This window comes from Rhinopithecus roxellana, chromosome 20, assembly GCF_007565055.1.
Source record: "Rhinopithecus roxellana isolate Shanxi Qingling chromosome 20, ASM756505v1, whole genome shotgun sequence".
NCBI lineage: Eukaryota > Metazoa > Chordata > Mammalia > Primates > Cercopithecidae > Rhinopithecus > Rhinopithecus roxellana.
In genome coordinates, this window is record NC_044568.1 from 67,083,713 (window position 1) to 67,155,801 (window position 72,089).

The 72,089-nt window shown below is 43.6% G+C and overlaps 1 long non-coding RNA gene across 1 annotated transcript; it reads left to right on the forward strand.

The window, feature by feature from the left end:
* Nucleotides 1–10,480: 10,480 nt before the first annotated feature.
* Nucleotides 10,481–44,394, forward strand: LOC104655884. Its single transcript, XR_747038.1, has 3 exons — nucleotides 10,481–10,929; nucleotides 43,073–43,210; nucleotides 43,650–44,394. It is a non-coding gene; the product is annotated as an uncharacterized LOC104655884 (long non-coding RNA).
* Nucleotides 44,395–72,089: the final 27,695 nt, after the last annotated feature.

The following is a 72,089-nucleotide window of genomic DNA, read 5'->3' on the forward strand; positions in this document are numbered from 1 at the left end:
TATACCTCTGTAAATATCTACATATGTCTGAAGTCAAATGTACAAAACAAGGTATATTCAGAGAAGTCTATCTCCTTGCCATCATGGCTATCCTATTCCTCCTCCTTCCCACTACAGGTAACTTTGAGATAAGTTATGGCTTATTCTTCAATTGGTTTCTTTTAAACAATATAGACAGCTGCCTTTTTATGTTAGATTTTATATATGTTTTTGTTATAGAATCAACAGTTTTATATCTTATAGAATTACGTTTTCTAAACTGTTGCTGGATCATAATTGCTGAAGTACAGTTTTAAATCCTAGAACAGTTAAAATTTCAGAAGGTCATTACTGACTTGTTACAATTCTTTAACATTATAGAAAATGCTTGAAAAATTTTTTTAGGTTCTGGACCATTTTCACTCTCTGACCTTTACTCAGCTTGTTCATAGAATTTTTCAGCCACGTCAGCAAGGCTTCTACCAACTACTTGCTGAACTTTAATTCATTTCATTTTCATGAAAGGAAGGAAATCCCTTGAAATCACTTATTAGTTCTTCTAAAAAGGCACAGCCATCTGGGACTCTTTCATGTTTGTTGTGTGAGCAGCCATGTCGTGCTTTTTACATCATTGGCTGGAGTCAATGTTGAAATCTTAATTCATGGTGTTTACAAGGGCAACAACTGTAGGAGAAGATTTATGCTTTCCAGGAGGTATGGTTGAGAGGCGGATGGAATGTGGCAGTCGTGAGGAGGAAGATGTGCATACTTGGTGTCAATGGACGACACAGAAGACCCACCTTACATTCGATGTCCTGCTGAGCAACTGACTTCTCTGTCTTGACAATTATAAAACTGGTTGGAGAGTTGCTCCATGATCTAAGACATTTTACTAAGCTGCCAATATATTGGGATAAGACCTTCTAATTATTGCCCTTTAATATTCTGGGCTTTGCAAAACAGTAACTCCAATTTTTCCAATTTTTTCAGAAACATTTTCACTACCATGACTACTTTTTTTCTTTTTTCTTTTGAGAGAGAGAGAGAGTCACTCTGTTGCCCAGTCTGGAGTGCAATGGCACCATCTTGGCTCACTGGAACCTCCATCCCTCACATTCAAGTGATTCTCCTGCCTCAGCCTCCTGAGTAGCTGGGATTACAGGTGCATATCACCATGCCTGGCTAATTTTTGTATTTTTAGTAGAGATGGGGTTTTGCCATGTTGGCCAGGCTGGTCTCGAACTCCTAATCTCAAATGATCCACCCATCTTGGCCTTCCAAAGTGCTGGGATTATAGGCATGAGCCACCATGCTCGACCCATGGCTACTTTTGATTGCTACAACAGTGCCCCCAGTGGTCTCCCTGCTTTCACTCTGTCCCCTTCACCCAAATCTGTCCTGCACATAGTGACCATCAAGGAGGACTCAGATCTACCAGGTATTAAGACTTACCATAAAGTCAGTGATGAAGACAGTATCAGCACAGAGACGGACAACTAGATCAATGGAACAGAACTGAGAGCACAGAAACAGACCCTTGCACATTTAGATGCCTGCTTCACGACAGAGGTGGTATTGGAAATCAATGTGTAAAGATGAGCACACTGTCTCATGCACATCTTTCCATCTCAGCTGCCATTCACAGACATCACTTTTAGTAGCTACATGGTACTCAGCCATATGAACATACCATCATGGCACCACCATTCATTTCACCAATCCCTATCCCTTAACATTTAAGTGACTCCGGTTTTGGTTTTTTTTTTTTTTTTTTTTTTTTTTTTTTTTTCCTATTACAAATAATGCTGCAATGGAGATTTTTGTATTTAAAAATGTTATATACATTCTTATGTCCTTGGTTAGAATTAATTCATCAGATGGAGCTAATAGGTCAAAGGGCTCAGATATTTTGGGAAAGCATGGTCCACATTTCTTTCCTGAAAGGTCTGCTACTCCCACTAACAGCCTATGAAAGAGTCAACGTGCTTCCTCTGACAACATGGAATATCGTTACTTTAAAATCTTTTTGCATTTCGGGAGTAAGGAAGGGTATCTCATAGTTGTTTTAATTTGCATTTACTTGATAACACATAAAGCTAATCATTCCTCCCCCGCAAATGATTGACCCTTTAAGGTTTTTCTTTTGTAAAATAATTTGTTTTTGTTTCTACGTGGTTACTAAACTGCTATTTCTGACACCACTCCAATCCACCAGGTATGCCACTGTGAAATTACTATCTCTAAGCAACTCTTGAGTACCTGGTTTCACTGTTCTAAGAAATTCTAAAGGTTAAATGCTAAAGGTTAAAAAAAAAAAAAATACGTACAGATAAATTTAAGATAAAAGACATGCTTCTTGCTTCCTGCAAGATAAGGGCCAAAGTCTTTCACCAGAGGTTGATCTGCACCAAACTAACCTCGGTATTCTCTTCCACCATAACCCTCGTCCTTGACCAACTTGGTCTGCTCTCTGTTCCTTCTCCATGTGACATATTCCTCCCCCCATGCTTTGGCTCTCATTGCTCTCATCTCAGAATTTTCCTTTCACTTGCTCAGTTTCTTATCTCCCTTTATGCCAAGCTCAAGTGCGTTATCCCCTTAAATCTTTCCCTGGGAGAGTATCACCTCTGACCTTCCGAGATACTTACTGTAGTACCTTCCCATGCTTCATGCCATCTACCTTTTTAAGATTGTTCTTTTGGGGGCACATGTTCTAACTGAAGTGTAAAACTCTCAAGGAAGAAGACAGTACATCTTGAGGTTCTTTTATGCTAGTGTTTCGTACAGTCCCAAGAACTCAGTGTGTGGATGATTCTGATGATCCCACGAAGGAGGATCTGTCAATGGCATGTTGGGGAGGGGGAGATGAGATTCCTATACCCTTGTATCTGCATAATCCCAAATATTTTTATGATGTTTTTACTGAATTTTCAGATGTTTAATGATAATACAGTCACGAAGGAGTGAAGGTGTTAAGGGCAAGTACAGGTTATAGTGAAGTCTGCTGAAGTTGGTAAGTAGCCATTATTGGGTCATTCTGGAATGCCATGGCTTTCTGCTTCTGTTGACCCACAAGCCCCAATCTCAGCACAGGCTCCAGTCTATCACCCCACAAGCCCCAATCTCAGCACTGTATTGTGAGCTGGCAGACTCTGGAAAATGGAAAAGCAGCATACAAGATAAAATGGAATAAAAGCCAAGTTCCACCTCTGCTACTTACAGGTTATGTCTCCATAGGCAGGCTACCTAACTCTCTTCACCCACATAGCAGAGACAGTAATATATTCCCCAGGATTCTTGTGAGAATGAAGTAAGACAATGTGTATAGAGTAGGCAAAGTTATCTCCACAGAGCCAGAACTCAATGCATGGAAGATATTAACGTAAGCAGAAAGGAAGGGGACCCTGCTGGTCATTTCTGTCTTGGCATGAAGCAAGAGGTTGGGTCAATATGAGCAAAAATAAAGTCAGGCATGTCCAAGGTAATAAGGGACAAAGAGTGGAGTGTTATTTGGGGTCCACTGCTAAAGCATTTATCCTACTCTGTAGGGCACTAATTCCTGTTCCAATTCAGGGGGTAAATTAGGATGGAAATTGCAGAGTGTATGTGCAATGCTTACTTCTGACCGAAGGGAGCCTCCAGGGCTACTGAGAGTCACTGGAAACAACAACCAGAAATTTTGGAGACTAAAAACACAGTAACTGTGAAGTTCCTGGAGGAACTCTAGAGTTCTTCATTAATTGATTCTGCAATGAAAACTGGCAAAGGAGGGTGAAAACGCAAAGTATAGATGAAGCATAACCAAGCAAAAGAGAAAGCAAAAGTAGCAATGTGGACATCAGAATGAAATTTAAGGTTGAAGGTATACAACAGAATGGAGAATGACATTATATAATGTTAAAAAGCACAGATGATAAAGGAGATATAATATCCATAAACCTGTATGCACCACAGAACATGACAGTTAAACATATAAGGGAAAAAAGAGCTTAAAATACAAGATTTTAATGAAAGTAAGAGTTGGAGTATCCATACACATCTCTCAGAATTAGACATATTTATAAGACAAAAATAAGAACAGAGGGAATTCAATATTTTTTAAAGAACTTGGTAGAATAGATAACTTGCTAGTTACATTATCTGAGAAACTAGTGAAATGCACTGACATAACAAAATAAAATCACCGGCATCAATATTGAGAAAAGTAGATAAAATTCTCACTTTTGTGTTGATATATCTGAATACCTAGAAAGCCCAAGAGACTCTAATGAAACACTAGCCAAATAAATTAGACAACTCAGTAACGATAGTAAAGATAAATACACAAAAATCAATTGCTTCACTCTCCACTAGCGTTAAGCACCCAGAAATGAGAATGGGAAAAAATGACAAGAGATGAAGAGGCTTAAAAAACTTTAAAAATACTTAGAAATTTAACATAAGAGGAACTTGGGTGGTCAGGCACAGGGGCTCACACCTGTAATCCCCAACTGTTTGGGAGGCCGAGGTGGGAGGATGACTTGAGCCCAGGAGTTTGAGACCAGCCTGGGAAACCTGAGACCCCATCTCTACAAAAGGAACTTGGACCCAGAGTTATATATTCCTGGGGTCACTATATCCTCACCAGTGAGGTCTAAATTTCAACCCTGGGTTCTCTGTTCTATCTTTGCTTGCTCTCTTTCAGTCCTAGATATAGTAGCTGCTTCTTGCATTTACTATTCCTATCTTCCTTAGAGTCTTCTTTTTAACTCTTTTAGTAGTTAACCACTATTTTACTAGTTAAAATCTTACATAAATTTTCCCTGTTTAAATTACTGGTGTGGTTTCTCTCTCCAGACCCTGACTGAAGCAGACCTATATGAATAAACTATAAAATCTTACTGAGAGATGCCCAAACAAGAACTAAACCAATAGATATTTTCTCAGATAGAAAGACTTACTACTGTAAGATACCTTTTCTTCCCAGAAAACACATATAAACTTAATGATATTCTAATTAGAATTCCAGTAAGATTTTCATTATTTTTGGAAATGGATAAAAATATCTTAGATTCTCATGGTAGGGTAATTTCATGAACAGCTACAAAAAGCATGAAAAATAAAAATTGTGATGAGGGATATGACTAGCTGTATATAAAGCCATAGTAATCAAATCTAAGTGGTTTGGGCAGAGAGAGAGAGACAAAGAGATGAGTGGAAAATAATGGAAAAATCCTGGGAAAGATCTTAGGATACATTCAAATTTCATCTATTACAAAGACAGAATTTCATTTCAGAGGGCAGAAAGTGGTATATTTAAAAAAAAATGGGCTGGCACCAACGACTAGTCATCTAGAGTAGAGGTTGGCAAGTTTTTTCTATAAGGAGCCAGATAGTAAATATTTTAGACCAGGGATATCCAATCTTTTGGTTTCCCTGGGCCATATTGGAAGAAGAATTGTCTTGGGACACACATAACATACACTAACAATAACAATAGCTGATGAGCTAAAAATAAAAAATGAAAGTCCATGCATAAATCTCATGTTTAAAGAAAGTCTACCAATCTGTGATAGGCCACATTCAAAGCCATCCCTGGCTGCATGCAGCCATGGGCTGCGGGTTGGGCAAGCTTGGTGAGACTTTGGTCTAAAACATTACAGTCTCTGCTGCTACTACACAACTCTGCCATTATGGTGTGAGAGCAGAGCTAGACAATACATAAATGAATGGGCATGGCTGTGTTCCAATAAAACTTTATTTACAAACACAGGCAGCTGGCCTGTGGGCCATAGTGTGTCAACCTCTGGTTCAGAGGGAAATAAAGTAGTCCCCCATTTCTGACCAAATACAGAAATAAATTCCTGATGGAAGAAGAACTTAAATGTAAAATAGAAACCTCTTAGAAGAAAAATCCAGATGTGATAAGGTGTGATCGTATTACGAAGGGTATCCATCTTATGTCAGAAAATTCAGAGGCCATAAAGGAAAAGCTGGACCTATTCGAATTTACAAAAACGTAAAACTTTTATACGACAAAGATGTTATATACAAAGTCTGAAGATAACAGATTTGAGAAGAATGTTTGCAGTACGGATGACTGATATCTCTAATCTACAAAAGGCTCTTACCGATTGGCAAGAAAAAGACAAACAACCCAACCGAAAAATGAACAAAGGGTATGGATTTTAGTTTAAGTGCAATTGGAGCCCTTGGAGGTTTCCAGCAAGAGAATAATATGATTTATGTTTTAAAAAGCCCACTCAGGCTTCTGTGTGGGGAACGGATTGTTGGGGGCAGGAGGCAATGAGGAAACCAGGGAGGCTGGCTGGAATGTTTTTGCAGACTACCCCACTTCCCCCTAGAGAAGGCTTAATAGATGTTCAATAAATATAGGCTGATTTTTGATGAAAACATCTATGCCGTGCCCCGCTATGGCATCTAGGCCAGGGGTCCTTGAGCTGACTTCTTGACCTTCCCTTGAGGGTGTGTGAGGTTCAGAATGTGGTAGGACTCTTTTCAACTTTCAATAGAAACAAATGTGTGTCTCTGGTTGATGAAACCCGGGAGCCTGGATGAGGGCTACGCCTGAGAAATCCTGCCATTCTCGTCCACGGCTCAGTGCGGTTGCCCCTCCTGACTCTGGTTATGGAAAGGGGAGGCAAGAAGACCTGTTGCAGTCTGAAGGAACCGGTGAATTCTTAGTCTAATGAGGCAGGACACAGGAGGAAGGGGATGAAACTGACAAGGAAGTGGGACCCTAAACTAACACAGGAGATGACAGAGCACATGCCTGGACACTTGCCACATTCCTACATGAGGAGGAGGGGGTTGTACTGAATAATCTCTTCTCTTCTTATAAGGCTTGGGGACCCAATGACTTAACTGCAAGTCATTGGTCCGCACGTGCAGCCAACAGTTTTCAAGTGATAAATGGTCAAAACGAAGTAACGACTTGCTTCACCTCAGCTAGGAAGTGGGTTTGGAAACTCCGGCCACCCCCCCAGGGCCACCCACCCAGCAACTGGAACAGCAGCTGGAGTGACAGGCAGCACAAAGAAACATCCCTCCCTCCCTCTGCAAGGTTTAGGAAGCCCGAGGCAAAAAGCTGAGGCTGTAGAGCAGCACTGGGCCTGGAGCTGGTAACTCAGGCTCGGTGGCTCCGTGCAGAGCCTCCGCTTTTTCAAATGTAAAATAAAAACCATCCTGGACAGGAAGGATCTCTGGAGAAAAATGAAAGAACGCACACAGACGACAGCTGCCGGGGAGAGGCAGCGGAGCTGACATTTTCTGCAAAGGGAAGAGAATAGCATCGCCGCAGAGGGACCCTGAATCCAGCAACAGAGCTCTTGCGGCTTATCTTTGTGGAGTCCTCTCTGTTGCCCGAAATCCCTTGTGGAGCAAGCACAAGAAAGTGGATCGGAAGGAACTGCGGGGGTGAGGGGTGGGCAGTGTTAGCTCCCCTCCAACTCTGCACCTCACAGCTGCATCTGGGCAAATTGAGGATGCTCTGTTCTCCATGACCAAGCCTGTGTCTGGTTTCCCAGGGAGATGGGCACAATGGACCCTGCTTGCCAATGATGCTGGTCTTTAACAAAACAGCAGCACCTCGTGCTCTGCACAAACACACATTTCTGCACATCCAGAAGAACGCATGCCTTCCGAAGAGCATCTGCCATGTGGTAGACACTCAGGAAATTCAGGATCCTGCAATCATTTTAAAGGCCTCCCAAACAGCGGGTGCTCCATAAACACACTTTGAAGAAATAAATGAATGAATGAGCAGATTATTTTGGAATCATGTTCTAATAATCCATCTGGGTATGTAGACCCCCAAACAGAGGCAACAACCATGTTAATTCGATTCCTGCCATGATGTCAGATGCTCTTGGCCAGGAATTGGCAAATTGCAGCCCAAGGACCAAATCTGGCCTGCACCCTGTTTTTATAAATAAAGATTTACTGGAACACTGCCACACCCCTGTGTTTACATATAGTCTATGGGCTGTTTTTGAGCTGTTAATAGTAGGCCGACTTGAGTAGTTACAACAGAGATCATATGGGCTGCAAAGTCTGAAATATTTATTGTTTGGCTCTTCACAGAAAAATTTGCAGACTCTTGCTCTAGGCAACTTCCTGGATATAGAAGGTCTGAGGTGAGGTCAAGGATTTCATGTTTCTAAGCAGCTTTCACTTGAAGTTGATGCAGTTAGTCTTGGAGCCACCCTTTGCAAAGCAAGGTTTTAGGCACTCTTTTTTTCCAAAACAAACAAAAGTATGATGAACCATTATACATTAAGTACCAATACTGTACATGGCATGAATTCGGCCCTGCAGTATCACATCACTTGAGTCAGCTGCAATCAAAGAAAGTCTTGGATATCCCTGTTTCTCACCTCATTGGCCTCACTTACTGATACGAGCCTAGCAGCATACACCAAGGAAGAGACTGGAACATTCCTGTTTAGTTCATCGATAGCCACAAATCTAGACAGACAGCTCAGTGGACATTCATTGCCTTTTGACTTCCAGCATCCATTCATCCCTCTCCCAATGGCAGCAATTTTGATATATTTCTCTCTTCCCATTTCCCTTCTTGTGCTTTGGGCAGGGCTGACTCCAGCCTCAGCCCAAGTCAGCATCTTGCATCCCTCCTAAGTTACCCTGCTTGTTTCAGGGGTGAGCATGTGTCCCAGTGTGTTCCTATGGGACCTTTGCAGAGACTTCTGTGAAAACAATGTTCTCTCTTTCCTAGAGCATCTGTAGTGAGACAACATAGAATCTGAGCTGCTGTAGGTATCTCATGACCCTAAGAAGGGACTCTAAGAAGGAAAGGAACAAGTATGGAGGGGACAGTTCCAAGCAACACGGGGAGAAGAAACTTGCTGATTTTGTTTAGGCTCCTAATCCAATGATACCCCTAGCCACAGGATGTTCCCATGGGTTTTTCAGTTATATGAGCCCATACATCCCTTTTTGCTTCTGTCATTTGGAGTTGCAATTTCTGTGCTTTGCAATTGAAAAAAAAATTCAGATAGGAAAGGTTACCAAAACTTTCCATCTGACTGTGGCTGAGCAGTTAGGGCCATGAACACTCCTGCATGAGAATCCTGCATGTTTGGACACATTTTGGCACATCTGCAGGAGGAGCATGAGTAAATGGCTGCCTGTCTTAGAGCTGAGGCACTTGCTGCCTTGACCATCACCAAGGCTGCTATTGCTTATAGACCCTGGCAGCTCCAATCTCTCCAACTGTAACTAGCTCAAGTCAAAACAAGAGAAAGGATCCTGGGAAAGGGTTCAGGAATCCTGCTGCAAGTCAACTGCTAGGTTTTGAAGGGAAGGTGAGGGTTAAAGACAGAGAGAGAGAGAGAGTGGCAGCTCTACAGCAAATGCAGGCTTTATGTCCAACATAAGACCTCTAGAGGTGGAGGACCAGCCTAATGCCAGTGCCCACCACTGCTTACAGGCTGGGGTACTTATAGGTATGGGCAGGAGGGGCCTGGGCAGTATGGCTTGCTGCCCAGGATGATATTGCTAAGACATGCCCATGATGAGGCAGTTTGGCCTTTGTTCCCACGGAATGTGATGTTCCTTGCACTTTCTCCCAGCAGGGTGTGATAAGGATGTTCCTGTGCCTTGTGGTCAAGTGGTTGGCCAGGATGTCTCACGCCCCAAACCCCCGTGGAATGTTTCACTTGACCAAGTTCTGTGAAATGGCAGGGGGTGGGGGTGGGGTTACAAAATGATGCAGTTTGGTCTAACACAAAGAACCACTAAAGAAACTACCAAAGGGTAGGTCATCTCAGGCGAAACTATACCAGGTAATGTTTTCTTTAGCACCATTCCATGTTCTGTTAGCATCTTCTTGACCCTAAAGTAACCAATGCTCACTCTCGCTTGCTTTCTCCCTCTGTTTCTCTCCCTCTGTCTCTCTCTCTGTTTAACTCTCTTACCAAAACAACTTTCAACTAGTAAACAGATAGGAAAGCATTTTACTAACCCACAGGAGTCAGGTTCACCAGTTTTTTCACCAGATAGATCTGGATTTGAATTCCAGGCTCACCCCTCCCTAGATGTGCATGTATAAATAAGCAACTTAAATGCTCTGAAGCTCACTTTGCTTATTTTTAAAATACATGCTTTGCTGAGTTATCATAGGGAGATGAGATAAGGCATATAGTGGTTAGGTGTAAGACTATCATCAAACCATAAAAATAATATGACGGACATAACATTAATATTGTTTTAGCCTCCTGGGGGTGTTTGCATTTTCATAACGAGCAATTCCTTTCTTAACCCAGCATTAGGAACTGTAATGTCAGAATTTCAGCCTTGGTGACAGACCTGTTGCAGGTTTATATCTGAAGATGGCTACTTAAAGAAGGTGTTCAAGAGCCCTACACAGTCCTTAGACAATGACCCTGAGAATCAGAAACTCAGGCCATATATGTGGAAGCAAAAAAAAAAAAAAAAAAAAGATCCTAGAGATTGGAGGGGTCACTGAGCAATAATCAGGCTATAATCACTGAATTCTGATGGGCTACCTGGAAATGGCTTAGGGTGGGATTACATATACCTCCTGCCACATCAGATTTCCTTCTATTTGGTCAGGGGTAGCATCATCCAATGAATAAATCTGTTAGTGATCTCCCTCACATAACCTAGGAATTCTCTCAGGATCCATTTCTCCAGTAGTTTTCAGAAAGGAATCAACGACAGCAAAGAGAGAAGTTCTTCCATTCCAAGAGCAGCCATCTTGCTTAACTGACAAACTAGAGAGAGCTGCAAGGAGTCAGTACATCCCTGGCACAATCCACTCCCTCTCATGACATATTATATGAGGCTGTGTGAGCCCCGCTTCCACAGTACACTAAAAACCCACGGTTCCTGCATTATTTGGGCAACTGACAAGCTTCTGAAGTTAAGATTCATGAACGCTGAGAGTGGTACCCAGTGGATTTGTGCCAGGTGAGCAGATCCTTCTCATTTCTCATTTTGGAAATTTCACATTTCATTCTGCTTTGTGAATCCCAAAACTTCATGATAATATAGATTAACATTTTACAAAAATATAACAAATATTGTTCTGCTTGAGGGAAAATCAGACATTAGCTTCTTATAAGAAACAAGGGGTCATGTTGAAGACTTCAGGATAACATATCTTGGAGAAGAAAAAGCCACTCAGTGGTTCACTCCCCAAGTCTGTGGGAGGGTTTTTTTTTTTTTTTTTTTTTTTAAAGAAAAGGTTATTTTCATAACTTTGAGACTACAATTAATTTCTGCAAAACTCATGGAAAAATTGTCTCTTTTCAATAATTTTTCCCCCATCTTTTTCCCCAAGAGTCTTTAAATTTGACAAAATTTTTCTTTTCAATTAAAATAAAAAAATTGAACAGATGTGCCTCAAGAGGGCTGGTGGCACTTTTAAGAACTGGTAATAATTTATTTAGAACCATGTATGGTAATATATCTTTACACACAAGTTGCACAGAAACACCCACTGCTTTTGGTGTGGTACTTACTGTTCCTTGTTGGAACACCCAGGAAACTTCCCTATGTCAGAGATCATGTATGACAGTCCTATCTTCTGTGCAAAAGGTCATCTCCCAGCAGAAGAATAGCTCGCCTAGTTAAAGGGATTACCAATTTTTAAACGCTCTGCCAAGCTGAAGACGGAGTGAATGAGTGAGAGAGGGAGATGTCAGATTTCAAATGCAGGGCACGCTCATTGTGCCCTCGGATGCTGAGCTGGGAGGAGGGGGAGAGAAACCTCTATTTAGAGATGATTGGAAAAAATCAGTGCTACACAGTGCACTTGAGAAGCAATGCAGGAGGCTGTTCTTGCCCTCTCCTAGGATATGACAAAATGGCCACCATGGAAACAGGAAGCAGCAGCAAATGGCTGCCACAGGTCTTCTTAGATGCTTGAGGAAGTGTCTACGTGTGTCCAGGCCTGTGTGGGGTATTCCTAGGGTAGCAGGCTTTTAAAGTCAGGGTGAAGAAAAGGGAGGCATTTAGAAGGAATGGACAATTGACAAGGAAAGTGGTCAGACAGCACCAAAGGGTAACGATCTGGGAAAACCCAAGGCTCCAAGAAAGTACGTTGACCCCAAGAAACAGAATTTACAGTATTTTAGCCACCCTGAAACTATATAACCATGCCAGCTCAAGTAATCAAAAATATCCTAGTCCCTGCAAACGCTCACTAGCCACTTTTTAAATATCCCGTTTAAAATGACCCCTTCACTACCCCGGGTAAGTTGGCAGGGGATTGGAGGCTCCATGGAGGGCTATCCCTAAGCCAACCTGCCAGGCAGGCAGGCAGGCAGGCAAGTTTCTGCCCTTCCCAACCTCCCGCTGCTAGCTCCCTTCCTCCTGAGAGTTGAAGACTTCCTAATGTTCCTGGTTGCATCAGACACCAATCTGGCCCAGCTTCCCTATTGGAAGGCCTCTGTGACAACCAGCCAATCTGATGCACCCATCTGAGTAACTATGTTTTCCCTCCTTCAGGACATGGTTACATTTAGTTCAGTTTTTTCCTTCCCAAGGCAGATGCCCAAAGCAAAGAGAGTGAAGCAGTCAGAATTTCAGACACTGTGAACAACTCCCCTTGGGGTACCTCTGGGGCTGGCGTCTTTACATCACAATGACAGAGAACTGGCCCTCACAGACTACGGCCACTGGGTCTTAGAGGTTTTGTTTCTCTGTGGGCGTCCATGTGCTCTGTTTCTTTCTCTCCTCACCACTCTCCAAACCACACTCACACAAATATACATCCCCATATGCAAAGATGCACATATGTATATTGTACATCAGTGTGACACTCACACGCACGTGGGGTATTAGCATAGCCGTTCCCCCCTCCCCCCTGAGTCCCTCTTGTGTTTCCCAGCACCCAGCATCCTCCAAAGCGGGCAGTGGCACACTACGGCTCATAAGCTAAATCCAGTCACTGCCTGCTCTGTAAATAAAGTTTTGCTGGAACACACGCCTGCTGATTCGTTTGTGTATCATCTGGCTGCTTTTGCACTAGAACAGGGTTGAGTAGTCACAAAAAAAGACCACGTGGTCTGAAATATTTGCTCACTGGCTCATTTAGAAAAAGTTTGCTGCCCCCCCCCAGTCTAAAGCAGCATCTTATATCTAGAAAATCTATTTCTTAAAAATTGTCAAAAGGTCTTTCTCTTATCTTAAAAGTGATTCATAAACCTGTACCTCTTAGAGTCATGAAGCCTTGTAATCAGAAGGTGTATTTTAGATTATTAGTCCTACTTATGGCCTAGTGCCTGATTCTCTGATAGGATACCTGTGGATGTCTCTTTTCTCTTGATGGTTCCAATAAAAGGCAGCACACAGCTGTTCACAGGGAAGCTGTGACGTTTCCCAAGAGCTCTGTTGGAAACCTCTTTTTTATCTGCAGTGAAAATCTGATTTCCTATCATTTCCACCCACTGGTTCCCATTCTACCCTTTGGGGCCAGTCAGGAAAAGGAGGACAATCCTCTTTGAAAAATCGGCCAGGCATGGTGGCTCGCGCCTGTAATCCCAACACTTTGGGAGGCAGAGGCAGGCGGATCACCTGAGGTCAGGAGTTCGAGACCAGCCTGTCCAACATGGTGAAACCCCGTCTCTACTGAAAATACAAAAATTAGCCTGGCATGGTGGTGCACGCCTGTAGTCCCAGCTACTCAGGAGGCTAAGGCAGGAGAATCACTTGAACTTGGGAGGTGAAGGTTGCAGTAAGCCGTGACTGCACCACTGCACTCCAGCCTGGGTGACAGAGCGAGACTACATCCCAAATAAATAAATAAATAAATAAATAATAAAAAAATAAAGCAGCAAGTATCTGGAGGTAACTGACATGCCTCACTTTTATGTTTTGCTTCTCCAGGTTAAAAAATAACCCCGGTCCCTTGACCTGTTCCTGGGGTGGTATGGTCTCAAGGCCCCACCACCTCTGTAGTTTCTCTTGGTGGCCAATATCCCTCTTAAACTTAGAAAGCCATGAGTACCGTGAAGACATCACATGCTTTCTCAAGATGAGCATTCATTCCTGGTCACCATGGTGCTGAGAGTTCACCAAGGAAGTGTGAGAAGCCTCTGGAGGGCAGGAACAGAGGCTTGCTGTTCTCTTTCTGAAGCAGCGGCACAGGGTAGCACCATCATCTAATCGGGTCCTAAGAGACCCTCTGAAGCTGGATATGCCAAGCCTTTGCATCGGTGGCTGGAGGCCTAGCGGGGATTCCACTGGAAAGCTGGCTCTAGAGAATGGTATATTTTGAATTAACCACTCAACAAATCATAAAGCAGGATTGTCAGACTCATTATGGGAAAAGCTGCCCTGAAAATAATGCCTTAAGGACGTGTTGTTGCTGCTGAGGATACAACTGGTATTAGTGGCTTAAGGGGCTCAGGAAATTTCCATGAGACCGTAACAAAGGAACAGCCAGCATTTGGTGGGAACAATGGAGGATGGACCCTTTTTTTTTCATCGATGAAAGGAGATCTTTCTTATTATTTGAAAATTTGCTACTCCAAACACCCACTTCTCCCCCTGGTGTACCATGTCAGAGTTACTAAGGAGGAGGTTTAAAAAAATAAAATCATTAAACAACCCCTCCCCACCGCAAAAGATGGCTCAATGAGGTCTCATTCCGTGGTAATGAGCTCCAATTTAACGCCATCATTATTTCTGACATTAAAGGCCTGAGAATAGTGTCACATGCCCAGAAGCTATTTTTTTCTTTTTAAAACCAGCTAATCCCAGAAATAAGAAACTGCCATGAGGGACAGTGAGTCAGGGCCTGTAAAAGTGCTTTAGGAGAGGACTGTGGCAACAGACTGACCTGAACGTGGGAGGCACAGCCTGCACAAGGCCCTTAGTCACCTGGGGCGGACAGGGCCCAGCTTGTGCACTGACTGCCCAGTGAGTAATTAAGAGCCTAGGTTTTGGCAGGATGCAGCAGCTCATGCCTGTAATTCCAGCACTTTGGGAGGCCAAGGCATGCAGATGAATTTGAGACTAGCCTGGCCAACATGGTGAAACCCTGTGTCTACTAAAAATTAGCCAGCCATGGTGACAGGCACCTGTAATCTCAGCTACTCAGGAGGCTCAGGCAGGAGAATTGCTTGAACCCAGGAGGCAGAGGTTGCAGTGAGTCAAGATCACACTACTGCACTCCAGGCTGGGTGACAAAGTAAAACTCTGTCTCAAAAACAAAAATGTCTAGGTTTGGTGTTGGATTCTAAGTTTGAGGCTTAGCTGCACTGCTTGTGCCAAAACCTTACGACTTTAGGGAATTTTACTTAAGTTCCTCATGCCTTGGTTTGGCTCATCTGTGAAATGGATCCCATAATAGTACCTACTACCAGGTGGAGACAAAATGAAATAGGAAGCAGGAAACAGACTCTAACATATCAAAGAGAGGAAAGGAATCTACAGGATGATGGACAGGGAGGGACATCTGGAAGCAACAGCTGGGCTCTGGGCTTAGAAATCAACCAGTGCCAAGGGGGGCAGATCAGAAGGCTCTAGAAGAACTTTTATAAGATGAAATTGGTAGGATACCCAATATATTTGGATACCCTGAGAGACAATGCACACAACTGGGGGAGACTTCAGGTATATGTCAATGACAGAAGACTAAGAAAAGCAAAAACAGAACCACTGAAAACAGAGTTCTTCAGGAAAGGAGAGTAAATGGAATACACTACATGGCTCAGGTAGGCTAAATATTGATCTGATAAAAATGACCATACCACGATATTGGCAAGATGGGAATTTTGAGGCCAGGAGTTCGACACCAGCCTGGTCAACATGGTAAAACCCCATCTCTACTCAAAAACACACAAAAAATGAACTGGGTGTGGTGGCATGTGCCTACAGTCCCAGCTACTCAGGCGGCTGAGGCACAGGACCCTTGAACCCTGGAGGTGGAGGTTGCAGTAAGTCGAGATCACACCACTGTACTCCAGCCTGGGTGACAGAATGAGACTCTGTCTCAAAAAAAAAAAAACAACAACAACAAAAAACCATTTTATTGAGCGATATGGCGGTAAAGTTCTAAGGAATCAGTTTAAAGCATTAAAAGAGTTTATCCATAAGGGAGTAGGAGCTAGATGGGGGATTTTGGTGTATTTCTGCAACAACGCTGGAAGGACTGTATCAATCTACAAACTGTATATATAAGTAACTTCGATAAAAGTAAAACTAAATAAAATTCCTATTGAAATAGGTCCCATCAATTGATTTCACCACCAGTTCCTCTGGATTTATCAGGATTAAGACCAGATTTAGCAGTTTCTCTGCTGGCTCTCTCAACCTTCTAACAGATGAAACGTTGAATAAGGCAGGTCAAGAGTGTTTCCAGAAGTGTATCTTTTTTTTTTTTTTTTTTTTTTTTTTTTTTTTTTGAGACAGAGTCTCACTCTGTTGCCTAGGCTGGAGTGTAGTGGCATGATCTCAGCTCAATGCAACCTCCACTTCCTAGGTTCAAGAGATTCTCCTGCCTCAGCCTCCTGAGTAGCTGGGGCTATAGGCACCTGCCATGACCCCCAGCTAATTTTTGTATTTTTAGTAGAGAGGGGGTTTCACTACATTGGCTAGGCTGGTCTTGAACTCCTGACCTCAGGTGATCTGCTCGCCTCAGCCTCCCAAAGTGCTGGAGTTACAGGTGTGAGCCACCATGCCTGACCAGGAAAGAAGTTTCATTGGCTCACAGGTCAGCATGACTGGCTGGGCTCAAGCAATCCTTCCACCTCAGCCTCCCCAAATGTTGGGATTACAGATGGCAGCCATTGTACCTGGTCTTTCCCTCCAATTTAAGCTGAACATTTCTTTGATCAAGTCAGTATGTTGCTTGTCAGTACGTTCTTGTCAGTCTCAGTGGGCTGACGATTGGGCCCATGACATCCCCCGTGATCATTGACAGTATTTTACCATTCCTGAAACTGCAGTTCCTGGTCCTCCCCCTTCCTCCATACAAACGTCACATTTAGTACTCTCAATCTAGACAGCTGTTCATATGCTAGTTCCTTTGAGATCAAAATTATGAACTCAAATTTGAAGCAGAGATGAGCACATACCAAAGATATTTGGTGTTGTTCACGACTTTAAAGTCGCTGGCGAGAAAATTGAGTTGCTACTGGTCATATGCATTCCTTCTCACATGAATCTTCCTTCTGATACTGTGTGCTGTTTCCCAGCTCTGATCACATTGAATAAACTATGAAAGTTGGGACCTAATCTCCAAAACGAAAGGACGATGATTCTTGCAGGAAAACACATTCTCTTGAGAGTCACCATAGCATCCAGTGGGTGAAAACACTGTTTCAAAAGGAAAAGTGCCAGAAAATACTGAATTGTTCAATTAAGAACATTGATTCTTTAGTGGTTTTCTACCTGTATGCCAACACTACAGATATCCTATTATGATATATATATGATACACACACACACACACACACACACACACATATATACACACACATATTTTTCTTTTTGAGACAGAGTCTTGCTGTGTTGTCCAGGCTGGAGTGCAGTGGTGCGATCTTGACTCACTGCAACTTCCATATCCTGGGTTCAACTGATTTTCATGCCTCAACCTCCCAAGTAGCTAAGATTACAGGCACCCCCCACCACATCCAGCTAATTTTTTGTATTTTCAGTAGAGATGGGGTTTCACCATGTTGGCCAGGCTGCACTTGAACTCCTGGCCACAAGTGATCCACCCACCTCGACCTCCCAAATTGCTGAGATTATGGGTGTGAGCAACTGCACCCAGCCCTATTTAATATTTTAAAATAATACTTTACATGAACAGAGACGAAAGGACCCAGATATACTTGTAATGGTACAGAAAACCCTGTTGAAATCATAAAAACTGGTATGGTAAATAACTTTCTAGATTTTATATTAATTGAGGCTTTGACATGGTCCCAAAGTAAATTGAACTCTGTACCCTTTAGATAACATTTTCAGTGTACTGTGTGCCAGACACTGACCTAAGCATCTTATATTCATCGTATTTTTTTTTTTTTTTTTTTTTTTTTTTTTGAGACGGAGTCTTGCTCTGTCGCCCAGGCTGGAGTGCAGTGGCCGGATCTCAGCTCACTGCAAGCTCCGCCTCCCGGGTTCACGCCATTCTCCTGTCTCAGCCTCCCGAGTTGCTGGGACTACAGGCGTCCGCCTCGTCGCCTGGCTAGTTTTTTTGTATTTTTTAGTAGAGACGGGGTTTCACCGTATTAGCCAGGATGGTCTCCATCTCCTGACCTCGTGATCCGCCCGTCTCGGCCTCCCAGAGTGCTGGGATTACAGGCTTGAGCCACCGCGCCCGGCCCTATGTCACATTCTTATTAACCCATTTGATAGATAAGGAAACCAAGCCCCAGAAGGGTAAAGACATTTGCCTTGGGATTGAAAGTTCATGTTAGTAAAGCCAGGACTACAAAGTGCCTATAATCCCAGCACTTTGGGAGCCCGAGGCAGGTGGATCACCACTGTCAGGAGTTTGAGACCAGCCTGGCCAACACGGTGAAACCCTTTCTCTACTAAAAATATAAAAATTAGCCATGTGTGGAGACACTTGCTTGTAGTCCCAGCTACTCAGAAAGCTGAGGTAGGAGAATCGCTTGAACCTGGGAGGCGGAGGTTTCAGTGAGCCAAGATCACACCACTGCACTCTAGCCTGGGTAACAAAGCGAGGGTCCATCTCCAAAAACCCCCCAAAAAACCAGCCATCTGGCCCCCATGCCCACAGGGTCACCCTGCACTGTGCTCTGCTTGTTTTTTCTTTAAGAAATTCTGAACTAATTGCCCATCATCCTACCCACAGCATCTAGACTTGTGGCTGGCACATAGTAGGCTGTTGTCTCCTCACTATTAGCAAATGGTTTTTCTGAAATTATTAGGACCCTATATGGCTACATAAAAAGACACCAATTGTTTTTCTTTCATAAGTGATTATGTGCCTAATACTTTAGAAAGGCCTATAGACTTGAACCTTACCACAGGTGCTTGGAACAGGGGCCCTGATATGTAAAACTCCCCAGGGATGCTATAGAAGTCCCAGGAATAGACCCTAATTACTTACCTTAAGTGCAGATATATAAGACATCTACCAATTTGTTTCACTACACACCAGTTGTCCCACAGGACTTTGTTAAGTATGCTTATATGTACATCTTAGAGTTACACTTTTAACAAGGTTTAGAAGAAAACAATGCTTACTATACACTTCTTGGGTTTTCTTTTCCCTTTGTTATTTCATAATCATCACCCTACCTGGAATAAATAGGCCAGGGCCTTAGAGGAATGTAGCAATTCTGTTGAAGTTATGGGAAAGTGGCCGAAGGGCCTAAATGGAAGACGGGGAGTTAGAAAATGGAAAGACACAATATTCCCTGTTAGCCTCCCAGCGGGCATCTTTCTCCACGCCTTTCTAGTTTGTATGATGGGAAGAAGCTTATGCGGAGGAGGGGATGGAGAATTAGGTCACACCCATGATAACTGAAGATTGGCTTATTTATGAATGTCTTGCACAGTGCAAGTGTACCATGTAGGCTCAAACTGGAGAAGGCTGTATTTTACCTTCCTAACCTCCTTTTGCAGCTTTAATGAAAGTTTTCAAAGGGGAATTGACATGTTTAATCGTTAACTAGAAGACTCATTTATTTATTTTTTTTCATTCATTCATTCAACACATACTAAGTGTATTAATCTGTTTCCATGCTGGTATGAAGAACTGCCTGAGACTGGGTAATTATAAAGGAAAGAGATTTAACTGACTCACAGTTCTACATGGCTGGAAAGGAAACTTACAATCATGGCAGACAGCAAAGGGGACGCAAGTACGTCTTACACGGCAGCAGGAGAGAGAGAGAGAAAGAAGGGGGCAGTGTGCCAGACTTATCAAACCACCAGATCTCGTGAGAACTCCCTCACTATCACGAGAACAGCATGGGGAAACCACCGCCATGATCCAATCACCTCCCACCATGTCCCTCCCTCGACCCATAGGGATTACAATTAAAGATGAGAGTTGGGTGGGGACACAGGGCCAAACCATATCACTAAGCACCAGGGTATCCTCCTGAGTACACAGATGGCCTACATTTCCCAACCTCCTTTGTGGTGAGGTGTGGCCATGTGGATGAGTTCTTACCAGTGCAGATGAGCCTAAGCGATGCCAGCTACTTCTCTGCCCAGACCTTAACACTGATCCTGTAGGTGGTGGCAATGCCCCCTGCAGTGTGGAAGCAGCATAAGAAAATGAACCTAAGTGGCTCTCTTGTGAGCAAGAAATTCACTTCTTTGCTCATCCAGCTGCTCTATTTGGGGGCATCTTTGTCAGCAGCCTTTGTACTTACATGGATGTCTAATAGCAGTCTATGCACTCATGGACTTCATAATCTAGACAGACAGTAAATACCAAAGATAATCAGGGAGGCCTCTCTGAGGAGGTGACATTTATGATGAGACCTGAACAGTAAGGATTATCAGTCATGCAAAGATCTGGGCACTCAGGCAGACAGAAAATCACATGCAAAGGCAGAAATTAACTTCTGTCTGAGGAATAGAAGAGTGATGTGGCTGCAATGCAGTGATGGGGTCAGAGCGACACTGGGTGAGGTTGAGAGGAGGCAGACGAAGAGTAAGTGGAAGCAGTTCTAAGTGTGACGTGAAGCCACTAGAGTGTCTTGAAGTAGGTATAGGCATGTGTATGGAGAGAGAGAGGGAGAGAAGGAAAGAGATAGCATTTGATTTGCATGTTGAAGATCAACTTTGGCGATGGCATAGAAAACAGATTGCAAGGATCAAGAATAGAAATGAGAAAAGCGAAGACAGAATTGCAGTGGTTCAGTGAGCAACGACGGTGGCTTGGACCAGGCTATTAGTAATGGGGATGTGGGAAAAGGCTGGATTCAGGGATGTGTTTGAAGAGAAAGTCAATGGGTCTGGCTGACAGATTGGAAGTGGAGGGTGAAAAACAGTTCTTATCTTGAGCATGTGGGTAGTGGTGGTATTTATTAAGCTGGGCAAGACTTTGGGAGGTCTTGGAAATGGGGGGACATCAAGAGACCTGTTTTGTGTGTGTGTTTTTTTTGTTTTTTGTTTTTGGAGACGAGTCTCCCTCTGCCACCCAGGCTGGAGTGCAATGGCGCAATCTTGGCTCATCGCAACCTCTGCCTCCCAGTTCAAGTGATGCTCCTGCCTCAGCCTCCTGAGTAGCTGGGATTATAGGTGTCGGCCACCATGCCTGGCTAATTTTTATATGTTTAATCAAGACAGATTTCACCATGTTGGCCAGGCTGGTCTCAAACTCCTGACCTCAGGTGATCCAACCGCCTTGGCCTCCCATAGTGCTGGGATTACAGGTGTGAGCCACTGCACCTGGCCAGGAGGCCTGTTTTAAAAGCGCTAAGCTTAAGATGCTTGTTAGAGGTTGACATGGAGAGTCTGGAGTTCAGGAGAGATTATTGAGGAGTCTTGGGCAAATCGATAGAATTTAAAGCCATAGACCTAGATGTGTGCTCTTAGGGAAAGGGAAATGGGAGAAAAAGAGGAGAAGACCCGGTAAAAAGTGTCTATCAGACATTTAGGCATCTTCTCACCAGTGTCTAGGATAAACAACACATCAGCATTTCTAGGGAAGTAGGGAAGAGCCTGCACTGTTGGTAATCGCAATTGGTACCATGAGAATTTCTTTCTGTGAGTGCTGGTGTTGGCCTGCATTGGCTCATGAGAGCTGTTTGTTAAATTTTCAGGAGTCGTGTGAGCCATTTATTAAATACAGCTATTATTGTGGAAGTCAGGTGGAGCATTTATAACACAGAAATCAGCAAATTATCCATAGGACGATCTTTAAAAATTTTTGAGAGCCTATTTATTAGCATACCACTGGTGTCCCCCATACTTTGTGTCCAGACTTATCAGAGAAATGGCATGGGATGCCCAGATGCCATCTGACTCACTTCTTACATAAGCTGACCCGTAAGCACACCATTTGTAGTACATGATGGCACGATCCCATTGGCTGGGAACTCCTATAACACTGAGACCACCATCCAGCATTGCTCTCTTGCCAGCACAAGTATACGGTAAGTAGCAGTGGGGTTTTTTTTTTTTTTTTTTTTTGAGATAGAGTCTCACTCTGTTGCCCAGGCTGGAATGCAGTGGCACAATCTTAGCTCACTGCAACCTCTGCCTCCTGGGTTCAAGCAATTTTCCTGCCTAAGCCTCCCAAGTAGCTGGAATTACAGGCCTGCACCACCATGCCCCGCTAATTTTTTTTTTTTTTTTCATTTTTAGTAGAATCGAGGTTTCACCACGTTGGCAAGGCCAGTCTTAAACTCCTGACCTCAGGTGACCCACTCATCTTGGCCTCCCAAAGTGCTAGGATTACAGGTGTGAGCCACTGTGCCGGGCTGGCAGTGGATCTTAAGCAGCCCTAGAAAAATGTTAAAGGGAAGGGTGGGGAACCTGAGCATCTGGATTTTTGTGGAATTCTTAGAAAGGTAGAATATTCTCTTTACTAAACAATAGTCACAAACAATCTGGAAATTTGGGGAGTTCCCTTCCTCTGAGGCATGGGTGGAAACGCTGACATAAATACTTTGCCCCTTGAAAGAAAGCAGAAGGGACTCCAGTTTTTTGGATATTCATCTCTCCGACCCTGGGGACACACAGCACCCCATGATAGCAAGTTTGTTTTTAATAATCCTTCTTTCTTTTTCCTCCACTCAGTCTTGGCATTGTCTCTACCACACCTATTTCATTGACTCTAAGATGCGTTTTCACGGAGGTGCAAATGGGTTGATTAGTTTATTCAGGAGTATCGACATGCTCCGGTGCACTGGAGCATGCAGCCAATCTCCCGACATGCTTGAGTGGGCCGTGGTTACCTCCACGGCCTCCAACAGGAATCGAGTGCTGTTTTGTCTCTGTACTGGGGGACTGGAGAGATGTGTCATTCCAGTGTCACCCTAATTATGATTTTCAGAAGATGTAGCTGTCTGGATACAACAGGACCATCACAAGTGTGTGCAAAGAGTGTGTGGTGTGTGTGTGTATGTGTGTAGATAGCGGAGGGTACACCCTCAGAGGCTGGGCTTGAGAAGGAATGAAAAGGAGTTATTGCATTACTGCCTGTGCAAAGCTGAGGCTGCACACACAATAACAGACATACAGACATAGGCGTTCACATGCATTGTACAAAGCCCATGAGCTTTCCTGAGTGAGGCTTTTCTTTACAAATGAATTTAGTGAATCAGAGAAAGTCAAATCTGTAAAAAAAAAAAAAAAAAAAAAAACAGTTATCAAATCCAAAGCTTTGTTGTTTTTTTAGATGAGGAAACTGAGGCCCAGAGAGGGTAAGTGATTGCCCTGAAGCCACACAGCTAACCAGAGAAGAGAAGATACAAGTTCCTGCCTTCCTTATTTCTAATTCTCACAAGCAAGTTTCCGCCTGAACAAGGTGGCAGGTCTGAGCAAAATGCTAAAACCGAGGCCCCATTTTGTTTGTGCATGTGTGTGTGTACATGAACTGTTGGTGTGTGACGGGAGTTTGCGGGGATATTCTCTCCCTGTTTCATGTTTTCATTTCTCCCACAAGACGGGAATGAAAAGGAAGGAAGAGCTGAACCATTCCCTCAGGCAAGCAGATCTGTGGCAAACAAAGAGCCCACAGCTTGGTCTCCATGGGGTCAGTCTGACTTCCTTCTCTCAGAAGCATCCCGGGCTACATTTTCATCTTCGCTATCTTCCAATCTTGCATAATCTATAATAATGTGATTCCGAATGCATTTTAGCAAATGCAAGATGGAATGGGACTCCCCCGGCTGCTCCCGAACATCTGATCTATGAAACCCGTAAGGAGCTGCAGCAAAAAGTTCACTGATAGAAAAAAAAAAAAAAACAGACAGTTGCCTGTGTCCCCAATTAGGGGTGAGGTTCTTCTGAGTTGGTGGCTCTTGGTCGTCTTTGTTTTCCTTAAAAAAGGGATAATGCTGAGGAGTTGGAGGTTCACCTTTGCTCTTGTGTTTAATTGCTGCAAAAGCCATTTATTACCTTTTGTTCTTCTGCAGAGGGGACACTGTCTCTCCCAGTCACCAGGCTTGCTTGGTGTTTGGCTTCTCTACCTGCCCCAGAAGCCATCCCCGTCACCTCTGAGTATTTCTGGGTCACTTCCATGGCCAGGTTTGTCTGGTTCCGGTACAGGAAGGCCCGCATGAAAGGAAGAGGAGCGGAACTGGGATTTTTTTTTTCTTTCTTTGAATTTTGCCTAAAATTCCATCCCCAGCCACCTAATGAGGAAACATCCATCATCTGTCTTTCCCTGGGAATGTCGGTGGCCATCTCGAGCCGGTTTGTGGTCCCGCTCATCTGTATGCAGGCAGGGCTTGTGAAATTGCTTTCCCCTCAGAAAAATATATTCATTTCCACCTTCCTCAGATGGCCCTCACAAATGAAAGTGCTTTGTCATTTTTAATGCCCGGTGTTCCCTTTCTCCCTGCACTGCCTCCAGTCACGATCCAGCTGATAAAGCCCACAGGTAATTTAAAAAACAAAAAAACAAAAAAAACCACACACACCTCAAAAGCCCAGAGGACTGTCAGATTCCACCGGTGTCCCCTTGTGGGTTTTCCTTGCACACAGAGCAAAAATGACTGCAAGGGGAGGTTCTTTCTGTTCCCTGGGAATCTCTTTGGGCCTTGTGCAGCATTTGGATGGACACGCAGCAACAAGGGATGTGCTGAGTTCTAGGTAACAGACGCTTGCTTTAAAATGAAGGCATGAAGCCCAGCCCTGTCCCCTTGGCTGGCTGGCTCTGAACATCCTGAGAATTAGGATGTACAGAGGTACATATGCTTTGTAAAAACTGGGAAGTGCACTAAAAATTCAGTTATTATTATTTCTAAAATGTCTCCAGCCTACAATTTGTCATAGACACCTATCATTCTGCTTAGATAATTGGGTAATTGTTCCTCATGCCGGAGGGAACAAACGTCTGTCTTTGAAATGTGCATGGAGGCTTACACACAGAGAGCCCTGTTACAACAAGGGTCTGACTCCACAGAGACCTGTAAATGCCAAAAGACTAACAATAATGTCCTCCGAAAAACAACTGCATCCAGCTTTTCATAGGCAAGTTAAAAGGATCACCTGATTCCAGCATTCTGAAAGAGTCACCCTCTTTATGGAAATGGAGCCAAAATACTAGTCCAGGAAAGGAACATGATAGATTTATTGGCCAAAACTTATTTCAAAGCAGAATCTTTGCAAAATATGATCGTTTCCCACATATCTGCATTTCAAGACTGGGTTATCTTTGTTTCTTGTGATCGTTATTTACATACATATTAGTTTTAACTTTTTCTGCATTTTCTTGATCACACCAACCACTCAGTTAAGGATCTGTAAACAAAGACTGAATTGAGCCAAAATGATCTAACTTCCAAAGGGACCGCTTGTTTCCTCGGGTAAACTTGAACGTTTTCATTGATGATGGAGAACCTTGCTTCTCAAATAACCTGGCATGAAGGGCAACTTGGTTGTTGTTTTTGTTGCTAATATCCAATTCCCCATGGCCTGATACTTTTGTAAAATACATACAAGTTGAATTACTAGAAAAATAAAATGCTGCTTGAATGTTGCAGTCATGTCAGATGGCTATAAAAGTCTTTCAACTCCTACTCCGAATTTCTGTACTTAACTTGTTGAGAATCCCTATCAAATGGTTCACAGACAAGGAATGACCTGTGGACCCGCTTTGAGTAGCACTGAGGTTGAGAAAACTGTCCTGCCATCTTACCCATGGTGGCTCATGTTCCACCTGTGAAACTGCTCACTCCTTAACTTATAAGAATTTGTCAATCCAATGTTTTAATAGCTTGTTTAAAGCAGGGACAGGTCTGTATACAAAGCCTCCAAGCTAAGTAATCAATTGATAACGAGAGGGAGGGCTGTTAATGTCAATATGAGTTACACAAGGCATTGTCCAAGAATAAATCAGGAAGTTACCCTAAGGTATGGCAGAGGGAGGGGAGGGCTTAGGGGCTGTTGTCGTACATATGGAAAATAAAAACAAAAAATTACAGAGAAGTAATTCTTAACCTGTATTCCGTAAGACAGTAGATTAAGAGGTAATAGAGCTAACACCAGGCTGGACTAAAGAACTGGATGCAGAGAATATACACAAGAGTGTAAATAGGCACACACATGTGTGTGCATGTGTATGTATGTGTGTGCATGTGTGGGCACACGGTCCACCTGGCGGGCTGGCTGATTGGAACTGAGTGAGGAAGGGTGGAAAAAAGGTTGAAGGAGCATTTTCAGAAAGGGGGTCCAATTTATATCCGTTGCAGTAATTGGTTTGTTTGTGTAGAGCAGGAAGAAGGGGCAGTGGGGGACGTGATGGAGTGAAACATGGAGGGCTGTGACTCCCCTGCTTGATGAGTTGGAGAGAAATTGTTAGTAACTAAGACTGGTCCCGCAGGGGTTCATTAAGTGACTGGTCCTCCACCATATCCTGTCATTTCCAACCTGGATGCATCAACATTAGCCAGCTTTGCGGTATGCAATTGTGCATCTGTAAGGGTGTGTGAAGGCGCAGGAGTGTCTGCGGGCTGGGTCTGTGTGCACATCTGTACCTTTTCTTGTGGATACAGTTAAGTTTTCCATGGGAATTAGAATCACGAAGGCCACATGCAATTTTTTTTTTTTTTAAAGGGAAAAAGCAAAAGGTGCTTTCTTACTGGAAACACAAATTTGCTTTGACACTGAAAAAGTACCGTGGAGTAGAACAATAGGGAAACTAAGAAAGGGTCTGAACTGGGCGGGCTGGAGGGAGCTGAGCACTGAAAGGCTGGCCGGTGGCGAACACATCCAATGGTAACTTCTTAAATCAGCCCTGAAAGGGACAGCGAGCAGTGTTTGTCTCTGGATTGTGAGGCCTGTCAGTCCCTGGGAGGCAGGGGCCCAGAAACTGGAGTTCAGGCCAAGAGCCAGGAAGGAAGGCTCGGCAAATTTGCCAAACGTGCAGACTGCCCACAATGTCTGGGCGCTGGTGGCATTTGGAGTCATGGTTGCTCTGCCTTTGGATCTTGGGATTTTTTTTTTTCCAGGCAAAAATGGAAGAAAGACTCTTGTGGGGAGTTTTAAGGGTAGGAGTCCCCTTGGGAACCCCATAAATTCAGATCTAGAGAAGCACTAAGAGAAAAACCAAAAATGCTTTTTGCACCAGTGGGAACTTGCTGCCTGTCTGGGTTAGCCAAGAATCCAGCTTCAGGGGCTGGGGGAAAGCTAATGCCATCTAAAGGAGGCCAGCCCCTCCCACCTCCTCAACCCACTCAGCTCAGTCCTGGACAAGGCTGGCCTGTAGCCTCTGGACAGAGGATCCCCCTTAAGGCACAGAAGAGGGCTGGACTTCAACCTCTATTCTGTGGTTTGTAATGGTTTCCGGGAACGAACAATCAAAATGTAAAACCTGAAAGACATGAAAGTGACCATCTTTGAGTGCTTTTTCTACTTTCTAAAACTGGGATGCACTCTATCTGCACAGAGAAAAACTCGTAGGACCTCCTAGGATGCATCTTGGCTCCAAGTTCGTGCCGTGTTATTAGGAAATTGCAAGTGGAAGCAGCCACAAACAGACCATTAAATCACATCACCTGCAGGTTTGCAAATATATGAAGACAGTCAGCGCTAATTGCCGTTATTGTTGTTGGTATCATTATTGTTAATAGATGCCATCCGTTGATACTTCACATCTTACACATGCCTCATTTTCATCTTCATTATAAGCATATAATAGAGAAAGGCAAGTACTATTATTATCCCCATTTTACACGTAAGGACACCAAGTCTCTGAGTTCAGGATGTCCCTGTGAGCCCAGGCCACCTGAGTCCACAGCCATGCTCTTAGAAGCTTGTTTTGCTGCCCCTCCAAGTCCTGTTACCATTTCCGAAGTGTTTCCCAGGTGGAAGGCCCATTTGAAGCACTTTACATATATTATCTAATTATCTCATTTGGTCCTCAGAGCCACAAATCAAGGTAAGCAGACTGCCCAACCTCCAAGCACTTATGAGCTTGTTGTTCCCACAGAGTCACATCATCCTTAGACCATTTGCAATGGTCCAAGGTGGCAGAGAAATCACTTCTGGGCACAAATGTGGTCATTACCAATGGCCGTGATGAGACCTGGGGCTGTTGCTCTTCAAGGCTGATATGAGCCTCTAGATAACTCAGGAAGGAAACTTTTAATCCTCATCATTACCACCATCCATGTTGTTCTCAGCATCAGCGACCAAAGCCAGAAAGGAAATAAAGAAGGACTTTGAGAGTCATCTGTGTTTTGCAATGAACCAAAGGCAAATGGGGCTTTCTTGAATTTTTTAAATTTCGGGGCCAGAATGGAAATTAATCTGTTTTTTTCCCCACATCTACCAAGAAGGACTAAGGCTTAGCTGTACTGCTTTCTACGATCCTGGCTGATTTTTCTTTTTCAATAGAATAACATTAAAAAAGAAGGCCAGGGTGCTCTCCAAACAGAACCCAGATCTAATGAGGGGATTTTGGAGTTGTTTATATAGCATGTCTCTTTATCTGTATAAAGCAAAGAACATCTCCAGGTATTTTCAGTGGATTGATCTCATCAAGACACAGATTTATTAAAAAGAAACACAGATAGAGGGAAACAGGCCACTGTAATTTATACATTAGTTTTTTTTTTTTTTTTTTTTTTTTTTTTTTTTTTTTTTTTTTTTTAAGAAATAGAAACTAACTCCAAGTTTTTTAGTCATTGCAACGGGGCCCTGCACATCATGTATGTGATGTAATGACAGCTTCAGACTAGGGATGCTTTTGATGCATTATTAACCATAAAAAAAGACATTAAATACCAGGCTTGAATGCCATGGGGATGCATATTTCACTAGGAATTATTTTTCAATGTATGCTTAAAGTTTATTTTGGTAAACAGATGACTGGAGGCTGTCAGAGCCGGAGTAAGATTTATGTTCATTTGGAATCTTCTTGAAAGGAGCGGAAATGCCTGGGACTTGTGGAACACCCACAGCAAAATGTAAATCTTTTCTTGGCCCCAGGGAAGGTTGGAGAGTGCCACACAAACAATTCCTCCTAGGGATGTGTGGTTTCTAAGCAGCATCAGCGTAGATGCCCGTAGGGGCACACGCCAAGGGGAGGGGTAGAGGGAACACACATTCCATTGTCTCTAGGAGGAGGGAGCAGAGCAAAAACATCTGGACTGGGAAGCCGGCCTCAGGATGTCCCATCAGATGCCTGTGCTTCAGCTACAAAGAACGCCCCGAACTAATTCCTCTGTTTCACAGGCACCCCCATATTGGCACCAGGAGCTGTTTCCTTCTGTGCTGACACATTTCTAAAGCATTTCTGGTTGTGGACATAGAACTTATTGACCATGTAGGTTTTCCTATCCTTTGTAAATGATGGAGGCATCACTACATCCATCTGCAAAGTTCTTCCTTGGAGCTTCTACAGCCCCAGGAGCTACCACAGAGTTATAGTCGAGGCAGGCCAATGGGTACCTTTCTGAAGACAACTTCAGATGACCACAGTGTCCACCTTTAGGGCCTGCTTCTGCCTTTTTTCTATCTGATACTTAATAACTCTCATCCTAAAGACATACCCATTTTGGCAGATACGGATAACTTCATGTAGCTGCTCCAGGCTCAACAATTCATATGGAATGCGACAAATTCTGTTTAACATTTGTTACGTAGATACTTAGCTACAGATTCAGAGCCAAATAGGCACACCTAACCCAAGTGCATCTGTAAAATACTCTCCTGCCCAAATCCTGACTGTACCTGGAACACTCTTGAGTGCTCAGAAGGTGTTACTACAATTTTAGGGCCAAAGGACGGTCTATTTCAGGTCAATGATCTGTGATTTGCATGAATGGGATATTAGTGGCATGAAGATGTCTGCAAAAGAACAGAGAGAAGAACTTGGGAATGTATTTTCTTTTTGCAGTCTTATCATCTTGAGCTTTGGCTGGGGCTGGTTTATATTATCTGGCGACATTCCCATTTCTAAATATGGCACCAAATTAGCCTATGCATTCATGTTTCAGTTTCTTAGAGTAACAATTAATTGAATCAGTGTTTTGGTGATGCCCTCCTCCAAGGATGGCTGATTCTGTAGCAGCAGTTCTCGGCAGAAAGGGTGATTTTGTCCTGCAGGGCGTATTTGGCAATGTTTAAATATATTTTTGGTTGTTACAACTTGGGAGTGCTAGAGATATTCAGTAGGTAGAGGCCAAGGATGCTGCTAAACATCCTACAATGCACAGGACCTCCCTACCTCCAACCACCAAGGAGAACGATCCAGCCTCAAATGTCAGTCGTGCAGAGGTTAGAAGCCTTGTTCTAAGGGACCGTAAATGTGGCTGCTATGCTTTGTGACTAAAAGCAGCTGGAATGACAGTCCAGCTGTGTACAATCCAAAACCGATTGCATTGGAAAATGAGGGAGGGGCCCGAATGCTGGTTTTCCACTGGGTGGAAAGGTGTTTCACCCCTTGGGTCCTTTGTTCCATGGCCTGTGGTGTGATGTCATCAATGCTCTGAGACCCACACAGCTTGGTAGAGGACACATCAGTAGTCCAAGAAGGTGTCACTGTGCTCATTCCATGGTTCAAGAAATGGAGGTACAGTCCAGGTCAATGACTTGCAAGAGACCACAGCGTGAGGGAGTGGCAGGGTCAGGAAAAGACCACGGACCCTTCCACCTTTAGTCTCCCATCTCCTACTCTGGTGTTAGAACCAGGAGATCATACTGAACACTTGCTCCCTCCCTTCCTCTCCTGCATATAGAGATATAGCAAAATGCAGGTTAAGTTGACTTTAATCTTTAATTCATACACAAGGATGTGCAGCACAGAGTGAAACAGAGAGTAAACTCCAGAGGCAGCAAGTTCTGTAGGTTTGGCCAGATCTTCCTTTCAAAGACAGACAGCCTGGGGAATCGTGTGAATGGCCTTCCATTGCCCTCTTAGATTCCTTTTATGGCAAAATGCTGGCTTTTATCAATTCCTACCCCAACCTCTGATTCCCACAGGCTGGGAAAAGCAAACAGCAATTGGGGGAAGTGCACCCACCTTCTCTTGTGATGGAAACAGGAGACTTGGACCCCTGGGGAGGCCAAGAAGGATGGGAGTGAAAAGGGGTGAGCTGCAGGAGTGGATAGGGGTGGGTGAGGAAGAAGATCTGGTTGCAGATGCCTGTGAAGCTTTTTTTTTTTTTTTTTTTTGCTTGGGTGGAGGGATTTGGCCTGGGACCTAAACAGATGGTTGTTCATTCTGACCTCCCAATAGGCATTTCTGCATTAAATGATATCAGAGTGGATACAGGAGAAAGAAAAGTCTATTGTTGTATCCACCATAAAAATAGACGTGTGGAGGAAATGATCTTGGCACAGAATTGACTAGAGAGGGTGAACTCGGGCAGAAGAAATCAACTCGGACAAGCCAGAGTCCCTGACAAGGTCTTGAGGTCTCAAGCCAATGGGGTGACATAAAAAGGGATTTGGAAGGCCAATAACTGTAACCAGCAGCAGATGCAGCTGCTACTGGTTCCTCATTGACAAATCTGCCCTTCCTTTTCATCCCTAGGGCAGTCCAGCCAAGAAATAAAGGCAACTCGGGATCCCAACAGCTGGAAGTGCTGTGGTTCCATATGTGTCAATTGTCTGGAACCCTCTGGTCTGGGAATACTTACTCCTTTGGGAATGAGAGGAACACGAGCAGAGCAGGGCTTTGGAAATGCGGTTCCCAGCTAGCCGAACTTGGGGCCCTCCAGGCTTGAAGTCAGGACAGCGGTGGCCTGGACATTTCCAGTGAGTGGCCCAGAGGGCTGAGTCATTGACCAGATGCTGCTGTGTGTCGGGGTCCGAGCCCCTGCTCAGACAGGAGACAGGCATGGCCTTGCATGGGACTCAGGTGTTGTGGTCCTCTCCCATTCTGGCGAGGCAACCAAAGTTGTCCTCATCTGCCAGACCTGCTCAAACTTTATAGACATCAACACCAGAGATTACCCCACCACCCCAAAAAAATGTTGGCTTTCTCACCATTCATTTCAGGATGGCCTCGTGCAAGGGACTCCCACTGTTAAACACTTCTTTCTCTGCATTCAATACGGGGATTCATTCATTTGGTCAAGGCCAGCCACAGTAAAGTAGAAGTGTTAACTTATCTGCTACATGAGCATTCACCCAAATGAACAGCTTACTTGCTACCAAGCCAACTATTAATACCTTTTGGTTTATAGTGCCAAGATACAGCATTGCAGGCAGTAAGCCAGGAGAACATGTCCTGACCTTTAAAAGCTTAGGGTTCCCTGGAGACCCCAGTGATATATCTCAGCAAGGAGAAGACATACCCTGGCTGAGTTATCCACCCTGGATATGGCCACAGACAAGAAAAAAATGGTTTCATTTGGTCTGGGGACAGCCATGCCTCAGATACATGGTAAAAAATCTTGACTCCTGGAACATGCTTGCACCTCTCGTTTTAAGAACTGTCTTCGTGGCCCAGTTGTAATGGCTTTTATTCAAAAGACAGGCAATAACAAATGCTGACAAGGATGTAGAGAAAAGGGAAGCATCGTATACCACTGGTGGGAATGTAAATTATCACAACCACTATCGAGAACAGTTTGGAGGTTCCTCAAAACACTAAAAATAGAGTTACCATATGATCCAGCAATCCCACTGCTGGGTATAATCCCCAAAGAAGGGAAATCAGTATATCAAAGAAATACCTGCACTTTCGTGTTTATTGCAGCACTGTTCTCAACAGCCAAGATTTGGAAGTGACCTAAGGGTCCATGATGAATGGATAAAGAAAATGTGGTACATGACACACTGGAGTACTATTCAACCATAAAAAGAATGAGATCCTATAATTTGCAACAACATAGATGGAACTGGAGGACATTATGTTAAGCAAAATAAACCAGGAACAGAAAGGCAAACTTCACATGTTCTCACCTACTTGTGGGAGCTAGAAATGAACAGCAATTGAACTCATGGAGACAGAGAGAGAAAGAGAGTAGGATGATGGTTACCAGAGGCTGGGAAGGGTAGTGGGCTGGGGGGTGGGCAGGTGGGAAGTGGGGATGGTTAACGGCTACAAAATTTAACCATAAAAAGAATGAGATCCTATAATTTGCAACAACATAGATGGAACTGGAGGACATTATGTTAAGTGAAATAAGCCAGGAACAGACAAACTTTACATGTGGGAGCTGAAAATGAACAACAATTGAACTCATGGAGACAGAGAGAGAAAGAGAGTAGGATGATGGTTACCAGAGGCTGGGAAGGGTAGCGGGCAGGGGGCGGGGGTGGCGGAGGTGGGCAGGTGGGAAGTAGGGATGGTTAATGGCTACAAAAATGTTAGATAGAATAAATAAGATCTAGTGTTTGACAGCACCGTAAGGTGACTAAAGTCAACAATAATTTATTGTACATTTAAAAATAACTGCAAGAGGCCAGGCATGGTGACTCACACCTGTAATCTCAGTACTTCAGGAGGCCCAGGTGGGTGGATCACTTGAGGTCAGGAGTTTGAGACCAGCCTGACCAACATGGTGAAATCCCATCTCTACTAAAAATACAAAAATTAGCTGGGCATGGTAGCAGCTGTCTGTAATGCCAGCTACTCAGAAGGCTGAGGCAGGAGAATCGCTTGAACCCAGGAGGCAGAGGCTGCAGTGAGCCGAGATCGTGCCATTGCACTCCAGCCTGGGCAACAGAGAGAGACTCTGTCTCAAAACAAAACAAAACAAAGCAAACAAAACTACAAGAGTATGACTGAATTGTTTGTAATACAAAGAAAGGCCAAATGCATGAGATGATGGGTACCCCATTTACCCTGATGTGGTTATTATGCATTGTATGCCTGTAGAAAAGTGTCTTATGTACCCCCCAAAAATATATATACCTACTATGTACCTACAATTTAAAAAAAATGTCTTCAGTTTGTAGCCACAGCCCAGATGAGTGCTGTCCCATCTCCTGCTGCTGGACCAGTGTGATCTGAAAGGATAATATCCAGTAGATGGAGGAAGGACCCAACAAGAGAGGCTGCATCCTCTGATGATACTAATGGTATTCCTAAGAACGAAGAATCACAGTGTTTACTGTCTACCGAGTATAAAACGTGCGTGCTACACACACAAGCACGATTCCATCTCCTTCCCAGAACAACCCATGGGTGATGGGAAACTAAAGCACACAGACTCGAAGTGACTTGCCCAGGTTCCCAGTGGCAGGCCCAGAACTACAGCCCAGCATCGAATAATCAAAATGCCAGGCTGTAAATATCCAGTTGTCATCCCACCGACATAGCACAGAGCTCTGATACGTAAGATGGATGTGGGTTGCTCTCCTAGAGCTGCCGCTGGCATTGAGCACTTCTGAATATTTCATGGATGGCCACCAGCTGGACAGCTTTCATGCTGCTGGAATTATCAAGACAGGGCCCTGTGATAGAGAATCCGAAGAGACTAGGAATAACCACATGCTAGAGTTGACTTCAGAAACGCTGATGTGAATTTCCATCTTTAGAATCTCAGTCCTTGGCCAAAACTGTCCTCAATTTTTTGACTTCTTGTACAGTGGGATTTAAAGAGGTTAGCAATTAAATTTAATAGGAGATTGGTGCATTATTGTTAAAATTTCATCAGAAATTGGCACCTGCCCTTTGAAATACGTACGTAAACTATTCCCTGAAGTATGATTTTTCAAGAGTGCTGTTGAACAAAAAATCTTTATCTGTGGGAATACCTTTCTGAAATTTTAATGGCCATCAAATGGGAATATATGATTCTCTCCACAAAAATTCCATTTATACTTCTTTATTTGTTTTTCAGGACCACATTAAGTGAAATATGACCATATACAGCAAAGATGTCATGGGTAGGATCCAAAAGTGTATCTGTATGCCTGTGAGGGGGTTGGGGTGTGTATGTCAGTTTACATTGTTTTAAAATTTTAAATTTAACTATCAGCATATAAAATCTAGGAGATAGTACATAAAAATTCGGATTGATGGCTTCTCTTGAAAACATGGAATATTTTGAACCCTGGGTGCACATGTGACTGAAGCTTAGTTCAAGCTGGTCCTTTATATGCGACATGTACCCTGCAGGTTACCACCACGCTCAGCATCCTTATTCCTGTTCTGTTTCATGAATTTTCATGGCCCGCCTGCCCCCTTAGACATGTGAGTTTGTGATCTCCAGTCTACATGATAGCAGGTGCCTCCATGTGTTGAAATAAGTCTGTCTTGGTTTCTTTGTTGATGTATTTAGTTTCTACTGGGGCTAAAACTTAAGGAAGAGCAATTAAAAACCTCTAAGACAGGCATAGATAGGCAGCCTTCCAAAGACGTTCCAATAAAAATAAATATCAGCCAGGATCTGTGGCTCATGTCTATAATCCCAGCACTTGGGAGAGTGAGGCAGGTGGAGCACTTGAGCCCAGGAGTTTGAGATCAGCCTGGGTAACATGACAAAACCCAGTCTCTACAAAAAATGCAAAAATTAGCCAGGCACAGTGGCGCACACCCGTAGTCCCAGCTACTTCAGGAGGCTGAGAAGGGAGGATCATCTGAGCCTGGGAGGTCAAGGCTACAGTGAGTCATAATCATGCCACTGCACTCCACCCTGGCAACAGAGTGAGAGACTGTTTCAAAAAAAAAAAAAAAAAAAAAGAGTAAATGTCAGAGAACGTGTTTGTCCCCTAAAGTCCCTGCACTAGTGCACTGTACCCATTCCACCTGAATTGCCATGGCAGACTGGACGGACTCCCTTGCTCAGTTTGTCATGGCTATGTTATTTGTGCTTACCTCATTCTTGCTTACAGCAGATGACTCCCTCCCCTCCCCTTCCTTTCCCCCCATCATCCACCTTTATCTTCTTCCATCCCGGCCTCGTACTTTGCCTCAGGGCAAGGTCTGTAGTGTTAAGACTGCCGATGGCCTGAGAGAAGAGGCCGATGAACCCCTGGGGCTGCTATTAGTATTGGACTTTAGACACATTACAAGTTAAATAGGCTTTTGTGGGCTGGCGGGAGACACAACCACCATGTGTGATGCTGTTTCTAGAGGAGTATTTCACCCAGGTTCTGAACAACAGACTTAAAATGAACTTCTGCAACATTGTAGCCTATTAGTACATTTGACTCTTCCAAATTCTAGAAGATAATTGGGCTTTCTTATTTGCAACGTGTTTTCTTACGGCAAGATCTATGTCTGTCTCTCTGTGCTATGCTATTGAAGAGCAATAATACAGATGCATTTATGGATCTTAACAGGAGTGCTCAGCTCACCAACTATTAGCTGAGGGCCCACTGTGTGCCAAGTACTGGGGAAAAAAGTAGAGAATACTGCCTTGCAGGAGTTCACAATACAGTGTACGTGTTGGGCAGGAAAGTGGAAATGGGGCAAACAGATGGATTACTGGCAATTATGAGTGATATCAGAGAAGGCCACAGAGATTCAGAAAATAGCAGGACTAGAGACATGCTTATGAAGAAGATGGTTTGGAACGAAAGTGAAAAAATAGGTAATAGTTCAAGAGCCCCTTGCCATCAATGACGTGGGATTCCACAGGCATTCCAGACAGAAAACAGAGCAAAGAACAGCACAGGAGTGAGAAAGTTCAAAGGAAACTTGGGAAACAGAGGGGAGGTTGGTTTGGGTGAAATGTGACCTGTACGTAAGGGAGTGAAGGAGGATGAGGCTGGAAGAACGAGATGGGACTGTGTTGGAGAGGGCTCTGGGCACCCTGTGGAAAGACTGCCATGTAAATGACCCCGAGACATAGCAGGTCTGGGTGTGGACAGATTTGAGGGCCGTTAGACCAGATGTGAAAACAGCACTTAGAAGCCCCTGCAATCAGCAAAAGGCAATGAGTAGCTCTATGCTGGGGGCTGGAGTGGAGGAGAGAGGCAATCAAAGTGAGAACACCGTGGTTTTGGAGAAATCTCAACAACTCTCCCAGGTCTTGGTGCCGATGATGTCATTTATCTAACAATGTTACTCTGATATAGTCACTAAACCATCCATCCATCTATCCATCCACTGAACAAGTATTTGTGTACCTAGGGGCATTGTTCACATTATGCATTTGATTTGGAAATTTTTCTACACCTATGTAATGAGTTCAAGGTCAAAGACTGGAGAAACCAAATGTTCTAGGATGACTTACCCAAGTAAAAATGATCTGCATATTATAAACAATATTTCTCAAATTGTGATCATTGGATTATTAGAATGAAGGATACTTTAAGAAAACAGAGAATCAATATTCAAAGTGTTTATGCCTCCCTCGGTAAATCCCAACAGCCATGCAAATGATCAAAGGCCCTGACAAGTCCTGCAGTTAAAAACAAAAGTAAACAAAAAACCGTTTAACCTTTCGGAGTTCACACTTTGACCACAGGACTCCGTTACTGAATAGTATCTACTAACCTTCCAAGAAACACCTTATGAAAAATCTTGTTACAAAGTAGTATATGAATTTAAGGCATAGACCTTTGAGTGTAGATACTCCTTTTAGGTCACCTCTAGCTCCAACCATTATCTGAAAGGTAAATGAAAGGGACCATAATTCAGGGTCTAACCCACACAGAGATAATTTCTACCTTTAACCATTTTTTGATGCATCACGGGTTATTGATTACCTACTATGTGCCAGGCACTATATATGGAATTCACAGTACAGCAGTCACTAAGAGATGTACGTACCTGTCTGTAAAGGACCAAACTCACAGTTGAATCAATAACACAATCTTCACTACAAGTTGTGACAAACTGGCCACTTGTTCTCCTACCCTCACTTTCCCTGTGATTCTCCAACTTATATTTACCAAAGCAGTTTTATGACAGTGATATTTCAAAAGTTCTCTATTTAAAAAGGGTCATTAAGAGGTAGGATCCCACTGGGGGAAGTGGGAGGCCACGATGAGAGAAGTGCTTGAGCCCAGAAGTTTGAGACCAGCCTGGGCAACATAGGGAGACCCCCATCTCTACAAAAATTTAAAAAGATCCACCAGGCATGGGGGCACATGCCTGTGGTCCCAGCTGCTTGGGAGGCTGAGGTGGGAAGAACTTGAGCCTGGGAGGTCGAGGCTGCAGTGAGCTGTGACTGTGCCACCGCACTTTAGCCTGGGTGACAGAGTGAGATCCCGCCTCAAACAAAACAAAACAAAACAAAACAAAACCACAGGCTGGATCCCAAACCAGTACATTCCTCTATTAGCCAGCAGATGTGAGAACAGACTAGCTAGGAAAGGAGTTTCACAAGAACTGGCTTAAATAACCCCAGCTGGGGACAAATTTTAATTTTCCTCATCTCTGGATTCCTGTCTCTCTTTGACAAAGACCTCTATCCATGATCAACTCCTGGGTGTTCAGCCCAGTCCAGCACTCACAGTTCACCCCTGGGAGCCAAACTTCCCTCCCCTTTATAGTTCCAAATGTTTCTCTCTCAGTTTTTTTTAAAATAATGACTGATGTTCTGAAATCAGCTAGTAAGATAGGCAAAATAATTGGTAATTTCTAATTGTATCTTTAAAATATCAATACAAATTGGCTCTGGGCTGCGAAACAGACTTGGCTTATAAGACATTAAGAAAATTTTTAGTCTTGAGGTCTGCATGTTTTGTGAGCTTTATAAAGAGGATAAAAGTGAAACTTCAGCTTTTAAGCCACACTGTTAAAAACTATATTTACATCCAGTATAATTCTGCAATCATTAAGCCTTAAATGGGTATTAAGCCTGATTCAAAGTAGTGAAACAGATGTTGAAAACGCACACTATGGATTCTTCAATCTGGGGAGAAAAGGAATGATTCGTATGTTTCAAGAGCCAGGCAAAGATAAAAGACCTCATCCCAAATGGAGCTGCTTCCTCCTCAAACCTTAGCATTCCCTCCAACGTATTTCTCTGTGAGGAAAGTATTATTAATGTCAGTATCCCTAGTTCTTGTAAAAGATTCATAGACCATTTCCTCCCCTTCCTGAATTCCCCTGTCTGTCCTGTCACTGCCCCATGTTCGTTCATCTCACTGTTGGGCGGTTTGGTGACGCCAGCTGCAGATTCCATCACAACCCAGCTGCCTGTCATAGGATCACAGCATTTTAGAGCTGGAAGGGGCTTAGAGATGGCGTTTTCAGAAGAGAAAATGGGGTTGGGCATGGTGACTCATGCCTGTAATCCCAGCACTTTGGGAGGCCAAGGTGGGTGGATCACCTGAGGTCAGGAGTTCAAGACCAGCCTGGCCGACATGGTGAAACTCTAGCTCCACTAAAAATACAAAAATCAGTTGGGCGAGGTGATGGGGACCGGTAATCCCAGCTACTCGGGAGGCTGAGGCAGGAGAATTGCTTGAACCTGGGAGGTGGAGGTTGCAGTGAACTGAGAGATCATGCTATTGCACCCTAGCCCAGGCAACAAGAGAGAGAATCCGTCTCAAAAAAAAAAAAGAAGAGAAAACAGAAGCTCGCAGGACAGTGACTTGTTCAAAGTCACACGGTGAGCGCAGATTGGGATCACTGTAGGCACTTTTATTACTTTGCTTTTCTCCTCTTCTTTTCCACTTCTGAAAATATTTACAGGATCCTTTATAGGGACCACGGTGGGAGATTAGGAGAAATTCTACAAGGTGAAAATAAAAATGTTGTGTACAGTCAGCCCAAAGGTTGTGGGAGGCTGATGAATAAACATAGATGGAATGAGAGGACTAGAAAACCAGTATTGGGCTCATTCATTAAGAAAATTTATTTCTTAACTTTAGGGAGAACATGGAAAAGTCCCTGTGAGGATACCACCATCATAAATGTCGTAGGCAAGACAAGTGCTGCCAAGGGTACTCAATGTAGCAGATGAAAGTTTGGGAAGTAGGATATTATCATCATCTCAACGTATCTCCCAAAACATACTTAACAGTTACAAAGGGAAAAACAGTAACTTTACGGCATGCAAACCTGGCAGACACCACCTTACCAAAGCGACTATCAGTTATAAGCCACACTGACATCACGCACCCCCCCATATAACACCCTGAGAAGGGCATGTCACCTCTGGTATTCCTGCCTAAAACACAAGCGTGTCTTCAATCAAATCATGAGACGCTTCAGACACATTCTATCCAGCCATGGAACAATACTTTTCAAAAGTGTCCAGGTATGAAAAACAAGGGAAGACTGAGAGCCTGTCATAGATTAAGGGAGAGGAAGGAAGCACAGCTAAGAGCTGTCCTGCATTTAGGATTGTGGATAGGATCCAAGAAATAGGGGGTGAGTGAAAACACTGGTGAAATACAAATACAATCTGTACTTTGGTATTAGTATTGTACCCATTAATTAAGAAAAGCAATTTCTTTTTTCTTTTTCTTTCTTTTTTTTTTTTTTTTGGAGACAGGGTCTTGCTATGTTGCTCAGTTTGTCTTCAAACTCCTTGTCTCAAGTGATCCTCCTGCCTCAGCCTCCTGAGTACCTGAGATTACAAGCATGTACCACAATGCCCAGCTGATTTCTTAATTTTGATAGTTGCACCACAGTTATCTAGGATTGTTACCATTGGGGAAGTTGGGTGAGGAATACGCAGAAACTCTCTGAAAAATTTTTGCCAACTTTGTTGTCTAAAATAATTTCAAAATAATTTTTTAAAAAGGAAAAAGAGGTGCGGTGGTTCACGCCTGTAATCCCAGTACTTTTGGAGAACAAGGCAGGTGCTTCACGAGGTCAGGAGATGGAGACCATCCTGGCTAACACGGTGAAACCCTGTCTCTACTAAAAATACAAAAAAAAAAAAAAAAAAAAAATTAGCCAGGTGTGGTGGCAGGAGCCTGTAGTCCCAGCTCCTCAGGAGGTTGAGGCAAGAGAATGGCATGAACCTGGGAGGCAGAGCTTGCAGTGAGCTGAGATGGTGCCACTGCACTCCGGCCTGGGCAACAGAGCGAGAGTCCGTCTCAAAAAAAAAAAAAAAAAGGAAAAAGAAAAGGCTGTGGGATGCAAGGAAAGACAGTAGGTCATGGGATGGAGCTATAAAGCACTAAAGCACAGCAGCTGACCATTCCTTCTAGAACCTTCTAAATCCTAAAAGATGGACAGAGGCCACAGAGAATTTGCCATTTCCCTTTTGGGTTAATCTGAACTTGTACATTATTATAGCCATTACATTCACAAGTTAGATAAACTTCTGAGAATAAACCCCAGGGCGTGGAAGGGATTAAGGAAGAGTCCGATTTCCTCATCAGTTGCAGTTGGTAGACGGTGGTACCAGGACTGCTGTTGAGTGACTTCAGGGCAGCCACCCTACAGACTCAACTCCCAGAAGCTACCTGGACCGATTACCTGGAATAGGAAGTCCCACTGTCATGGGAAAGGATGAGAAGTGGGTACCCAGGGAAGGAGTGGTTGGGGGAAGAGGACATCTTTGTTCAGGCTGTGTTTGTTCTACATGGTGTGTATATATTTCTGACAATGAAATGTGTTCTTGGAAATGTCCCCTTCATTTATAGATGTATCACTGCAGAGTGTGTGTGAGAAAAAGAAAGAGACATGTCAGAATCCCACAGAAAACAGCTTAGCCCTTCATTCCATTATATATACAAAGCATTGTGTACGTTAGTGATACATTTGCAGAAGGGGTGGGAATGTGGCTTACAATTTCCAAATGTAAAACAGGTCTCCCATTCCCTCTGTTTGCTTGTCGCTGTTTCCTTACAGCACGAAAATACCGGCATTGGAGGCACTGTTGCCAGAAACTTGCTTGGCAAAACATTTACATTCCTTTGTATATATAAAAAAAATCACTTCTTCCAACGGGTACTTTTCCACGTCCTCCCTGATTTCTGTGGTAATAATGACCACATTTGGCTCCAAACCTGGGTATGTGGTAGAGAAAGCCACCTCCAGATTCCAGATCCTGAAATCTCGTGGAAGATTAACATGGACGTCAAACTGACGTTACCAATTTAAGGGATTTAAACGCTCAGCTCTAGAGTAAACAAAATCCAGTGGCAAGGTTTTGGACGACTTCAGTGACGTTTGACAACACAACCCAGATGTTGGGGAGTGCAAACCTTGGAAACATAGACTTTCCATTGTGTTCTATACAAGCAAGATGGTGAGTGGGACAGACCGGCTAGTGAAGGAAAGCAGCACTGATAATTATTGAGTGACTTTTATGGGGCAGATAGTATGCTAAATGCTCCATGAACACTGTCTCACTCACCATGTGCAGTGAGGTAGCCATTATTTATTGATATGAACATGAGGTTCAGAAATCTGCAATTTGCCTCACTTGGCAAGTGACAACATCAGTATTTAACTCATGTGAGTATGACTTTAAAACCTTTGCTATTTCCAGAAGTCAACACTGACTGTATGTAACATTCCTTTGCTTAAAGCCTCCCAATTTCTCTCATTGCCACTAGATCAGTGAACGTCTTAGCTCAGGCTTTGATACCTTGGTGGTCACCCCTGCTGCCACACAGAACTGAAAGCTATTTACCTAAGGCTGGGGCTCTCTTAAAAATGTGGTTCCCTCGGTCTTCCCACCTTTGCCAGCATTTACTATATGCCATGTGATTTTTTTTTTTTTTGAGATGGGGTCTCGCTATGTTGCCCAGGCTGGACTTGAACTGCTGAGCTCAAGCCATCCTCCCACCCACCTCAGCCTCCCAAATAGCTGGGATCATAGGTGTGCCCCTCCGTGGTCAGCTTTGGCTATGTGATTTCTTCATTCACAAGTCTGCCTGGAACTCCTTGTCCGTGAGGGTGTTGATACTTTTGAATCCAATGATACTGTGTGCTTAGTGGTTAATACCTGCTTCTTGCCAAATGAATGAATGAGAATTAACAGATATATATAATTTTTTTTTTTTTTTTTTTTTTTTTTTTTTTTGGAGACAGGGTCTCCACCCAGGCTGCAGTCCACAGGCATGATCACAGCTCACTGAAGTCTCAACCTCCTGAGCTCAAGTAATCCTCCCACCTCACTCTCCCAAGTACCTGGGACTAAAGGCACTCCTGGCTAATTTTTTGTACTGTATATAGGGACAGGGTTTCGCTATGTTGTCTACGCTTGTTTCAAACTCCTGGGCTCAAGCCACCTGCCTGCCTCAACCTCCTAAAGTGCTGACATTATAGGCATGAGCCACTATGCCCAGCCAGGAAATGTTTCAAATACTTGAGGTAATAAATATTTTCAAATTTTATATAAGATTCTATGTAAGTGCTATGAATGTTACAACTCACTGTGAATAATTTACTAAAGCTGAATTCCTCACGATTCATATTAGATAGTATTCAATGGTTTCATCTCAGTGGTTCTGAACCAGGGTTATTTTGACACCCCCACCCAGGGGACATCTGGCAGTGTCTTGAGACATCTGGATTATCACCACCGCAGGGAAGGCAGTGTTACTGGCATTATCGGGTAGATGCCAGGGATGCTGCTAAGCATCCTGCAATGCCCTAGAAACTCCCTCCAATGCCAGTCCTCCCAAACAATGCCCATATTGCCGAGATTGAATACTCCTGCTTTGTTTGATTTAATGGCATGGCATATACTTGAAGGCCGTCAAACCACAGTTCATTTGTTTTTTTTTTGTTTTGTTTTGTTTTAATTCAGATTTTTGATTAACCAAGCTGGCTGGCATTGCCTCAGTTTGTCTAAATCACCAAGGACCGCTGGAATTTTCCCGGGAATATGTTTCGGGAAAGGTCAGAAACATTTCGGTCACCTTCACGCTTCCACTCAGTAGCAATGTTTTTGCACATTCATTGACTATCAACTGGTTGTCTACGACTCAAATTACATAATGAATCCAGCACATAAATTATTTACCCAGATTTAATTCCAGCAACTGTTATCTTTGTGTTTTTTTCCCCTCTGCCAGCTAGTCTGGCTCATTTCATTGGAATTTTGGTCATGCCCATTCTCCTTCTGTACTAAATTATCTCCATAACGTGGTAGAAACAGAACAAGCTTGTGTGTGATATGCTTAACTGTTAATTTACCTAATTAAACTAATTCAATTAAATCATTTACATCTTTTTGGTAACGTGCCAGTTGATACCACGGCAGAAGTGGGATGTTTCAGAAGATGATTGTTCAGCAAATGAATGGGAAAAAAAAAAAAAAAAAAAAGGAAAACAAAATGAGACAACCATCCAAATCTCTTGGCTTGAAACATTAAATGATACTGAAAAAATGCAGCTTTCACGGGGTACTGTGATTAGATATTTTTTGTAAATCAATTTTCTCTAGAAACTGGCATTTTAACAGAGTGATCACAATTTATTGTATAAAATATTTTAAACACTATTTGTGCATTCACACATTTGGTATGTTGAAGTAATGTGTACTTGTTCCCACATTAAGGTGTGATTTGTGAAATGTTTTGTGATGCTAGCAAGATGTGAACTGAGCAGATTCTTTTGAATGAATTTGCAAAATAATTTTGCTAAATTACATAAATATCTTTAGGATACATCCATATTTCATTTACAGTCATCCTTGAAACATCCATGCCATAGTGATAAATGTACAAAATGTACAACATTTTATGCCAGTAAAAATCAACAGAGAAAAAGCCAAGAAATTCAAGGCAGGAGAACCTAAATAGTCATCTCTGTGGATCTGCATCACCTTCCTGTATCATTTGACTGATAGAATCTGCACTTGTGGCGGAACCTAGGTTTGTTGATGGATGGGCCACCCTAGTTTCATCTCTCCAGGGCTTCTGTCTGGGTGGGGACGGAAGGATTTGGTTCCCTCTTCAGGAGCACACATGCTCAGGGCAAAACCTGAGGCAAAGCCCTATCTTGACCTATAATGAGGGAATAAAGCCCTAGATTTCATAGAACATCAGAAAAGCCTGCATGAAACCCATCTAGATTCCTCCATCTGAGCAACCTCCTGATGTTTCCTGGTAAGGCCTATAAGATTCCAGGATAAATCACAACATACACAGTAAGACTTGGCACCTGCTTGGAGCTTCCTCATCAGAAAGGTACATTTCCTCTACCACGCTTCAGGGGCAAACAGGCAGCATAGTTTATTTTCTGGATGTTCTTGCTTTCTACCTATTTTTACTTAAATCTAAGCATCTTTTTCTTTTCTTCTCCCATTTAAGAAGCCCAAGAAGATAATTCGTGGAAATCAAACAGGATGTTTTCAGAACATTTTTTTTTTTTTCTGTTTGGGAGGCCACCTCTGCAGATACTTTCCTCTGCTCAACCCTTGGATGGGATCATTTGTCTTTACAAATCAATGGCTCCAGCACATCCTAAACTTCCCGACAACAGAGCTTTGGAGGTTGGCAATCAAATGTCTGAAACTAACCTTCCTCCCACCACTCATGCTAAACTTATTCTCTTTTAGTAAATACCAATTCCCTGAAGTCAGGGACCGCCCCGTCTATCCATTTCACAGCCCAAGCACAGTGACTGGCACACAGAAAACACATAAATTATTGATTTCATAGTTAACAGAGAATAAAAAGAATTTTCCCCAAATCAAAGTCATTTTTTCTGCCCAAAGCAACTTTCCCTTCCAACTTCCCAGAGGTCAGTGGCCTCATGACTTCCTGGCATCCAGATTTATGTCCAGATTTACAGCCCAATGGGCCAGATTTCCAAAGGCATTCACATTTCCTCTCCAATACTCATGTGCCGTCCTTCCTCTGCCTCTTTGCTGTATTCCTTCCTCTGGATAGTGTGCAGTCATCCTCCCAACTCCCTCTACCATCTCTGTCATTCCCAATCTCCAGTGACTATTATGGATTTGAAGGAAACCATGAAATAGACAATCCTCCTGGGTTAGTTTGCTTGGGTTTCCATAACAAAGGCTACTTTGTTCATTTTCTCTGTGAGGAAGCCTCCCAGGCTCTGGGAGGATAGACATCCGAGATCCGGGTGTTGGCAGGGTTGGTTTTGCGTGAGGCCTCTCTCCTTGGCTGTCTTCTCATTGTGGCTTCAAATGGTCTTCCCTCTGAGTCCTAATCTCCCCTTCTTTCTTATAAGAAGCCCAGTCACACTGGATTAGGGTTCACCATTTTAACTTAATTACCTCTTCAAAGACTCTATCCCCAAATCCAGTCCCATTTGGAGATACTGAGGGTTAGGACTTCAACGTAGGATTTTTTTGCAGGGGCTGGGGTGGGACAAAATTCATCCCATAACACCACCCTTTGTTATTCAAGAGCTGTTAGGGGGGAAAAAAAATCAGAATTCCTTCAACTTTGCTGAGTATTGGATAGACATAGTTTCATAGCTAGAAGACTAACATTTCCTCTTTTGCTATCAGAGAGTGTTGGAGTCTTGGCTGTGGCTGACAATGGTAACTACTGCCTCAACTTCCAGTTCCCCTTCATCCTTTTTTGACTTACCCAAGTCTTATCCTCCACATTCCACCACACTGGGTGCTGGTGACACTGAGCAGACTGTGATCTCCTCTGTTTGTCAGTGATGAGTTTAGGTCTGGTCATATGTCCCAATGGAAGGAAGCCCTGCTGAAGGATTCTGGGGAAAAGTTTGCTGTTAAGAGGTTCAGAAATTGGCTAGGCACAGTGGCTCATGCTTGTAATCTCAGCACTTTGGGAGGCCGAGGCAGGTAGATCACCTGAGGTCAGGAGTTCGAGACCAGCCAGGCCAACATGGCAAAATCCTGTCTCTACTAAGAATACAAAAATTAGCCAGGTGTGGTGGTGCACACCTGTAATCCCAGCTACTTGGCGGAGGGGGGGGCGGGGTGGCTGAGGCAGGAGAATCACTTGAACCTGGAGGCGGAGGTTGCAGTGAGCTGAGATCACACCACTGCACTCTAGCCTGGGAGACAGAGCGAGACTCCATTTCAAAAAAAAAAAAAAAAAAAAAAGTGAGAGAGATCTAGAAATTGATGCTTCCTTTGTACCTTTGTATCTCTGGGCAATATTGGGTCTCTGTGAGATGTTAATTTCTGTGCCAATATTACCATTCAAAGGGGACCTGAAGGAAGAGCCAGCTAACATATCAAGAGGAGCATTATCCGGAAGAAATGGAAAAATTTCTTGATGACACCAATAAGCCACTGAATCCACCCATCTGAGAGCCCACGCTACCACTACATTTGTTGTTTGGTGAGACAAAACTGTTTCATATTATTTAAGCCACTTTGAAACAGATTTTTACTACTTTCACCCCAAAAGCATACTAACAAATAGAAAGGCTTCAGACCACTTATTAGTAGTCACCCACCAGTCATGCTTCCCGACTCAGTTGTCCCATTTGTAAAACAGAGGTAATGACACTCTGTGGCATCACTACGTAACTTGAGTGAAATCTGTCATGCAAGGTGCCTAATTCAGTGCCTCATAAGGAGGAAGTGTCTGATACACAGAGGCCGTTTCTAGCTTTTGCTCTTCCAGGGGCTTCTGGTAGCTTGAACGTGGCTCTCCTTGCACCTCCTGCGTATGCAACTTTGCAGAGCAGCTCAACAATTTGGGCTACTGATTGTTTTGTTCACAGCACTTTGGGAGGCCCAGGTGGGAGGTTCACTTGAGTCCAGGAGTTTGAGACTGGCCTGGGCAACATAGCGAGACCATATCTATAAAAAATGAAAAATTAGCGGGGCATGGCGGTGCATGCTTACAGTCTCAGCTACTTGGGAGGCTGAGATGGGAGGAGCACTGTAGTCCAGGAGGTTGAGGTTGCAGTAAGCCATGATTGTACCACTGCACTTGAGTCTGGGAGACAGAGTGACACCCTGTCTCAAAAAAAAAAAAAAGAAAAAAGAAAAAAAAAACAGAACTAGTATGAACTACTGACTTAAAAGTAATCACCATCTTTTCTTTTTAAAAGCAAAAAGAGTTCGTTATTCTATAGAAATCTCTCTTTCCTGAAATTGTTCACTGGGCTGGACTTACTTATCTGGAGCTTTCTAAAGCAGGACATGTCCATGAGGGGGTCTCATAACTGGGCCAAAGACCAGCAGCGGGAGTGCGTCCTGCCTGTCCCCACCCTCTCTTCTGCTGTGTTTCTGTCACTGCCCTTGTCCTGCCTCCTGCCCTCTCTGCCCTGACCAGCGCATGGCACCTGATACAGTGCTTTCCAGTGGAATGATCAGCAAGTTCTTCTTGAGCAAATGCTTGGCAGTAGGAACCACTGTAGCAGGAGGATGGAGAGGGAGAAGCTGGGAAAGTATATTCCTGGAAAGTACTTTGTAGACATCTATCTCTTTGGTTATCTCTCTCCCCAGTCTTGTGCCTTGGGATGTGTGCTGATGCTGGGGCCACTTGTGGGTGCCCAGACAGCTCGGCTCTTACAGAATGATTATAGAAATACATAAATAGGTACCTTACACACCTATCAATTTACGAATTGCTTAATCTATGCCAAGCATAATACCCTAGGTTTTATAATCTCATATAACCGTCACAATTCTAAGGGCATGAAACCTATTTTATAGATGAAAACACTAAGGATCCAAGTGCTAAAGTGACTTGTCCAAGGCCTTATGGCTGGTGTGTCGAAAAAGCGAAAAGTGAAACCAGAGCCTAGGTGTTTATATCCAGGAGTTAATGGGTTTCATGGCTGTTCTGTAGTCAGGGCACTGCAGGAGGACTCAAGGGGATGGCAGGTGGGTCAGTCTGATGGACCCCTCTCATGTGTGATGGAACAAAAGAAACTCTAGGGGAGGAGGTATAATCACCTGGCCATGGGCAAATCACAGAGATCCTGGCACTGTTTATCCATCTGAAAAATTAGCACACAGATATCAGCCATATCCTTCTCTCGAGAGCATTGCGAAAATCAGATGGGTCAAATCTATCAAACCACTACCAGATTAAGGGATGATATCTTGTTCACTCTTGGAACACAGTAGGTGCTCAATACATGAGAAACCCATGAAAGCAAAACAAAGTCTACTTTCTTACCATAAAAAAAAAAAAATGCTTCTGCTTCTCATCTATCAACCGTGATCCTCTTTTTTTCACTTTTTCTTCCCTTTGTGTTCCCCTTCTTCCTTCCAGCCAACCAATAGCACTCACCCTTGGGCCCTGGCTGGCCACACCTCAGTGGGTACTAACTGGTAAGTCCCCAGCTGGTGTGCACTGGGCCGCCCATGAGGCCTGGACAGCCTGGTTGTGATGGCCAGAGCTCACTGGTGACAAATGGACTCTCCGTGCCTGTGACCTGGTGGGGCCAATTAATCACTGGGAGGTGCTCTTTCTGCATTATATACGGCCAAGAGCACCCCTTGGAGTCAGGGAGGACAAAGCTTTAGGAAGGCTTATTTGTTTGTTTGTTTGCAAACTAGAGACAAAAAGGAGGTGGCAGGGGTAGGGGGAAGTTTGAGAAAGAAAAAGAAAAGGTCAAAAACTAAAACAGAGCAAGAAAGGTGATAAATGGCCTGGGCTGAAGGGTGGCTATCCTGTCTGGCCTCAGGAAATCACATTCATGGGGATTAGTACAGATATGGTCAGAATTATGAAAACCATTCTAATAATGACAGAGTTTGAATGCAGTTCTGTAGCCAGAGTACCCAAGAATGTATTCAAATTTATAATCATAGTGTGTATGTGTACATGTGTGTGCGTGTGTGCGTGTGTGTGAGAGAGAAGAGAGAGACAGCCATTCATGTGTACGTGCACTGATGAACTATGTGTATGTGGGAGGTTTGCAGGAAAAATATGATGGCTGCATGAGCTGCATATAAACCAACATGCTATTGAGAGATACACATTATATCTGTTTTTAATCACAACATGTAAATGTGGGGAAAGCAGTCACCGCATACTCAAAAGATACACCTTGAAGATTCTGTTTGCATCCTCAGAAAGTGCCAGAATCTGCTGTAAGCAAAATCTCGGAGCAATCCAAGTCAGCGCCTTTTCCTTCCCCGAGTTCTGCCCACATGCATAAAGATGTCAGCGTGTTGATTATTCTGATTAGACTTTTAGTGTAATTTACGGGGTCCAGTCATTGTGCCTGGGTGTCTGGCCTGCACTTGCTACCCTGACGATGCCATTTTTAAAATGTCAGCTCGGCCATGATTCATGGCTGATGCTGGTGACATTGCTGCTGACCTGAGTTAGGCAGCAATATTTAATTAAAGCAAAAAAAGAGAGAAGAAGAAGAAGCCAAAGGAAAGTAGAGGGCAAAACCTAAAAAGAACTAAGTTTTGTTGCTGGAAAGATCAGCATCTCCAAACAAGGAAGAGGCACAAATGCAATATAGTGTCACTTATTTGGGGCTCTGTGTCTACCTGTCATTTGTGAGTGGTAAGGTCATCCATAATGAGTGAGACAGTTGCTTGCATCCCATTCACCATCATTCTGGGGCTCTCATTTCCTCTTTCTGTTGGGATTCGCTGGGAGGTGGAGCTGTCACTGCCTCTGGCTTCTGTCCTCACTGTGTATTGTTGGCCTGCCTGCCACCCAGCTCGCTAATGGCAGCAGTACCTGGGCACCAGCTACCTGCTCCCACCCGGATAGCCTCTTTCCAGCTTGCAAAAAGCCACGCTCATTTCCAGGCTCCTAGCTCCAGGATGCTGTGCAAGACCTGGGGTGAAATGAGTCCTGTGCCCTGCATGTTGGTGGTACAAATCCAGCCCTACCAGCAGCAACAGTAGCCACTGACTAGCATTAAGATAGGTACTTGGCCGGGCAAAGTGGCTCACGCCTGTAATCCTGGCACTTTGGGAGGTCGCGGTGGGCGGATCACGAGGTCAGGAGTTCAAGACCAGCCTGGCCAATATGGTGAAACCCCATCTCTACTAAAAAATACAAAAATTAGCTGGGCATGGTGGTGCACGCCTGGAGTCCCAGCTACTTGGGAGGCTGAAGCAGGAGAATCACTGGAACCTGGGAGGTGGAGGTTGCAGTGAGCTGAGATTGTGCCACTACACTCCCGCTTAGGCGACAAGGCGAGACTCTGTCTCGGAAAAAAAAAAAAAAGAAAAGAAACAGGTACTCCCCTAGGCCTCGTGAATTTATTTCAGTGGGAGAAAAATTACCCCTTAAAACACACACACATGCATGCACAAACATAGACACACACATATTATTTGGGAGGTCTACTAAGCCAGGTCCCTTTGCCAGGAGTGAAAGGACAGAATTTCTCGTTAATGGGAAGGCCACAGTGAGCTGAGGTTTGAGAACTAGAGCCAGCCTTTGTCCAGGCCTGCGGGAGCCAGGCTATTGTCTTCCAGGTTCCCCTTCCCCAGTGACCCCAGGGTCGGGGGCACACATGCCGGCCTTGAACTCTCCGTCTGTCTCTCCCACCATATTAATTACTATTCTCTTTGGTCAGGCTAAGAAAACAGCCTCAACTGCATTAGGACTAATTAAGAAGAGTGAGCTTCCCATTCTGGCAGCCTGCATCGGTCCCTGCAATGCACGGGCCAGGAAGGAGCCCTGACAATCTTATTACCACAGAAGAAACCACCTCCCCACACTCCCTCGAACCCCCAACAGTGAGTTCACCTCTTCCATTACGAATGCATCTGCCCCCAGCCACCAGTGAGGATAGCCTGGGTCAGCCAGGCATGCAGGGCCGAGGAATAGCCACGTTGCCTTAAACCAAGGGGAGTTAGCAGAGCAAATGCAGGGTCATGTCCATTTCTAACTCCATCTGTTGCCTCCCTCCTCCCTCCTCACCATCAATAAATTAATAGACAGAGAGATAGAATAAATATGGATCACTACATGTCATTATCCCTTAAACCTACCATGCTCCCCATTGAAATTCACATGTTTACAACCTGCTCAGGAGTAGAATCCAATCCTCTGGATTCCAGAGGCTCTGAGGCCCTTCTACAAGGATCTGAAGACAGTAGTTACGGGAACTGTCTTCTCCATTGCGTTCTCCCTGTCAGCCTCACCATGTTAAATATCCAATGAATATTGCACAGCCCTCCAACAGACTCCAGTCACTGCCTGCTCCCATCCGTCTTTCATGAGGCCACCAGAGTCACATTCTAAAGGACATCCGGGTATGCCACTGGCCTGGTTTACACAACTCCCTGTGGATCCCTCCATGTCTAGAGGAAAACACTTAGCATGGTTTACAGGCTCTTTACACCCATGGCAGGGCCTTCCTTTCTTTTTCATCTTTTGTCAATTTTATAGACCATATCTAGCAACTCTCCCAATCACCCTACTCTGGGGACAACAGAAGTTCTATGGTTCAAGAGAACAAAGTAGGTAAAGTAAGTTATAGGAGACTGAAGCCAATAGAGTCCAGCCTGCCCCCACACCCAAGGGGATGGCTGCTATTCACCTCCCATCAAATGTCATTTGGAAATAAAGACCTTCAGATTTTTTTTTTTTTTTTTTTTTTTTTTAATGAGTTGGAGTCTCGCTTTGCTGCCCAGGCTGGAGTGAAATGGTATAATCTCGACTCACTGCAACCTCCGCCTCCAGGGTTCAGGCAATTCTCCTGCCTTAGCCTCCTGAGTAGCTGGGATTACAGATGCCCGCCACCATGACCAGCTAATTTTTGGATTTTTAGTAGAGACGGGATTTCACCATGTTGGCCAGACTGGTCTTGAACTCCTGGCCTCCCAAAGTGCTGGGATTACAGGCATGAGCCACTGCGCCTGGCCAAGACCTTCAGATTTTTTTAAGCCAATTTTTAAAAATGTAAAATTGCCAGATTTTAAGGGTTGTGAACTAATTAAAATTTGAAGATGGAACAAAACATGTCGACCCACAGGCCCCCAGTGGGAGCTCTGCTCTCTCGTCTGGTTGTCTGTAGCAGGCTGTTCACAGCTCTCTGGGAAAACCAAGCGTCCTCACTCCTCCACAGCTGGCTTGGGGCTGTGCCTTCCCTGACTTGTGTAATTCATGAGAGCCTTCTCTTCCACTCTTTTTTGTTTGAGATAGGGCCTTGCTCTGCCACCCAGGCTGGAACACAGTAGTGTGATCTCTGCTCACTGCAACCTTGACCTGCTGGGCTCAAGCAATCCTCCTGCCTCAGCCTCCCAAGTAGCTGGGATACAGCATGCACCATCACACTTGGCTAATTTTTTAATTTTTTGTTTTAGAGACAGGGTCTTGCTATGTTGCCCAGGCTGGTCTCCAACTCCTGGCCTCAAGTGATCCTCCCTCTTTGGCCTCTCAAAGCACTGGGATTACAGGCACGGGTCACCCTGCTGGCCCTCCTCCACTCAACTCAGTACAACCTGCCATTCACACTGCCTTGACTTGGGGTTGCCAGATACCTTAGAATGCCCAGTGTCATCTGAATTTCAGTTAACAGTGAATCCATTTAATTAAAGTATGCCCTAAATATTGCATCAGACATACTTAGACGAAATATGATGCATTGTTTATCTAAAATTTAAATGTAAGTGGGTGTCCTTTATTTCCTCTGCTAAATCTGGCAAACCTACCTCAGCTACACCACATCCACCTTGCATTCTTTCCGGACACTGTTCTAGGTGCTGGGGATACAGCAGGAATAAAACAAATCAAAAGAAAATCCTTTTGCACATGGTGCTTCTGCGCCGCAGGCAGAGGAGAGGAAGTTTCCTCTTCTATTCCAACATCATTTTGGCTCAAGGGTTTATAACAGGAGTAAGGATGAGTATCGCTGGGTTAGAGCCCTGGCTCTACCACCTGTCAGTTGTGCTGCTGAGCCTGTGGGCCGTTAACGAGCCCATCACTGAAATGGGGGAACAGTGCCTTTGCTGCAGGTCATGAACCAGAGAGGTGACACATACATACTTAGGACAATGTCTGGCATGAAGTAAGTGGCCGGTGCATTGAACCAGGTAACACATGGCACTGTTTCTTAATTGTTTCCATTTCTGTGCCCCCCTTATCCCCAAAAGTCCCTCAAAGGAAGGGATGTTGCACTAATTACCTTGTGCTTCCAGTGCTCAAAACGTTGTTGGCACATAGTGGGGACAAAATGGGTCAGCTAGTGGGTCACAATTGTGGCTGCTCTAGAACATAAGGTGTGGATTTTCACTGTCTCGATAGAAGCAAAGAGAAATGGAAATTTGAAGTAAGTTTTGTGATAAAGAAGGACAAACATCTAATGACAGAGAAAGAGTGGATTTCTTTTTAGCCTGAATTATGCAATTTGTCTATTGACCCTAAACGGATATTAACAGAAAATTCACCTTGCTTTTCCTTTATAGATGCTAAGGTAGTCTGTTTCTAGGGATACTCTTAAAAATAAAGCACTCTGATTTTTACTGGAATCTGGTTTGTTTGTTTTTGTTTTTGTTTTTAAATATCAGCCAGGCACGGTGCTCACACCTGTAATCCCAGCACTTTGGGAGGCCAAGGCAGGCAGATCACCTGAGGTCGGGAGTTCAAGACCAGCCTGACCAATATGGTGAAACCCCATCTTTACTAAAAATACAAAAATTAGCCAGGCTGTGGTGGCATGCATCTGTGATCTCAGCTACTCAGGAGGCTGAGGTGGGAGAATCACGTGAACACGGGAGGTGTACACTACAGTGAGCCAAGATCGCACCACTGCACTCCAACCTGGGTGACAGAGGGAGAACCTGTCTCAAAAAAAAAAGAAAAAGTCTCCTGATTATAAAAGTACATATATATTCCATAAATGTGCCATTATTTATAAATTTAATTAGATTGTTAAACACGCAGTTAGTCCCAGTTTTTATTATTTAGAATAATGATGTAATGAATTATCTTTTATATACAATTCCATGATTTATTTCCTTGGGAGAGAAAACCTGAGAAATTTGGTCAAAGGGATGCACTTTGATTACAATACTGGAAATATATTAAGTACCTGGAACCCAGGAATCCTCTAACCAAATATAAGGAGGCAGGTGATGACCTTCATGGGACAAGCTGGGGTCTCCCAATAGTGTCATTGGAGGTGAGTCTCTGTATCTGGAAAAGCAACTAGACCTTGGGATTCTAGATTCATCCCCAAGATTCTCCTCCATTTGGCAAGGGGAATGTTTGGGTTTGAGTTTATGAAGGCAGTGTGTTGCTTTCTTACACCAAGAGGTTCTTCAGAACTGGTGAGTTCTGAGTTCCGAGGTTACCCTGAGCACACGTGAAGTTCCGTCTTCAAAATCAAAATGTGTCTCCCCCTACATATGCACGAAGATTTCTGTCTAAGTACAAGAAATAGAGTTTTGTGGTCTTCAAACTTTCTACAATCTCAGAGCCCTTTTTTCAAAAGAAATTTGATATTAGGGATAGCAAATGCATGGTTTCTAGGCCATTATTCTCCCATCCTGTACCTACTGACTACAATGCTCTCTCTCATACATTTGAGACTTGGCCTTGGGGTCTTCCACACAGCAATCTAGGCAGCCCCTATCAGGTGGCTGGAGTTAGCATAACTCCATTCGGTAGACTGGATATTGAAACAGACAATATAAAGCAGATCAACTGGGGCTAGACTCTTTGACAAAGGGGTGAGGCGTCCAGAGCCCAACCCAGAGTCTTTTCCTTTCCCTCTGAAAAGACTCCTGAGAATCCTATGTGATCCACTGATCTAGTCGATCTGTTCTGATCCCTTCAAATCCCAGCACTTCAAGATTCATGCATTCTGTTATTCACATATGAAGAGAATGTTTCCCTTATGCAAGAGCTCTTATTTGTCACCTCATGCCTCTTTGCCATGTAATTCCTGTCCACTGGATCGAGGTGTAAGTAGAAGCCATTAAGATACAGAAAGACCCGCTGCTGCACCCACAGCAATGTCAGCAACAGGGCCTGAGCAGCAGAAACTGTTCGTGATCCCAAGAGCATCTTAGAATTGTTCAGTGGTTTTTTGTTTTGGTTTGTTTTTTTCTACCTTGGGCTGCAAGAGGCTACACAAGGCTCCGGATAGACAGGTTTTATTGAAGTCACTTTCAAGCTCCCCCGCCTCCCCACAGCTGACCTGACAGAGACAGTTAAGAATCATCTAATTAAAAACACAGATCATTGCAGTACCAACTAGACTCATATTGAGATAATCACTCTACTAGCTCCCAGTGAGGTCCTGCTGAGACTAACACCTGGCCAAGACACAGGGCGGGAGAGGCTGGGGCCTCTCCACTGTCCTAACAGCCCTGCTGTGTCCCTGGGTTTCTCTCTGGCTGGGTGGATAGAAGGGACAGGCAGGACCGTTTATTCAGCTCAAGGTCCTCCATGGAGCAGGGCATCTAGGCAGGTCAGGGCCTGCTGCCATGGAGCCGCCACTGAGTATTACCATCACTCCAGACAGCGGCATGTCCCCTGCAAAAAGAGATTTGAAACTCCACAAGCTCAGCCCTCCACCCGCTTGTTCTCCCAGACTTATAAAAATAGAAAAAACACATGTTCCCATTAGTCACTTGCTTGAGGGCTGCTGTGGGGTATACGCACGCAGCCTGTACACTGGAACCAAATTTGAATATCATTTGCATCTTGCAAGTAGACAATGGATACCACATCAAAAACACACACAGTCCCCACTCCTCTCTTCCTCAGCAAGGCACCCAAAGAGGCAGACCAGATGACATTTCCTGGGAACAAGGACTATCGTTTATAAGTTTTCATATCCACTTGATAAGGCCCCTCCTGGCAACCGAGGCCCACCCCAGCTGGAGAGGCATTCTGAGAGGCTTTTAATTAAACTTTTGCTTGCCAAGAGCGGTTTGCATACACACAGGGGGACCACACTCCTAGGGGAGCCATGAAGCCTGCCACTTCCTTTGCCTCTGTGTGTCCTTAACTCTCTGAGGTTACAAGGCAGAAGCCCAGCCTGTGCTGGCAATGATGCTTCTGGAAGGGCCTGGGGAGTGAGCCTGCAGCGGGAGACAGAGTTGAGCCCACTCTGTGGCTGCACGGTGCCTACTGGGTGAGCCGTGGCTTCCTGGCCACCTGTGTAACTCCCAGGGGAGTGGCCAGAGTAAAAGCCGGAGAGGATGCGGCTGCACTGGGGTTATGTCATGGCACAGCCAGAGGGAGAAAGACTGGAAGAGCCTTCAGACCCTACAGGTGGCTTAGTTATTGACCTGCATGTCCCTTCTGGGAGGGGGCGAGCTGGAAGAGAAGGAGGCGTCCTTTGTGGCTCTGACCTCCCTTGACCTGACCTTTGTAACTCTATCAGGACTAGTGGTCAGTACTTATCAACTGTCAATAAACCGCCCAAACACACTGTAATTCAGAATGCAGGGAGGCCCATCTATTTGCGGATCGATCTTGGACTCGAAAGTTGACAAAATGCAGGGTCCCTTGTCTTCTTATCATAATATTGAAAATATGTGCTGCGACAAATTGAATGATCTACACCTCCCGTGCCCCACTCCTGGGGCCCTTAGTAAATACAAGAGGATTGATTGAGATGAAAGGTGAACGGGAGGTCTGTGGTGTTCCTCGAAGGAAACCAAAGCCCCTGAAACAGGGGCTGAGGACTAATTAGTCCATCTCATTAAGTTTATCTACGAAGGTCCTATGGAAACAGGTTAGGGCTACCCTGCCCCAATTATCTGCATAATTTAAAAACAATCTGCATCTGCTTGAATAACTGAGGCAAAACCAGACTTTGGAGACTTTAATGATCTATTTTCATAGAAATTTCAAGTTCCTGGCTTCTCTTCCTACCCTTTTCCACTTGACTTTGTGCTATGTGGACCCATCTATGGATGGTGTGTGGGTTTTTTTGTTGTTGTTGTTGATCTGCAGAAAACAATAATGTGTTTTTGGAGGTGGTCAGATAACCTAATTGGGTTTGATCTCAAGATGTGGAGCCACAATCTTTGGCCGGGCGCGGTGGCTCAAGCCTGTAATCCCAGCACTTTGGGAGGCCGAGATGGGCGGATCACGCGGTCAGGAGATCGAGACCATACTGGCTAACACGGTGAAACCCCGTCTCTACTAAAAAATACAAAAAACTAGCCGGGCGTGGTGGCGGGCGCCTGTAGTCCCAGCTACTCGGGAAGCTGAGGCAGGAGAATGGCGTAAACCCGGGAGGCGGAGCTTGCAGTGAGCTGAGATCCGGCCACTGCACTCCAGCCTGGGCAACACAGCGAGACTCCGTCTCAAAAAAAAAAAAAAAAAAAAAAAAAAAAAAAAAAAAAAAAAAAAAAAAAGATGTGGAACAGGGGGCTGGGAGTGCTGGGCTGGCCTTCTGTTCTCCAGTTGCTGGGACAATGGCGGAGGTGAGGAAGGTCAGTGACTTCAACAGTCCTCTGGGTGGGTCTGCCTGAGGTACCCACTCAAACTGGGAAAACAAGCAGCTTGGCTGGTGCTTTCCAGTCAGGGGCGGCATGGCTATTTACACAAGGCATTGCAGGTAAGAGTCACACCTGCCTAGTAGAGTTGTGGGGTGGATTAAATGAATGAATACCTCTGAAATGCATCAATAGTGCTTGGCAGGAAGTAAATAGAACTCAATGCATGTTCGCTGTTATTAGTGATATTATGATGTTATTAGGATCGTGGAATCAGCCTCATTACTGTTTGAACTGGATGGCTGGCTGGCTGGCATTGTGTTCAGCTTTCAGGGACACCCAGGCAGTTTTCCCAAGTCACACCTCCATGATGGATTGACACAAAGGAGGTAAAGTAGGTTTCTCAGGCTTGGGACTCCCGATATTTTGAACCAATTCATTCTTTTTTGAGACCGAGTTTCACTCTTGTCGCCCAGGCTGGAGTACAGTGATGCGATCTCAGCTCATTGCAACCTCTACCTCCCAGGTTCAAGCAATTCTCCTGCCTCAGCCACCTGAGTAGCTGAGACTATAGGCACCCGCCACCAGGCCCGGCTAATTTTTGGTATTTTTAGTAAAGACGGGGTTTCGCCATGTTGGGCAGGCTGGTCTTGAACTCCTGACCTCAGGTGATCTGCCCACCTTGGCCTCCCAAAGTGCTGGGATTACAGGCATGAGCCACTGTGCCCGGCCCAATTCATTCTTTGTGGTGGGGCTGTACTGTACTCGGTAGCAACTTGTGTCCTTAGATGCCATTAGCACTTCTTTCCCCTCATTTGTGACAAACAAAATTACCCCCCAGGCACTGTCAAACATCCCCTGAAGGACAAAATTGCCCGGGTTGAGAAGCTCTGTGATAAAGCCGTGGTTGTGAGTCATAGTTCCCATTTCGTATCTCACCTGCTATTCTAGAACCAAGGCCTCCACTCAAGCTCTCCCCTGTTCTGGGTTGGGGCTCACAGGTACTCACCAATGAGTCACCCTCAGGACCTTAGGAATCTGCCATTTGTGGTCACGGGTATCTGCTGCTGAACCCTGGGTGGCCTCTGCAGACCTCAAGGGCATCCTCCCAGCACCAGTGTCTGCACCAGAGCCCTGTTACCTGCTAAGGCTCCCTGAAAGGGTGGCGAGTGTTCTCATGGCCCAGTGCACTGGGGATGGCTGCTGTACTAGTTCGTTTCACACTGCTGATAAAGACACACTTGAGACTGGATAATTTATAAAGAAAAAGAGGTGGCCAGGCACGGTGGCTCACTCCTGTAATCCCAACACGTTGGGAAGCCGTGGTGGGCGAATCACCTGAGGTTGGGAGTTTGAGACCAGCCTGATCAACACAGAGAAACCCCGTCTCTAGTAAAAATACAAAGTTAGCTGAGCGTGGTGGCACATGCCTGTAATCCCAGCTACTCGGGAGGCTGAGGCAGGAGAATCGCTTGAGCCCGGGGGTGGAGGCTGCGGTGAGCCAAGATCATGCCATTGCACTTCAGCCTGGGCAACAAGAGTGAAACTCCGTCTCAACAAAAAAGAGATTGAAGGGACTCACAGTTCCACATGGCTGGGGAGGCCTCACAATCATGGCAGAAGTCACATCTCACATAGTGGCAGACAAGAGAGAATGAGAACCAAGTGAAAGGGGTTTCCCCTTATAAAACCATCAGATCTCGTGAGACTTATTCACTACCACGAGAACAGTATAGGAGAAATCACCCCCACGATTCAGTTGTCTCCCACCAGGTCCCTCCCACAACACGTGGGAATTATGGGAGCTACAATTCAAGTTGAGATTTAGGTGTGGACACAGCCAAACTGTATCAGCTACCCACCCACTGCCACTGCTACCAGGGTTAACAAGAAGCTGTAACTTCTGCTACCACCAACTCACCAGGACTTTCCCTTGCTTTGGCTGCGCTGTTCTTTGTGACTTTGATGCAAGGAAGCCACGTGACATCCTGGCTGAAGTCAGGGGAGGGTGGTGTGGGAAACGGCTCCCCCCTGTTTGTTTCCATGCTCTGCTAGCTGGACACCAAAGCGATCCTGTCTTCTCCCTGGATGAGGCATAGAGCTTCCCAGGACCCTCCAGTGACACAGACTCCTGTGAATTCTAAATCACACCTTTCTTCCCTCCAGGGATGCCCTGAACTGATTCGAGCTGATCTTGCTTCTCTTAGATTCAAATTTCTTCAGTTGTATGGCTAGAGCTCAGCAGTCTGTCTGTTACCCCAATCTGGAAGCTCTGATGCGTAGGAAGCACACGACTTCTTACAAATAGTAGAAACTTAATTTTGGAGTAATATTGAACATTGAAAATAATGGCAAAAACCTCAATTACTTTTGCACCAACCTAATACCTTATTTTGCAGATGAAAAAACTTAGGGCCAGAGAGATTAAATGACTGGTTCAAGGTCACACAACTAACTAGTAACAAAGGCAAGGACAAATGCTCAGTTCCCTTTCTGGTGTCTATCTTTAACTAGCAAACTACAAAAAGTATTATACCAATTAACTATTTTTAGGAAAGGGATTTTGTATAACATGCCTTTTTTATCTGTTGGAATAAGGGGTTTCATATGTCATTGTGGTGGGAAATTGAAGTGTATCCCTTCATGCCCCAAAGCGTTATTTTTATTTTAAATATTTTTGATGAAATATTCCTAAGATACATTAAATGAGACTCCCCCAAATATTTTTCCTCATCAGTATTAGTGTGTGCATTTTGTGTTACATCCTTTTGTTCCTATAGAAGACATTTCCCCCCATTATTTTTAACATTTAAATTTTGTTCCAAATAGTCAAAATTAATATATATAATTTCTACATAAATGACATAATAATTATTATTGGTATTTTCACCAACAAGTCTATGTTTATGAGTATGTGGAGGCTAAAACTGTTTCCAAGTGGGAAATTTAATCAAAATAAAGTCAAATCTTACTATTTCCCAGGTCTGACCTATTTGCAAAGTTTCCCTATTAAGCATGAATGCATTTTAATTTTTCAAAATATTTGCAAACCAAAATGGTCCTTGCAAATTCTTCTGTAGTCTTTCTTATCATCATGCTACTTTCTGAAACCACTGGATACCAAATATAATAAGGACGATATTCTCTTTCAACATCAATGTTCAACTTTTTACTTGGCTCCTTTTTCTTGAGTTGGGTGTTCTAATAGAGTTTGATTTGAATGTCAGGTGCTTCTGGGATTCTAAACCTAAAAAAAATGGCAAATGTGGGTCCATCAATTTTATGTCCAAGGCAGAGGAATGTCAAAAGTGTATTTGCCTAATTCTGTGGTTCCAGTTTATCACTCTCTCCCATGCCTGCAACTCGTAGCTCCAGAGAATTTCAGCTCATCAAGAAAAAGTACAGAATAAGGCTTGATGACATTATCACAAAGTCAGATTAACAGCAAATGGAGAAAACAAAAATGGGCTCTTCCCTGGTAAAGATGTTTCTCTGCAGAAGGGTGGATGCTGATAATGCAGTCACTGGAATAAGTCCATCAATCACTATGAACTCATAATGGCTAAATACAATCTTGGGCATTTGAACCAAAGCAACAAAAATCAGAAAAAGAGAACATGTGAAGCAAGTTACAAAATGTACATAACTAGATAAAAGAAATAATCATCCAAATGTTTTTTTTTTTTTTTTTTTTTTTTTTTTTTTTTTTTTTGAGACGGAGTCTCACTCTGTCGCCCAGGCTGGAGTGCAGTGGCCGGATCTCAGCTCACTGCAAGCTCCGCCTCCCTGGTTTACGCCATTCTCCTGCCTCAGCCTCCTGAGTAGCTGGGACTACAGGCGCCCGCCACCTCGCCCGGCTAGTTTTTTGTATTTTTTAGTAGAGACGGGGTTTCACTGTGTTAGCCAGGATGGTCTCGATCTCCTGACCTCGTGATCCGCCCGTCTCGGCCTCCCAAAGTGCTGGGATTACAGGCTTGAGCCACCGCGCCCGGCCTCCAAATGTATTTTAAACTGTAATGCATTAATACTTTTCCATGTTGACAGAGAAAGACAATAAATGTCATGCAGTTATGTATCTGTGCATTGCCTGTGGATTGTACAAAGCTCAAGAATGAAGCAAAATTCTTGATACAGTGATGAAGTGGAGGAATAATCACATTAATGAAAACCCTTAATTATTATTACTAGATTTGTGTTAAATTAGAATTTCAGAACCTCTAAGCTCTTTCCATATTTTCAGCATCCTCTTAAAAATTTGAGAATAATATGTGTGGTAATTGCCCCAACAATTTCCTTTATGGAAACTTCCTATCTAGAGAGTGATGGTGTTTTCCACTGGAGAGAAAATCAGGCTCACAAAACACAAGAGAACTGACAGCCAGAACCAGAGACAAAGGTGACAGAGGCTCAAAGCAGGGAAGCCAGCAGCTCCCATTGCACTGAGAGTGCAAACCTGTGAGTGATAGAATACCAAAAAGGAAAGGATGGAGATTTGGACAAGAGCAGCTTATCTGTCTCAGACCATCACAGGATACAACCTTGGGGGTTTTTGCCTTCTTCCCCAAACCAAAGCAAATTAATAGAATCTAGCTTTCTCTTTCCTGGAAAACTCTCTGAGGGTCTAGTGTCAGCAATAGAGGCGGGGTGAGAAATCTATCAGCTGTGTTACTTGCTAGAAAGTTAGAAGAGTCAGCCAGCAGAAGGGCGATGCTGACCGGGCTCCTTAGTTGAACACGCTGCTGAATGATGAAACGCAGTTTGGAATATTAAAAGAGCCACCTGGGAGATAGATTAGTGGCTGTTTTTTCATGCCAGCTTTGTTCATCTGATTTTGCTACCTTTGAGCTCAGAGTGCTATTGCAACCGACCTTCATCTTGAGATGAAGTGTGCGTTTAGGAATCACGGGCATGGAATCCTCCAGCCCAGTTTATTTGGACCTCTACTTGTGCCAAAGAGCAACTAAAGGTAAAATGCATACTATGCATGAGGGAAATCACTGAGCTACTTCCCAATGCTATACTGTTTCAGTCCCTGTGTGATGTATGAAAAGCAGACTACAATTATATAATTAGACTGAATGTACATTTTTCTCATTAGTGTTTATTTTTGTTGCCAGTCAGGTTGCCTCCTGGAAATGGAGGCTGTTAGTCTGCGTGGCTCACCCCTCCTTCCCCCTTTCAAGATGTTTTGCTGATCTCCTTTGATTTCTTTTTAGCAGCCTGCGGATTCTCCTCTTCAAGGGTGCTCCTTGGAGTTTGAGGGGCTCAGAGGTGTGTGGATTGCTGAAATTGGACTTACGTGGCATATTTGCCTTGAAAGCCTGAGGCTTGTATAAAGAGGTCCCCAGTAGCTGACTGTCAGTGGGGGCAGGAAGGGGAGAGGGACCAAAAAAAAAAAAAAAGAGGGGAGGACCAAGGCTTCAAAAGAGGTTACGGTGTAGGCATGGGGTTGAGATGGAGGAACACACACGGCTGTTAGCGTTCAAGTGCATTGTTCATAAGTACATGGAAACTAAGTGAGGGTTCATCGATGGGAACAGTACACAATTTGGAGGAATAAACATAGAGTGTTTACTGAACTGCCAAATTGCCTGCAGCACCCTATCTGACCATCCAATGACTTTCCCAGAAGCACAAATCAGAAAGTCAATAAGACACTGCCAGTTTCCAAATTCTATCTCATTGCACATAAACCGAAAGTCTCAACGATCAATACCATGTTACTGAACTACAATCAGAATTCAGTGGAGCAACACCCAGACATCAATACCATGATACTGAACTACAATCAGAATGCAGTGGAAAAACAGCCAGACATCAATACCGTGTTACTGAACTACAATCAGAATTCACTGGAGCAACACCCAGACATCAATACTGCATTACGGAACTACAATCAGAATGCAGTGGAGCAACACGCAGACATCAATACCATGATACTGAACTATAATCAGAATGCAGTGGAAAAACACCCAGATATCAAAACCACGTTACTGAACTACAATCAGAATTCAGTGGAGCAACACCCAGACATCAATACTGCATTACTGAACTACAATCGGAATGCAGTGGAGCAACACCCAGACAAACCAGAGGCATTTGAGTCCATGGGTGAACCCCAAAAATTTTACATGGGATGAAGTGACCAGACCATCAATTTGGGAGACAGAAAACGAACACAAGACAGAAAAACTGTAGTCAACATACTTTTTTTAAAAAAAAAATAGACCCATTTCGCACCAATTAACCATTCCCATTTCTCCATGCCTGCCGTGGAAAGTCTCCAGAAGCTCCGAGTTTGTGTTAATTTCATCAACTTCATTTCTGACAGATTGAGAGTTGGATTTCTAAGTCAGAAATAGCTATTATTGATTCATAGTGGTGCCTGCTTCTACCTAACTTAGTAATGGTTCCAACGAGATCTATGCGGCTAATTCCCATTCACCAGTCACTATTTTGGAAGTAGATGAAGATTTTCAGGACCTAAGGGAACCATCGTGGCCAGCCTTTCAAATGGCTTTGAAAAAATCCATCAGTCTCTCAAAATCTGTTTAGCTGAACAAATTCCCGCAGCTCCCATGTGTATAAACACCACCACTCTGTTTTTCCTATCATCTGCCCCTCCCTCTTTGTTGCTCTCATATTAGTAGATTAAAAGATCAGAAGTGCCAGCTTTTAGCAAATAGATTCATCTTTAGTCACAAACAGATTTCCATGAGAATGAACACAAAGTTATTAGGGAAGAGAGATAAGCACATTATTTGTATTTTAAGCTTGCTGTCTGATTTCTGTTTGGCATGCCCTGATTTCTTTTAAGCACTGGGAACACGTTCATTTTCCAGGTTTATAGAGGGGATGTTACATATCTAGAGTGCCATTTAGAGGATTACTAATTTACTAAATGGTACCCCAGTGCCCTGAAAGAGTTAATTCTCTTCCAAGAGATAAGCAATTTATTTTCTATTTAGCAGCAGGATAAGGCCCACTGCTTACAAATGGACTATGAGCCCCTTAGAGGGAGGGAGAGAGAGATGCTATATAAATTCAGGGTCTAATAATTATAATTATTGTAATATAATGTCAATCCAGTGTTATTTTTATACATTCCCCCTCCTAACCTTTGTCTAAAAGACCAGATCATCATCCTGAACTCCATCATTTTTGCGTGTGTCTTTGGAAAACCAGATGCCAAGAGATGTGCTGTGTCCTTCGGTGAAAGAGCCCATCCAGCCAACCAATCAACAGATGTTCCCTAAACCCCATAACTGAACAGCAAGCACAGCCCAAAACCTGCCTCCCCAGAGCTTCCAATTTAGTTGGGGCAATAATGATTCACAAGCAAACTTCAAGCCAGAAGTAACGACTCATGCCAATAGGAAGTTCACACAAGTCCAGCTCAGAGGAGAGAGAAATCAGCTACCTTAGAAAGCAGCCACTGCCAACCACCCTGAGCTGGGAGTCAGTGACAACATGTATCTTCTCGGTGGTTCAAATTCCAGCTCTGTCATTTCCTAGCTGAGTAATTTCCATCAAGTTACTTACCCTTCTGAGTCTCAGTGTCTTGAAAAGCCATTGACTTGAAATGTGGGGAAGAGTCAGCAAAGTCAAATCTGCAGAAATACTCTGTAAACTGAAATGTGCTACAGAAGCACAAATGCAAAAAGCCTCCCTGAAACACGCACTTTTTGTGAAAAATGAAAATGGTGGAATTCAACATCGTGTGCGGATGGAAACTTTCTCAACAGTTAGTGTCTTAAAATTCACTCTTAACAGGACTCTAGGTCTCTCGCCTTCTCCAGAGAGACCTGGGTCAGGCAGGCAGGCAATGACGGCTCTCAGTACCAAAACCTGAAGAAGGGAGGGTGGGTGTTTACAGATGACTGGAATCAAAGAAATGTTAGGGAGCTGAGACAAGTTTCTCCTGAGAGAAGGCAAAGGGAAGGAAGAGTGTGGAAGGGAAGGGACATGCATGTTAGTTTGCAGGGCTGCTATAGCTACAGGGCTACAGGCTGGGTGGATTAAACCCATTCATGCCTGAGGTTGCAATTTTTCTGAATTTCTGCAATCAGACCTTAACAATGACCTTGAGTAGCAGGATATAAATAACTCCCATATGCTTAGCATTCCAATAATGGAACACTAGGCATAAATGGGTTAAAGAACCAGAGAAATTTACTTTATCATAATCTGGAGGCTAGAAGTCTGAGATCAAGGTGTTGGCAGGGTTGGTCTCTTCCGAGGCCTTTCTCCTTCATATATAGAAGACCCTTTTCTCCTTGCATCTTTTTATTGTCTTTCCTTTGTCCATATTAGTATCCAATTTCCTTTTTTCTTTTTTTTTTTGAGACAGCTCTGCTGCCCAGGCTGGAATGCTATTGCAAGATCATAGCTCACTGCAGCCTTAAATTCCTAGGCTCAAAGAATCTTTTTTAAATTAAAAAATAATGTGAACAATATCTTTAGTATAACATTTTTGTGTGCATAGATAACCATGTAAGTAAAAAAAAAAAAAACTCATGAGATGATACAGGCAATTATAATAGAAAAGTAGAAAAGCAACTCGTGTCTCAGTATTGAATTCTGGATAGAATTTCCAGTATATGGTCATCTTAAAAGAGACCTGTTTCTTCAGGTGAGTAGCTGACCCACCTCAGGGCCCACTCTTCTCTTTCCCATCGCCTTAATTTTTTGCCAAAGGCCCAGATTTGAATAAAGGGGAGCACCATGAGCGCAGGATCCAGGCATAAGGGCTGCAGTCTGTTGAGCTTTGGGAATGGATGTTTGGGAAGTTCCTGGGCTCAAAGAATTTGAGGCTGAAGCGAGCTCCCACCTCAGCCTCCCGAGCAGCTGGAACTACAGATATGTGCCACCTCACCTGGCTAAATTTTCATTTTTTTTTGGCAGAGACGGGGTCTCGCCACATTGCCCAAACTGTCCAATGTCCTCTTCTTCTAAGGACACTAGTAATATTAGATTAGGGCCCACCCTAACAACTTCATTTTAACTTTATTATCTATTTAAAGATCCTGTCTCTGAATCCAGTCATGGTCTGAGGTGTGGGGATTAGAATTTCAACACGTGAATTTTCAGAGGGCAGAATTCAGCCCAGAACAACGTTTAAGTTCATGGCTGGATCTGAAGCTTTCTTTATGTGACAATAACACAAAGAAGGGAAAGAAACAAATTTGCAAGCATGGGGAGCAGCCCAAATGTTTATGACATACTTGTAAAGATTTGAAGAGTAAGAAAATGGCTTTGTGGATGGAAGTTACAGAGATGTGTGTACATTTTTCTTAAAAAATAGACAATCCCCACTCAGAGAACAATCAGAGTTCCTGGACATAATGATGTACAACCTATTGCCTGGCTCTTTCATGCAAACTTTTTGTAAAAGATGGTCGTTTCTTCTCTAAAAGCCTCCTCCAGTGGACATACCACAAGATCCCTTGAAGATCCATGGTGATCATTTATCACTTTGCCTAACGAAAAGTTATTCCTTATGTCAGACCCAAATCTCTTGCTAATGGAAGCTAAAGGTCAGCATTTTGAGCCTTGTGACTTTGGTGGATTCCTTCTCTTTCCCATTCCCTGGAAATCTATTTTCCTCCTTCCCTCCTTTTCTTACTCTATGGATATGGAGAGTAATGATTCAAAACTATCCACATAAAACTCCACCATATATTTAGCCAGTTAAGTTACTCCTTGGTTTTTTTCTCTTTTTTGGAGACAGTTTAGCTCTATTGCCCAGACTGGAGCGCAGTGGCATGATCATAGCTCACTGTAGCCTCTACTTGCTGGGCTCAAGTGATCCTCCCACCTGAGCCTCAGAAGTAGCTGAGACTACAGGTGTGTGCCACCATGCCCAGCTAATTTTTTTATTTTCTGTAAAATAAAATAATTGTATTCTTTATGATGCCCAGGTTGATTTTGAATTCCTGGGCCCAAGCGTTCCTCCCGGCTTGGCCTCCCAAAGTGCTGGGATTACAGGCTTGAGCCACCACGCCAAGTCCTTCACTTTCTCTTAGTCAATAAATATTACACATTCTCCCATCACTGCCACCTGACATCCTAGATTCAGCTTTTCTTCAATAAAATATTAGACAAAATACTCAGACATTTTAAAATAATGATTTCTAGTATGGATAATTTTGTCAAGTACCAGGAAGTGAACAAGCTGCTATTCCCTCTATCGTGAATATACATACAGATCTGATCCCCTTGGGTGGGACTTCTGAAGTATACTTGCCTTTTAAAATATAATTTTCTGTATATACACTTTATTGTGCAAAACAGCTGATTAGAATCCCTTGACTGTATTGTATCTAAAATGACCATTTTTCTCTACCTGTTCTCTCTACCTTATTCAATGAGTCTGGAAATCTTTTAAGTTTTTTCCCTTAGATTTAATGTAATTTGCCACTTTTTAACCACAAGGTCAGATAGTTCACATAGCATAAACGGGATGCATTTGTAAGACTCCATTCAGATATATGACAGGTCCAGCAGCCAAAAGTTATGCTCCTTCTAATATTAAAATCAGTATATCTTTATAAAAGGGTATTGCTTGAAAGTTGAATTCCAAGGGATCACATTTATGTGAGTGGCCTCCAAAAAACATGTGCTCTCTTTGGTGAACATCAAATAGCAACTGATGGGGATGCAACTGAGCAACACTCTTAAAGCTCTCAAGTGAAGTGCAGCATGCAACACCATGCACATTTATTGTGTATGTGCCACCTGACCTGTGCTCACCTCTTAGAAAAATCTTTTCATGGCCAGATGCAGTGGCCCACGCCTGTAATCCCAGCATTTTGGGAGGCTGAGGCAGGTGGATCATGAGGTCAGGAGATTAAGACCATCCTGGCTAATATAGTGAAATCCCATCTTTATTTAAAAAAAAAAAAAAGAAAAAAACACAAAAAATTAACCAGGCGTGGTGGCAGGTGCCTGTAGTCACAGCTACTTGGGAGGCTGAGGCAGGAGAATCGCTTGAACCTGCGAGGCAGAGGTTGCAGTGAGCTAAGATCGCATCATTGCACTCCAGCCTGGGTGACAGGGCAAGACTCTGTCTGAAAAATTAAAAAAGAAATCTTTTCATATATAATGAATATAGATGTGTATATATAGTTTTATATGTGTATATACATAATTCTAATATATAATTCATGTGTGTGTATATACATGTATATATCTACGTGTATATACATATATATCTACGTATATATATACACAGAGAGAGAGAGAGAAAGAAAGAGAGAACATCCATGATTTTTCCAGTTTTATTGACCAAAATAGAACTCCTTCACCATTTTTCAGGCCTTCCAAGATATTTCCCCTGACTTTTTCATTGAATTTAAAGAGATTTTATAACCATATCAACTAGAAGGGATCAATGGTCAAGGTCTCTACTTGTTATCAAGCAGGAAACCAGCCAAATGGAACTATCTGAGCAGCCCTGAGATGATCTTCCTTCCTCCCAGGCCTGCTCTACCCAGATGCAAGATCCCTGAAATTCACAATCAAATAGTGTGCCCCAGCAAAGGGGAAGACATGGTAAAATCTTCCTCTGGATTTGATCATTTCAGGGCATGGAAACCCAAATTCCAACTTCCGGAGTATCACTTATTGAGAGCTTTGACCTTCAGAGGCTGCTGCACTGCCTGTGCCTGTGGTAGGCAGGAAGTAAGAGGGAATTAACACCTGGGAGCAGGTGTCCAAATGCACAGCAGGGTTAGTGTGTAAATAAAATACACCAGTTCCCTTTCCCCTGAGGTGGAATAACTGTGAGGTATGAATTCTACACTCATGTTCCATGAGTTTTGTCTTGAAATGAAGTTCCTGTTGCCCACAGTTGAAACTTGCTGGATAATGTTCTCTTTATGATCATCCTACACTTTTCTTGTTTGTTCCTCATGCTTCTCCCAGTTCCTGGGATCACCTTACAAATAAATGAATTTTACTTGAATACTTTTCTGAGGATCTGTTTCTGAAATGAAGACAATGCAATCATTCATTTTGCATAGCCTCAGTATCACAAAGTTATCATTTATTAAGGTGTGGAATCTTAAATTTGAGGGGGAAATGGTGGAGTACATTTGGATCATGGAATCTTCCTGCTCTGGAACATGGATGGAGCTGGAGGCCATTGTATTAGTCCTTTCTCATGCTGATATGAAGAAGTACCCAAGACAGGGTAATCTATAAGAAAAGAAGCTTAATTGACTCACAGTTCCTCAGGGCTGGGGAGGCCTCAGGAAACTTACAACCACAGTGGAAGGGGAAGCAAACATGTCCTTCTTCACATGGTGGCAGGAGGGAGAAGAGCAGAGTGAAGCTGGGGAAAGACCCTTATAAAACCATCAGATCTCATAAAAGAACCCACTGACTGTCATGAGAATGGCATGGGGAAACCTCTGCTATGATCTAATCGTCTACTACAAGGTCCCTCCCCTAACACGTGGGGATTACAGTCTGGATTACAATTCAAGATGAGATTTGGGTGGGAACACAGAGTCAAACCATATCAGTCATTATCCTTAGCAAACTAACACAGCAATAGAAAACCAAATGCTGCATGTTCTCACTTGTAAGTGGGAGCTAAATGATGAGAACTCATGAACACATAGAGGGGAACAACATATACTGAGGCCTATCAGAGAGTAGAGGGTGAAAGGAGGGAGAGAATCAGGAAAAAATAAACAATGGGTACTAGGCTTAATACCCAGGTGATGAAATAGTCTGTATAACAAATCCCTATGACACATGTTTACCTATATAATTAATCTGCACATGTACCCCTAAACTTAAAAGTAAAACAAAAAAGAATTTCTCTGATCCAACATATAATAAAGGAAAAAGAAGTAGTGGAAAAAAATCAGGAAAACACCAGCAACCATCAAACAAAGAAAATGGTAAAACTTCAAGCCATAATCATGAAAAAAGTCAGCTTGGGAAGAGTGGGACAATGATTCTGGTGTACCACAATGCTGCTTTTAACTGTACCCTGAATCCCAGAATGAATAGAAAGTAGTAAAGAAAACACTTAGAATGTTCCCTGAATACCCCCTAGTTTGGAGAAAAGCAAGCCAAGGGGTATGTAGGCATCTTGGGTTAAGTCAGGAACACAATTTCAAGATTAGAAGCTTTCCGCCTCTTGCTAGAGGCAGGAACATTGCCTCTATAAGGACATTTAACAGAATTTCATAAAAAGGAGCAGAGTCCCTGGTTCTCTGAGACACAGCCCATCAGAGCACCTCTTCCCACTAAAGACCCAATATAGACAACAGGTGGAACACATTAAACTGCTGCTAAGAGGAAAGAAGGGTCTCAGGTAAAGTAGGAAGTTGGTCAAGAAGAATTTATTCAATATCTATTAGCAGAAAGAGGTCTACATGGAGCTCCACATATTAAGCAAGAACAAAATAAATAACAGCATGAAGGGAACTCTGTTCTTAATAATGGCAAACTTGCCCTCTCAGACTAAAGCTTCAGCTGAAAACAACTTCATTATGCTGTTAAAAAAAAAAAAATAGTAAAAAGACTTTAAAAACATTGAGCAGTTGATGTGAGATAAAGGAGTTGGTCAAACTGAAGGGCCTGCTAGAACCCTGAAAGAAAAGAACATGAGAAACATTCTTTATCCACAATCTGTCGCCAATAAGGACATTTACCAAATCAGCACATTTGGATGTTGGTTTTGACAGCCTTGCTGTGTGTTTGTGGGGCAGGGGCAGATATTAATGCTCAGAGCCCATCCAGGGTAAAGAATCTGTAAGAAAACTTCACATTAAGCCAGAATGCTAAAAGATTATACATTAAGGTTGAGGATAATAACTTTAAAAAGGGAATGAGGTATACAAAAGAGATGAAACACCCATCTGGAAGAAAACACAACCCAAGGGAAAACAACTATCTTTTTCAGTACCATGCTGTAGAATAGTTAAATAT